The sequence below is a fragment of the Notothenia rossii genome, assembly GCF_949606895.1.
Source record: "Notothenia rossii genome assembly, chromosome: 8".
NCBI classification, from domain to species: domain Eukaryota; kingdom Metazoa; phylum Chordata; class Actinopteri; order Perciformes; family Nototheniidae; genus Notothenia; species Notothenia rossii.
In genome coordinates, this window is record NC_136906.1 from 78,236,072 (window position 1) to 78,308,160 (window position 72,089).

At 43.8% G+C, this 72,089-nt stretch overlaps 2 protein-coding genes and 1 long non-coding RNA gene across 4 annotated transcripts; all 3 read left to right on the top strand.

Moving 5' to 3' along the window:
* The first annotated feature begins 7,362 nt into the window (after positions 1 to 7,362).
* Positions 7,363 to 19,057, top strand: LOC307016747 (uncharacterized protein). Of its 2 annotated transcripts, none has more exons than XM_079646045.1 (6): positions 7,363 to 7,466; positions 7,666 to 7,685; positions 9,769 to 9,960; positions 11,843 to 12,045; positions 12,414 to 12,435; positions 18,482 to 19,057. In XM_079646045.1, the coding sequence occupies exons 1-6, from the start codon at positions 7,444 to 7,446 to the stop codon at positions 18,574 to 18,576; spliced, it is 555 nt and encodes a 184-aa protein (XP_079502171.1). In that variant the 5' UTR covers positions 7,363 to 7,443; the 3' UTR covers positions 18,577 to 19,057. The 2 variants fall into 2 exon arrangements, with proteins under 2 accessions (XP_079502171.1, XP_079502170.1); XM_079646044.1 differs by having other exon boundaries at positions 7,400 to 7,541.
* Positions 19,058 to 28,709: 9,652 nt separating this feature from the next.
* LOC307015609 (uncharacterized protein) lies at positions 28,710 to 42,123 on the top strand. Its single transcript, XM_079644326.1, has 7 exons — positions 28,710 to 28,808; positions 28,998 to 29,026; positions 31,120 to 31,311; positions 32,089 to 32,291; positions 32,660 to 32,681; positions 38,469 to 39,441; positions 41,463 to 42,123. Exons 1-6 carry the CDS (start codon positions 28,786 to 28,788, stop codon positions 38,546 to 38,548), a joined length of 549 nt encoding a protein of 182 aa, XP_079500452.1. The 5' UTR covers positions 28,710 to 28,785; the 3' UTR covers positions 38,549 to 39,441; positions 41,463 to 42,123.
* A 174-nt stretch (positions 42,124 to 42,297) lies between these two features.
* On the top strand, positions 42,298 to 46,479 carry LOC307016083. The gene is made up of 4 exons (XR_013801754.1): positions 42,298 to 42,441; positions 45,121 to 45,314; positions 45,577 to 45,779; positions 46,383 to 46,479. It is a non-coding gene; the product is annotated as an uncharacterized lncRNA (long non-coding RNA).
* Positions 46,480 to 72,089: the final 25,610 nt, after the last annotated feature.

Consider the following 72,089-nt stretch of genomic DNA (forward strand, 5'->3'; position numbering starts at 1 on the left):
GCTCTTGTCTGACGGCTTGGTTTCTTGTGCTTGAGGCACACACATCTCCTCATGACATAATCTTCGATTTCTCGTTGCATGTAGGGCCAGTAAAACCGGTCCCGTACCAAAGATGTAGTCCTGTCTGCACCTTGATGGCCCATTTCATCATGGAGCTCCTTTAATACTGTACTTTTGTGCTTTTCTGGAAGCACAAGCTGTGTTCTGTTTGAAGTTTTCCTGTACAACACTCCACTCTCATTCATCTCCAACTTGTCCCACTCTCTTAGCAGACATAAGATTTGTGAACTGAGTTGTTTGAGTTCTGAGCCTGATGGCTTCTTTTCTGCCAGCTTGTACTGAATCACTGCTCCAACATTGGGATCATTTCTTTGGTCATGTTTGATCTGTCCTATTGTCAATGGAATGATGGATGCGTCTACAGTTAATGCTGCACAACTTAATGAGACACCCATGGACCATGACACACTGGATTCATCCTGGTTCTCCACTGCTTGTGTAGCTGCTCCAATCACATCATATGACATTTCCTCTGTACACTCATCCATGAATACTTCCACGTCCAAAGGCATTCTGGACAGACTGTCAGCATCAATGTTTTCCTTACCAGGACGGTATTTAATTATGAAATGGAAGTCTGCCAGTTCTGCTACCCATCGACAACCTGTTGCATTCAGTTTGGCAGTGGACAGTACATATGTAAGTGGGTTATTGTCACTGTAGACGGTGAAGAATGGTGCATAGTATAGGTAATCACGGAATTTTTCTGTGATTGCCCATTTGAGGGCAAGAAACTCTAATTTGCCTGAGTGTAGATTGTAATTTTTCTCTGCTGTTGTTAAAGTATGTGAACCATAAGCAATCACACGAAGCTTTCCATTTTGCTTTTGGTACAATACTGCCCCCAATCCCTGGTTGGAAGCATCGGTATGGAGGACAAATGGCTGTGAAAACTCTGGGAAACCTAGAACAGGAGGCTGCGAGAGACAGTCTATCAACTGTTCCAATATTAACTGATGCATGTCAGTCCATTTGATGGGTGTGTTGGATGAAACTCCTCTACTGTTTCTTTTTGTTTTCGTTTTTTTCAGCATTTCAGTTTCTGTAGGTGCTTTAAGCAGGTCATACAAGGGACAGGCAATACGTGAAAAATCTTTGATATACTGCCTGTAATAACTTAATAGTCCCATTATTGCTCTTAACTCACCGATAGTTCCTGGGTGTTTGTTTTTCAGGGCCGTTACTGCAGCAGTATCGGCAGGGTCCACTCTATTTCCCTCAGCAGACACAATTCTTCCAAGGTAACGTACTTGTGTTTTAAACAGGTCACACTTTCTGGGCTTTAGTTTTATCCCATGCTCCCTCAGCCGTTGCAGCACCCTTCTGACAGCATTGATATGATCCTCAAATGTCCTGCTAAACACAAGAACATCATCAAGATATGGCACACATATTTCATCCCTTAAGCCCTCCAAGCACTCTTCCATGCAGCGCTGGAATGCTGCAGGGGCATTCATGAGTCCAAACGGGATTCGTACCCACTCATAAAGGCCCCAGGGGGTCACAAAGGCTGTTAGGTGTCTACTGTCTTTGGCCATGAAACCCTGGTGGTATGCCTTACCCTGGTCCAGCAGTGAAAAGAGTGTGTTTCCTCCCAGGTTATCCATAATGTCCTGTACTCTGGGGATGGGATGGCGATCTGAGTGGGTTTTCCTGTTGAGCTCCCTGTAGTCAATACATAAACGTAGAGTTCCGTCCTTTTTTCTTACGCAGACGATTGGAGAGGAGTAGGAAGACATGGACTTTTCAACCCACCCTTGTGCTATCAAGTCCAGTAAGTAATCTTTCATCTCCTTGTATAAGGGTTTTGGAACAGAGCGGTAGGCTCTTGACACTGGCTCAGCATCTTGTAGTGAAATCTTCATTTGCAAGTTTTCCACACAGCCTATGTCGTCATCAGACTTGGAAAATGAGTCTGATTCTTCTCTTAGCATCTGACTGACTATTTGTCTCTGGTGTTCATCAAGGTGAGTCAAATCCACAGGAGGATCCCACTGCTCATGCACAGGGGGGCTTTCACTGGAGATCTGGGCGTTGACATGGTGGATTGATGCAGCAGGTTTTTGGTCTGTTTTAAATATGTTTGCAGGATATACTGATCTGACTGACTGTACAGTTCCAATAATAGTTCTTGCTGCCATCGTAATGTCATGATTTGTTGTGTTTTGCACACTAACAATAATTCTTGGGACTGTATCTGCCTTCACGGACACAAGAGTATCACAAAACTCTAATCCTTCAGGCCATTGTGGGTTCTCATTTGGCTCAAAAACCAGAGTTTTATCCTCTTTGAAAAATGGAGCCTGTACTCGACACTCGAGTTGAATGGAGTTACGTTTAGGCACACTAACTCTCTCATTTGCTGTTCTTACGTTATAGTCACATGTCTGTCCTACACTCACAGCATTAATAAAGGCTTTTGCTTTGTTTTTTCGAAGATGAGGAAAGGCAATTTTTACTGCCTGTACAAGCTTCTCTTTATCCCCATGTCTTTTCTGGCCTGGCTGACTGGCTATCACAAGGTGCTCAATGACATTAAAGCCAATAATGGGACACTGCTGTTGGTTACCTTTTAGCACTAGCATGGGTATTAGCAACTCGGTATCACTTGCAGTAAGTTTAAAGGACACTTCAAGCCAACCAACATATGGCATTTCTGTACCATTGGCCGCTTCAATTTGTAAAGAGTCTATAGGGTCAATTAGCTCTGCTACATCTCTTAGCGGTACATCAGTTAGATGGCTTTCTTTCCATACCTCATCTATAGCACAAATTTGTGAGCCTGTATCCCAGAGGGCCTGAGTTTTCTGTTCGTGTAGGAAACACCTGATGAGGCACTTTTTCCCTACTAACTCTCTCACAGTAGCTGTTTTTTCTTTTGCAATATTTTGTTTGTGCTTGGATTTGTCATGTGACTGTGTCGCTTTCTTAATACCTGAACATGTGTATGTCTTACAATGCCTTTTGTGTGCAGGCCAATGGTTCTCCTGACATTCTTTAGAACAATACAGTGTAATTTTGCAAGTTGAACAGTATTGTAGTTCCCTACTCTTTTTCTCTTCATTGCAATTTGCACAAGATTGGGACTTATCTGTGTGGCCGGTTGCTGCATGTCCCATGGGAGCAACCCCTCTTAGTTTAAAGGGCTCCGCCTAGTGGGTCCCTCTACCCTCTGTGCCTTACAACCTGCTCTGAAATGTTCACTGCTTCCACACCTAAAGCAATGCTGACAGTACTCTTCGCCTGCATGAGTACAGGAAACACACCTAGGTCGGGGGCGTGGTGCTGGGTAGTATCGCTGCGGTGCATACCCTTGTTGAAACTGAGCCGTTTCTCTTACTCGTGCCGGGTGGAAGGCCGGTCGGTACTCCTGCACTGCTGCTGGTGGCTGCTGGTGGTACACGCTGTTGGCATTGAATTCAGCCCTATAGGGAGAGGGTTGTTGGGGTGAAAACACAGGATAAGGGGCGGAAATATTAGCTGGTTCTCTGCTTGGTGAGGGATGCTGTGGGGGTGCAGATGTGGCCGTTTGGATCGTTTCTCTGATTTGGGAGACCTCAGCTCTCAGGGCTTGCAACAGCACCATGTCAGAGCGCATTCCTTTGATTTCTGACAGCAGATCAGTGGGCAGAGTAACTGTGTTTTGCTGGCTGGTGCTTTTCATTTCCACCGGAACTTCAGTGGACTTGACTGTATTCACATTTGTTACTCGTGATGGGGCAGCAAGTTTCTTTTTATCCTGTCTCTCTTTTTCATTGGTGTACGCAATGTTCACTTTCTCCAGCAGCAGCTCATCCGAAGTACTTATCTGCATGAGGAGAGGCTGCAGGTCACTTTTAATATTGTCATTCTGTAGACCAGTCAGGACAGTATGCATGAAGAGACTCTGGACTAGTGCTGGGTCATATTTTAGGTTTGACTCGGCTTCTTGAGAAGCAAACAGGATTTTCTGTCTCATTTCCATAGTTCTAATCAGGAAGTTTTGAGGCGTTTCTTTACTACTCTGAACCTCAGAGGTGAGTTGTTTGTATAACTCTGTGGCACCTTTCTCCTGGTAATGAGACCTGAGAATTCGGCGAAGGGCAGGCAGTGTAAGGTTTTCCTTCCCTTCAAGGTAACTCCGTAACTGCAGGCCTGGTGTGATGGCACGGATTACAGCATCAATGATCTCTGACTCTGGGTAGCCCTTACTAAAGCCATTTTCAATTTGTCTGGCCAGACTAGAAAATGTGAGCCTATCTTTTTGTCCTGGCTCGCCTATTTGGCCTGCGATCTTAAGATCTTTGCGCCACATAGAACTACTGGGGAGTACTTGGGCCAGATTTCTTTCTGGGGGGCTGAACCCGGCAGGGTGGTTCATGCTTGTGTTCATTAGGTCATGCATTGCATTTTCTTTTTCTTGTAATGACAACCTTAGTGCCTCTACCTCCTTCTGGAGATCTTCCCTTTTGACACTGTCATGTACATTTGTTGTAATTTTGGCTTTGTCTATGATATCCTGCACATTAAGAAGTTCGGACATGCCTTCATCCTCTAGCTCGGCCATTTCTTCACGTTCATTATGCTCTGTGACATGAGAAATTAATTGACTGCGAGATTTACCAGTCACATGCACATTATCCGGTCCTGAAATCTCCAGTTCATTGCACACTTTAATCAGTTGTTCTACAGTCAGTGTATACAATGCACCTGTAATGTCCAGCTGCAGCTTCTCCAATTCAGTCTCCATTGTATCAGAGAAGTGGGCAGAAATAGCAAATGAGGGTTTATCTTACTTAATTAGGTTTTTTTGCTGCTCCCTAGTGGTGACTTTTCACACTTCAGGATGCAGGTTACCAACGTTGTCTGAAAACGACCTCGACTGCCTTTCCAAGCTCCTTTCTCCGATGACTGGGTTGTTTAAGGGGATGATTGATCAGAGGATTCCACTAACAACTCAGGGATGGTCCTCAAATCAAATCTCCCAGCAGCGCCTCCAAATGTTATGCCCCTAATATGGGGAAAATATAAGACAAAGGAAACAGAGACGATGTTAGCTTGCTTCAAGTCTTATGTATTAATCCCCCGCGGCAAGCAACACGCGCCCTCTGCTGGACAGACCCGGAAGGTCATCAACCATGACTTATATCTATTACAACAGCAGAAACAAAATGCAGCATCGGCCTTGACACTGTATTCAAGCCAATCTCGGTTTTGATACCAAGCAGAGACAAACGAACGCCTCCTGCCAGTGAGGATGCTGTAGGGGTACTGTTTTAAGAAGAGTTGTTTGGGCTGATCAGTTCCAGGATCATCTATGGGTTGTTGAATTCCAGCGCTAACGTTAGCTGCAGCAGGTGGATGGGCTTGGCTAGCAGGTTGGCTGGTCGAAGAGCACGGCTCCAGCTCTTCAGAGGTGGTGCCGCCGGCGATGCTGGAGATGGGTGCATTATTCCCTTCGTTTTCAGGAGGTGGAGGAGGTGGAGGAGTTGGAGGAGGCCGTGTAGCAGCTGCACCTTGCAGCCATTTACGTATATCCATTACTTTATCACTGTCCGACAGTCCGAGTATTAGCTTTGTCTTACTGACTTGCTAATTATGCGCGCATTTTTTTGAATTAATAACAACAAATCAAAGGCCGGGGTCATTGGTCAAGAAACACACCAATCACCAGTGAGAACACCTCAGGCTGTGTTTTTTATTTATATTCTTTATTTCTGATTTATTTCACACAAAAAAGATTTAGTGGAAACGTTTTCACTTATAATATGATAAAAAAAAAAAAAAAAAAAACGGCAAAGTGGCAGGGCTTGCCTGGCCTGGCAGGGGGGGCACAGTGACTCTTTTGGGGGGGCATGGCCCGCGAATGCCCACCCATGACGCCGACCCTGGGCCCTCTGTTTCGCGGGTGTCGACAGGGGGAGGGGGAGGAGTGCTAGTGGAGCCTCGCAGTGGCGAAACCGTGCCGCGCAACAACTAATTGCGCCAGTCTGCGTGATTGGCCTGTAGGGAGGGACGGCTCTGATCTCACCTATCTACTAAAATGCGTAGCTGATTGTGTTTTATATAAAAAAATATGAACCTGCAAGGAATTTAAAAACGAGTATTATCTGATACATGTAATTGGAGCAACAAAAGTATATGTTTGCCCCTGAGATGTAATGCACAGGAAGTAAAGGCTGATCAAATGAAAATATTTAAGTTGTAGGAGTTTACGAGCAGACCTTGAATGCAGCATTGGGGGGGCGTGTCCTCCTGACAGTAGCCTGCCTCTGAGAGCTGATAGGCTGCATCAGGGGAGTGGGAAATAAGTAGACGTTTAATACAAATAATGAAAAGTTTAAAATGAAATCAAGTTTGATGGTCAAGCTGTAAGACTGAGTAGGGTTTAAATGTAAAAGGACAAGTAATTAAAGTTGCATTTAAGATCTTCATTCCTGTACATTATACAATTTTCTCATCTTATTTTATTTGACATGTATATACAGTTTATTTCACTTTTGATTATATTGATTGATCATGAAAGTGTTCTCAAAGCTGGTAAAGGTGCAGCTAGTTGTAATGACTTTGTATACTGCAGGGTAGCTTGTGGATTTACTCCAGGTGGAACTAAAGTCTGATTTAACACTTGATATATTTCACATCATTCATCCACATCTGTAAAGTAACTAAAGGTATTAAATACATGTAGTGGAGGAAAAGTACACCATGTACCTCTGAACTGTAGTGGAGTAGAAGTACAAAGTAGCATAAAGGGAAACTTCTCAGATGTGGATGAATGATGTAAAATATAATCAAGTGTTAAATCAGACTTTAGTTCCACCTGGAGTAAACAAAGTCATTCAAACTAGCTGCACCTTTACCAGCTTTGAGAACACTTTCATGATCAATCATTATAAAACATATATTATATATTATTCTGAAATGGACCAATCTGCACAATCACTACTGAAATACCAACCAGATCAAAGTCTATAATCGCTTGATACAAATCAGGGTTTATGCAGGTTTTAGTAAAGTAAAATATAGCATTTTTTTTTAACACCACATAGAATGAAATGTGATATCATGGATACATTTTAACTTTGGTACTTTGAGAATATGATGAAGCTAATATTTCAGTATTTATTCAGATTTTGAAGGATTGTATCTATAATTAGCTCCACCTTTACCAGCTGCAAAATCAAAGTGCCGCAGCATCTACTTTAACTCAAGTACAAGATGTGAGTACTTCCCACCTCTCTCACATTGTCCACATGTTATCTGTGGTACATATCGTATCTGGATGAAGTGAACTCAGTGTCTTCTCTCCTCTTCCTGCAGAGGTCACCAGAGAGCACGTGCAGCAGAAAGTGAAAGTGAAAGAGCAGAGTCAGGCCAAAGAAGAACAAGTGTTTTTCCACCATGGTGTTCTCTAAGTCTGTTCAGTAAGTACTCTTCTTTTAAGGCTGCTGCATATCTACCATGATACGGGGTAACTCTGCAGGTTATACAACTCTAAGGTAACTTTAATATAGTCTCACGGAACGCACGCTTTTTTAAGAGACAGAGAAGAGTGTTTGTGACGCATGTTTGAGACGGATGTTTGAAGTGTGTGTACTAAAGGTTTCCATTTATCTTCCTCAGAAACATGGACCAGAAAAAGGGTAAGAATTGCTTTAGAAATAAACTGCATGTACACATTTGCAACTTTATACACATTTCAGAGGTGACCTATTTTTTTTACGATATTTGTCTGACAGCTTTAACGACTTTACGGATTACAATTCGTCCTTCCTGTCTAATGAACACCACGTGTCTCTAAACGTGATGATTTTAAATGTCAATGTATCCGTCAAATGTAAGGATTAGCAGGATATACAGCCTGTGTTATATGACAGTAACACCCTAAGGGGTCATTTTACAGCACAATGAATACTTTCACTTTTAAAATTCAAAGCTCAGTTGCTGCTAATACTCACACACAGCTTTAAATATAAGATTTAATTTAGTTTCAGGGTGTGGGCACTTTAACTTGAAGGACCTATGTGTAGGACAGGGCGGAATTATTGTCAGAAATGGAATATAATATTTACACAATCACATGATTTTGTAAAAGGTTGTGCTTCTATCTTGCTGGAATAAACTTATAACCATCATAACGTTGTGTTTGCTAAGAAGCTTCTCCCCAATATTCATAATTCCAATGGAAACCCTCAATTGGCTTTTTTTTAATGCTTTTTCCTTCTAGGTTGGCATCGAACAATGATACTAATTCTTGCAGCACTTCGTTGCAATCTGCATTTTCACCACTAGATGTCACTAAAGCTGGTCCTTTAAGTCAGTGGTTCCCAACCCTAGAGGTACTTCAGGGTATTGCAGGGGATAGAAGAAAGATTAGGGGTGCAATATACTGTATTTCCACACAAAAAAACATATTCAAATCAATGAAAGACAAGTAAGTGTCAAGTGTCTCAATAAAAACTCTTAACATAGATGTTGAAACTGCTAGAAGTGAGTCTTAATATTATTATTTTTCATTCAAAATAAGTGTAAATGTCAAGTTGAAATACATTTGTATTAAGGGTGAGGTATACAAGTGATTTTCATCTAAGGAGCAGTTGGGTTAAATATAATAACAAAAGGTTTAACATAAGAAACATAAAAAAAAACACATGTTGAATTACTGTTAATTGGTATTTCAACATGTATATATATATATTTTTAATTCTTTTTATTCCTATTTTGAGATGTTTACATTTTAGAAATTATTATTTCTACCCTTTTAATTTCTCTTATGTGCAACGCCTTGTCTTTTGTGCTGCTGCCACGCAAACATGTCCCAAATTGGGATCAAGAGAGTACATCTTATCTTATTTAATCACAGATGCTAGAGCTTTCGGCTTCCAAGCTCCGTTCCTTTGGAACCAACTTCCAGTGACGATTAGGGAGGCAGACAGTGTCCACACATTTAAGAGTAGGTTGAAGACTTTCCTCTTTGGTACAGTGTACAGTTAAGACCCCCCTCTTATACATCCTCATGGACCCTTCGTTTAATGGAATTTTAAGTATTGTACTCTAACTGTATTTCTGTCATTGGGTTACGTTCCTCTTTAAATTGGTATTTTCAAATTGATCTTTTAAGATAAGTTTGTTGTTTTTACATTGTTTTACATTGCGTTTACATTGTCAATTGTGTTTGTTGATCTGTGAAGCCCTCTGAGACAAATATGATTTGTGATATTGGGCTATATAAATAAACTTGAATTGAATTGAATAAGTGAGGGGGTTCTTATAGAATGGCGAGCAGCGCAAGGGGAACACGAGACCAACAAGTTCTAAGTTAACAAAACAAGTACTTTTCCACCATGGTGTTCTTTCAAAACTGCAATATTCCAGTATTATAGACAATACACTACATTTAGTAAATAAAATAAAGCTGCTTTACTAACATTTCTGATACATTTGTAATGGTTTAACTGATCAAATGTAGTGAGACAATCATACAACTGGATCTCTGGTTGTTAATAATGACAGAGAGGTAAAAACAGAACAAAAGCATGCATATTGGTTCGTTATATTATGGTGGTGGTTTTTGGGAAGATGTGAATACTTTACTTCTGTATTTTTACAATGGAGTCTGGTGGCTTTTGAAACTTTAAGTCACACTTTTGGACATGGTTCTTCTACATCTGGGTATGTGGTATAAATAAATAAAAAATACTTTAAACAAATCTTCTCTGTGTTTAGTGCCGGGGAGGAAATTCCATGTCTCCGTGGCAGGATGTACCAACGGTGCTCATCAGACCTATGTTAATGTCCTCAAAGGGTTGGGTCAAATCGAGGTGATCTCTCCTGAACAAAGTGACTACTTGGTGCTGTTCTGTCCCACCGTGTCTCGAGTTGGAACAGACATCGGAGAGGCAATGAACAAAATCCCAGGTAGGAAATGTCTAGGACGATGATTGGCCGATTTCCCACTGGTTATTCAAAGGTACACAGGGAAATGTTAAAAAACTTTGTGTTAACTGTTAGAAAAATCTCACTCGTCACCGGCTTGAGCTTCAATATCAGGATCCATGTATTTATTATTCTCTCAAGAAAGGAAGTAGTCAAAACAATAAAAAGGGAATTTGTTGGTATTTTTGTCAAAATGTAAAAATTCTGACTTTTTGTCAAAATTCAACAAAATTCTTACTTTTTCTAAAAATTTCAAAATTCTGACTTTTTGTTAAAATGTAACAAAATTATGACTTTTTCTCAAAAAATAAAAAAATTATGACTTTTTCTCAAAATGTTAATAATCCCTCGTCCCCGGCTTGAGCTTCAATCTCAGGATCCATGTATCTGTGATCCTCTCCAGAATGGAAGTAGTCATCACACACAGAGCATCAACTAGTTCCTGAACAGTGTCCTTCACATGCTGATATTACATCACATTACATTTAGCTGACACTTTTATCCAAAGCACTTACAATAAGTACATTCGACCAGGAAGATACAACCTTGAAGAAAACAGAATCATATAAGTACATCAGGTTTCATAGAGCCAAACATTTCAAGTGCTACTCAACTGGCTTTAGAAAAGCCAGTCCTTTATTAGTTTATAAGTGCTTTGTTAGTAATTCTATCTCTCGAAGTGGAGTCTAAAGAGATGAGTTTTCAGTCTGAAGAAGATGTGTAAGCTTTCTGCTGTCCTGATTTCAATGGGGAGCTCATTCCACCATTTTGGAGCCAGGATAGCAAACCCACGTGTTTCTGCTGACGGGAACTTGGGTCCCCCTCGCAGTGCGGGAGCAGCGAGCCGATTGGCTGATGCAGAGCGGAGTGCACGTGCTGGGGTGTACGGTTTAACCATGTCCTGGATGTAGGAAGGGCCAGATCCATTCGCAGCATGGTACACAAGTACCAGTGTCTTGAAGTGGATTCTAGCAGTTACTGGAAGCCAGTGAAGGGAGCGGAGGAGCGGCGTGGTGTGAGAGAATTTAGGAAGGTTGAAGACCAGACGAGCCGCTGCATTCTGGATGAGCTGCAGAGGTCGGATGGCACATGCAGGCAGACCAGCCAGGAGGGAGTTGCAGTAGTCTAGGCGTGAGATGACGAGAGCCTGGACCAGAACCTGCGTCGCTTTCTGGGTCAGCTGGGGACGTAACCTCCTGATGTTGTAAAGCGTGTATCTGCAGCAGCGGGTTGTAGCAGCGATGTTTGCAGTGAAGGACAGTTTGTTATCTAGGGTCTCACCCAGATTCCTTGCAGTCTGAGTCGGGGAAACAATAGAGGGGCCGATGTTGATTGTTAGGTCAAGAGTGGGACAATCTTTTCCCGGAAGGAAAAGCAGTTCAGTCTTGTCAAGGTTGAGCTTGAGGTGGTGAGCAGACATCCACCGAGAGATGTCTGCTAGGCAAGCAGAGATGCGTGCGACGACCTGGGTCTCTGAGCGGGGAAAGAACAGAATTAGTTGGGTGTCGTCAGCGTAGCAGTGGTATGAAAAACCATGCGGGCTAATGACAGATCCGAGCTCTTGATATCCAAGAGAGGGAGTTACACAGTCACAAGATGGAGGAATAGAAAGCAGTATTCAATGTTTACTTCAGATTAGCTCCACCTCAGAAATGAGCATGCTTGTCATATGTTTCTCTCCATAGAGGCTGAATCATCATGTTAATCACATAGCTATCATATGCCTCAAACAGTCCTGATGCTCTTCTAGGTAATCACACATCCTGTCATGTTCACAGCTACAGTTGATACCTTTGTTATCATGGTACTCTCATATTGGAAGAGTATATTCAGTATTTCCCCAACATTATCTCTGTGCTCACAGGTGGGAAACCAATTGTTCTGGTGGTGATGCATCACACCTACGACAAAGATCATTTTGTGCCTGACAGCAGGAGACTCGTGGAAAACCCGGATGTCATCGTCACCATAGACGTTCTGTTCTATGAGAGCAATATGCTGATCTGCAACCGCAATGACATGGCCTGGTTTCAGGTCAAGGATGTTCTTGGGGTTTCCCCTGGACCGGTAATCAATTTCACACACAATCAATGTGATGAGAACTGATCATGTGACTTTAAAGGGCTAGTTTGGATGTTTAGAAGTGGGGTTGTATGAGGTGTTTATCTATAGGCATTGTATCAGTTACAGTAGATGGCGGAGCGCACCTCAAAAAAGGGAAACCCAACGTAAATAATGAAAGATCATTCTAAGCGTACGGTATATTTGGAATATCTTCAGTGCTTAACCTTGCTATAAGCTCTAACTATACCTGATAAACCCCAACTAATAACATTCAAACTATCCCTTCAAGAGGTTAGGAAGCATTGCTGTGGTTTACCTCTGAATGGATGAATTTCTTCTGAATGACACTCGTTTTTTTTCTTTTCTTTCAGGTCTCCTGCTGCTGGGAGTATTGTAAGTATGGCTTTAATAATAACCTTCTATTTTCAGATGACAGTTTTCCAATATCTACATTAATAAGCCATTGCCATGTGAAAACCTTCCGTCTATAGTGGCTGTGAAGTGATATTTAGCTAGTACTCACGTGTAAAAAAGTTAAAACCAGTGTTTTTTAAAGTTAGAATCCATTTAGTAACATATTATATCATAATACCCAAAATATCCTAATTTGTATTTTCTTAAGAAGCTGCAAATCAATTTGTATCTTGACGCTGAACTGCAGATCAACAGTTCATAAAACTAAACTAATTAATGTTGCTCACTCTAGGATCAAATTCTAATACCATACCGTTATTTTACTATTATATGATGCTAACGATTAGCTGGTTTAAAAACCCTAACAAAAAACTATGTGGGTAGGTGTGTTGAAATGTAGTGTGGTGACTATTGACTCTCAATACCACAGAGGGAATGGCTGAACTGGGTAAACTAGTTGGACGCGTGTAATCTCCATTGCTTTCAATACCATTTATTTTCCAACAAACACGGTCAAAAAACTGTTTGCTCTTCCCCGTCCCGAATCACCCACCTATACCAGGGACATCAATTATATTCTGTGGCCCCATTACGCCATCTAGTGTTCAAAATATAACAAATAACATATGTTTATGTTTGAGGGAGGCGTATGGCGCAGTAGGTTGTGCGTTGGTGCATGTAGGGCTCGACATTAAAGGCTGCCCGATGGCCCGGGGCCATCTAGTATTTAGCTCGGGCAATGAAGCCTCACCTGCTGGTTTCCCGATCGGGCAATCTATTATGCCAGCAGCTCGTGGATCCAGTAATGAGTGACCCGACAGTAAAACTAAACATATCTATAACTAGTTTAGGTAGTTTCAGAGGTAATTAAAATAGCTACGTGTGATATTCTAACCTGAAGTGTGTGTTTTGTCCGCTCAGCGCTGCATGTGATCATGCAGTGCTGCGTGTCGACTCGTCAGCAGCAGCTGATCTCTCTCTCCCGTCAGATTAGACTTCACTCGTGTTTATGTCCATATCGATCAGATCCAGCTAGTTCTAGCTAATGATATGACTACCTGTTTATTAAAAGACACCTAAACAATAAGTGACGCTATGCAACTGGGTGAGGCCACACAGTATAGCGCAGCATCATGCATTTGTTTACATGCCCACCGGAACCCCGAGACATTACCAACAGATCAACGCACAATCAACCCAGACAGGACATCTCTTTCTCCACATTAAGTGTTAGACATTAGAATTGACTATTCTTGTCTGTCACATAAGTGGCGCAACTGAAGCGGTATTGCGCTAAAGGGAAGTTATTGTGAACGAAGAGATTTTGATTTGCCGGCCAACTCTGACGTCGCCATTTTGTATGCTTCGCGGATACGCTCGGCTCCTCTCGACTGCTGCTCGGGTCTGCTCGGTCAGCTTCCGGATGAGGAGGCATTCGTTCGACCAACTTACAGTAGATAACATTACAAACATTTTTAATAGGGGCCATAATAGTGTAAATAATGTTTGTTTTGGCAGTTATAACTGAATGTAATGTTTTCTACTTTTTTAAGTGTAGTTCTAAGTGTCTTGACCAACAACTTAAGTATTTCTTATAGCTATGCAGGGCATGCAAGCGAGCAAACACAAACAAGAGCAAACAAACAAGTGAAATGAAGAATAAAATTGAAATTGTACAATATAATATTGTGCTGGTTCATCTTATAATTCAGTCTAGAGAATGCACCAGACAGCATCTAAGACCTGCAAAAATCTAAATGTTCTAGGGGGAGGCCCCCCAAACCCTTTGTGGCATTTCGTCCGCACGCATTTTTCAGGGCAATCTCTATTGGGCTCAGGGCCATCTGTAAATTAGCTTAGATGGCCCACAGGGCCATCTCCCAAAATCCTTAATGTCATGCACTGCGTTGTGTCCCTGAGCAAGACACTGGGCAAGACCACAGTATTGAGTATTTAAGTCGCTTTGGATAAAAGTGTCTAACAAGTAACATGTAATCTATGTTTATTTAGGATCCCCATTAGATTGTGCTCTTGACGAAAGCTACTCTTCCTGGGGTCCGACACTTAAAACAATACAATAATACTCAACACTGACATCATTAACAACATCACCAACATCATGAACGATCTCATCCACTTTCAACATCAAACTCAGCCAAGGATAATAATAATAATAATAATGCATTTTATTTATATAGCGCTTTTCACGACTCAAAGACGCTTTACAATATGAGGGAGGGTAGACAAACAAGGACAGGCAAACAAGTAAGTATAGTAAAATAAATAAAAAGGCAGTCAAGAGGAAATTGATTGAGAGGAGGGGGGCTTATGGGTAGGCAGAGTTGAAAAGATGTGTTTTGAGGCGGGACTGAAAGACTGTGAGGGACTCAGAGTCACGGAGATCTTGGGGGAGGGAATTCCAGAGCCTAGGAGCTGCCACTGAGAAGGCTCTGTCCCCAAAGCTGCAGAGTGTGGATGTGGGAATGGATAGGAGTCCGGCTGCGGTGGATCTGAGGGACCGTGAGGGTTGATAAGGAGTGAGAAGGTTTGTGAGATAAGGGGGGGCCAAATGGTGGAGTGCTTTGTAGGTGAGGACCATCATTTTGTAATTGATGCGATGGGAGACAGGAAGCCAGTGGAGCTCTTTGAGGACTGGGCTGATGTGATGCCATGATTTGGTATGTGTGAGGAGACGTGCAGCTGCATTTTGAACCCGTTGGAGTCTGTTGAGGGATGTAGTGCTGATGCCGTAAAGAAGTGAGTTGCAGTAGTCAAGGCGGGAGGAAATGAAGGCATGGATTAGTCGTTCGGCTGCGGGGCGGGTGAGAGAGGGTAGGATTTTTGCAATATTGCGGAGGTGGAAAAATGAGGTTTTGACTGTTTGGCGGATGTGAGGTTCGAGGGAGAGGGTGGGGTCAAAGATTACGCCAAGGTTGCGTGCCTGATTGGAGGGGGAAACAATGGTGCCATCGATGGTGAGTGTTATGTTAGTGACCTTGCTGAGGGTGGATTTGGAGCCAATTAGGAGGAGTTCTGTTTTGTTGCTGTTCAGTTTGAGGAGGTTATGTTGCATCCAAGTTTTAATAGCTGTCAGACAGGAATCAATGTGGGTAAGGGGTGGGTTATGGAGGGATTTGGTGCTGAGGTAGATCTGAGTGTCATCAGCATAGCAGTGGAAGTCCAGGTTGAAGTGGCGGAGTATCTGACCGAGGGGCAGGATGTAAATGATGAAGAGGAGGGGTCCAAGTACTGATCCTTGAGGAACACCTTGGGTGACTGAAGCTGTGGCAGAGGAGTGGTTGGGGAGGGAGATGAAGTGGGATCGTTCAGTGAGGTAGGACTGGAGCCATCTGAGTGCAATACCTTCAATACCGATGTCCCTGAGTCGGGTGAGCAGGATGTTGTGGCTCACGGTATCGAAGGCTGCACTCAGGTCGAGGAGGATGAGAATATTGAGGGAACCAGTGTCAGCAGAGGTGAGGAGGTCATTGAGGACTTTGACGAGTGCAGTTTCTGTACTGTGGTGAGGACGAAATCCAGACTGAAGGGGTTCATAAAGCTGGTTGGTTTGGAGATGGCAGTGAATTTGATTGGCTACAATGCGTTCAAGAGTTTTTGAGAGGAATGGTAGGTTGGAGATGGGGCGGTAATTAGTGAGGGAGGAGGGATCAAGACCAGGTTTTTTGAGGATTGGAGTAACGGCAGCAGTTTTGAAGGCAGAGGGGACGGTTCCATGGGACAGCGAGGAGTTGAAAAGGTTAGCAAGATAGGGGCAGAGGAAGGGGAGGAAGGACTTCAGGAGAGGAGTGGGTAGAGGGTCAAGGGAGCAGGTTGTGGGATTTGAGGAACCGATCAGATGGAGTATTTCAAGTGGGGTAACGAGGTTGAACTGGGAAAGGCGGCGCTGGGGAGGAGGAGTCAGGAGGTCAAGGGAGATGGGGGGAGAAATGGTAGCGGTGGAGGTTGGGGGAGATGCTTGTATATCAGATGGAGCTGAGAAGGAGTGGTTAATGGCGTTAATTTTGTCTGCGAAAAACTGGAGCAATGAGCTGCAAGTAGCGGAAGTAGAAGTAGGGAGGTTATCAGCACGAGGTTTGAAGAGCTTGTTAACTGTGGAGAAGAGGGTCCTGGGGTTACGGGAGGGGTCAGGGAAGATGTTGGAGAGGTAGGCAGATTTAGCGGCAATAAGAGCATCTCTGTATGCATTGAGATGGAGTTTGTAGCTTATGTAATGGACTGTGAGGGATGATTTCTTTGAAAGACGTTCAAGTTGGCGGCCTCGCTGCTTCATTTTACGCAGTGCGGGTGTGAACCAGGGTGAGGAACACCAAACTCAGCCAAGGATGAGTGCACAAGACCCCCTGAGCATGAGATACAATTCAATTAGGGTTCACAACTCACAAGGGGTACATGCTCATTAGTAGATGGCGCTTCAATCTCTTGTTGAAAGAGGCTCTGGACTCTATGTCAGCAAGGTAGTTTGGCAATGAGTTCCATTATAGCTCTATAAGTCACAGAAGAGTTCAGAAGATGTGTCCTGGGTTTAGGTGCCCGTAGATGGCCTGATGCAGCTTGTCTAGTCTTATGGTCATGCTCGTCTCTTGTGTAAACTATTTGATCATAAAATACAGTGTTTTTTTGCCAAATTTGCCATTTCTGAGAAAAGTGATAACACGAGGTTGCAGACGTTTCTCAACCGGAAGCCATGATAGGTTTCTATGCATAACTCCAATATGAGTGTAATGGCTGCAACACGTAGTATAGATTCAAGATTCAAGGGTTTTATCATCACATGCACAGCAGCTACAGTGAAGTTATGACCATGAACAGATTAGGTTCCTCCAACAATGCAACATATTATATATACAGGACATAAGAGGTGAGGCGTTGGTGTTGGGATCGGGGGGTCACATGTTCCAACCCCACTGCATTCAGCATGTCGTTGTGTCCCTGAGACACTTCACCCCAAATTGCTCCTGTGGGGATTGTCCACAGTACTGAGCATGTAAATCGCTTTGGATAAAAGTGTCTAACAAGTAACATGTCATGTATGTTTATTTAGGATCCCCATTAGCTTTTGCTCTTGACAAAAGCTACTCTTCCTGGGGTCCGACACTTAAAACAATACAATAATACTCAACACTGACATCATTAACAACATCACCAACATCATGAACGATCTCATCCACTTTCAACATCAAACTCAGCCAAGGATGAGTGCACAAGACCCCCACCAGTACAAAGCATGAGATACAATTCAATTAGAGTTCACAGCTCACAAGGGGTACATGCTCATTAGTAGATGGCCCTTCAATCTCTTGTTGAAGAGGCTCTGGACTCTATGTCAGCAAGGTAGTTTGGCAATGAGTTCAATTATAGCTCTATAAGTCACAGAAGAGTTCAGAAGATGTGTCCTGGGTTTAGGTAACCGTAGATGGCCTGATGTAGCTTGACTAGTCTTATGGTCATACTATGAGCATGTAAATCGCTTTGGATAAAAGTGTCTAACAAGTAACATGTCATGTAATGTAATAAGACAAAAATATATAATAAAAAACTTGAAATTATGCAAATGAAACACAGTACGATCAATTTGAATAAAATAATGCAGGTGAAAGAATATAATGTAATATTAACTAACTACTAACATATAGTTAATACCTGTGGGTTTTATGAAATGACACGTTAACTTCTATCAGTTCTTGAAATGACTCATGAAGACGACATATTCTTCATTATATGATATTTTAAGATTGAGGTACTTTAGTTTTACTAACGCTGGTGGTGGCCATCATTTGTATCGGAAAAGTAGGAACATGTGATTCCTAGCAAGATGCCAACCAGGCTTTAAAATATATATATATATATATATTGAAAATAACTAAATGGACAAAGCTGTAAAAAAACAGATTGTAAAAAAGTGTATTTTATTTCCTTTGTAATAATAAGAAAAACCCATGTGATCTAAATCATGTTGTGCTTGCTGTTGATATGAGATGACTGATTGATCTTTTCTTTCTTTCAGTGTGGAGGAAACGCAACCTGATTGTTTTTGTAATTGGTGTGTCTGCAATTGCAGCAATCATTGGGTGCTTTGTAGTGTACTATACAAAGAAGTAAGAAGACCTCTGGGGTTTATTATTCCAATAAATGCATTTTGAAGGGACAACAGTTCATGTGCAATGCATTTGCAATCAACGGAACATGAAGGACGCTATTAAACTATTAACATAGATGCTTTTGAGCTGCAGCTTTGGATCACTGATGTTTTATTTAAGGTGCATTAGAGGAGAACAGATGGAAGAACAACAAACCTGAATTAAGTAAATGACACTTACAAATTAACACGAAATTCAAGTTAAACTTATAAGACAAACCTGCCACTCGTTGAAAAGTCTTTAAAGTCTACAGTATTATTAATAAAGTTCCTCCTGTCAAAATCGATATACAGATTTTGTTAACATAATGTTTAAATGTGTGCAGTAGAGAAGTGTGTGATCAAATCTTATCAAGTTTAACATATCCTACAATATCTGTAAAACCCTGATGCTGCTGCTTTGTGCTCATTATAACATCAACATAATAAATACAAATCAATCAATCAGTGTCTGTGTACATGTGTCTCATTGTGGATGAACATGTTTCCAGGGCCGTCCCTGGCCAACATGAGGCCCCACGCAAAGATATATGATGAGGCCCTCTGTTTCGCGGGTGTCAATAGGGGGAGGGGGAGGAGTGCTAGTGGAGCCTCGCAGTGGCGAAACCGTGCCGCGCAACAACTAATTGTACCAGTCTGCGTGATTGGCCTAGTGAAGGATGGCTCTGATCTCACCTATCTACTAAAATGCATAGCTGATTGTGTTTTATATAAAAAAATATGAACCTGCAAGGAATTTAAAAACTAGTATTATCTGATACATGTAATTGGAGCAACAAAAGTATATGTTTGCCCCTGAGATGTAATGCACAGGAAGTAAAGGCTGATCAAATGAAAATATTTAAGTTGTAGGAGTTTACGAGCAGACCTTGAATGCAGCATTGGGGGGGCGTGTCCTCCTGGCAGTAGCCTGCCTCTGAGAGCTGATAGGCTGCATCAGGGGAATGGGAAATAAGTAGACGTTTAATACAAATAATGAAAAGTTTAAAATGAAATCAAGTTTGAGGGTCAAGCTGTAAGACTGAGTAGGGTTTAAATGTAAAAGGACAAGTAATTAAAGTTGCATTTAAGATCTTCATTCCTGTACATTATTACATTTTCTCATCTTATTTTATTTGACATGCATATACAGTTTATTTCACTTTTGATTATAATGATTGATCATGAAAGTGTTCTCAAAGCTGGTAAAGGTGCAGCTAGTTGTAATGACTTTGTATACTGCAGGGTAGCTTCGGGATTTACTCCAGGTGGAACTAAAGTCTGATTTAACACTTGATATATTTCACATCATTCATCCAGATCTGTAAAGTAACTAAAGAAAGACACTCCTCAATGTCAGTTTCGGTAATTTATTGACAAGGATGACGACACCCTGAAACAGAGTAATGCAGCAAGATAAGCTGACAAAGTATTACATCCATGCAATTTAATCAACACAAATATATACCACGAAACAGAGTATAGTAGTATAACAGTATAATATATATAATATAATATATATAGTATAATATATAGTATAATATAATAGTGGAAACAGTCTTACATGAATGAGTGGACGAACGTCTCAACTCGAGGCGGATTGAATCAACAATGTTTGAACTAAAATGGCCGCTCGGCACTACCGGGTCAGAGCACGGCATAACCGGGCAGCGACAGCAGTGACACTGCCCTCTAGTGGCCGGCGATAAACTCTTCATCCCCCCCAGACCGGAAAGCTATGGGCCGGAATAGGTTAACGGTCTAAATCCCGTATCCAGCTGCCAGACTCGGGCTCGTAACGTGCAGGCGGCCTCCTCACGCGGCCTGGCCGAGTCGGCTGGGGCAGCGTCGGCGGCGACTGCGGCACCGGGAGCGGTGCACCCAGGAAGGCACCCGTAGGAACAGTGAGATCAGAGGACGCCTCATCAGCAGGCGTCGGTGGGGAAGCGCCAATAGCCGAGTCGCGGGGCCCGACAGCCGGTCGCTGAGCAATCCCCTGGGGCGTCGCCCAGCCCGGGTGGATAGGTGGGGGCTGATGACCCAGGGCAGCGGGCGGCGGCGACGGTGCAGCCGACTGCTCACGGGCGCAGGGTGTGGCCGGCGTGTAGGCACGGAGGAACCGCCGATTGCGCAGTGTCAGACGTCCCGAACCGTCAACCCTGACCCGATACTGGTCATGGCCCGGCAACTCCACCACGATCCCTGACCTGTCCCATTTGTGGGGGCTCGGGCCTTGCTGGTTCTGGAGGAATACCCTTTCGCCGAGTGCCAATGGGCGGAGCGGTCTCGAGTGAGTCCCCAGAGACTCGGTGGTACGGGACATACGGGTCCGAAGGGCGTCCTCCTTCGCAACTGCAGCATAGCGCGCAGGAAGCGGTCCTGATCAAGGCTGCCCGACGGGCCGGTGTTGGACATCAAGAGGCGCTTAGCAGTCTTAACCGCAACCTCCGCCCTCCCATTCGACTGCGGAAAGCTAACGGAAGACACACGGTGTTTGACGTGCCATAAGCGGAGGAAGTCCTCCGTGTGGCTCGCCTTGAATTCCGGACCACCATCGCTCGAGAGCTCCTCCGGTACGCCGAAGGTGGCGAAGAACAACCGGAGGTGTTGGACCAGGCTAGCTGAGCCCGCCAGGGCAGTACCCGCCGTAGAGCTCAGGACCTCTACCCAGCCCGAGAGCCGATCCCCGACAACTAGGTAGTGACGGCCCCCATAGTCGAAGAAGTCAGCAAACACCGCCTCGAATGGCGTGGACGGGGGTGAGGACGGCCGGGGGGGTGTAGCCGCCTGTGACGGAGCATTGCGGTTGCAGTCTGCACACCCGTCCCTGGTGGCCTGAATGTCCCCGGACATCCCGGGCCAGTAAACTATGGCTCGGGCATGCTGCCCCATAGCTGAGGTCCCCTGGTGAGCGGCATGGAGATGCCGAAGGACCCTCCCACGGAGGGACGGGGGAACCACGACACGGTCCCGATAGAGCAGGACGCCGTCCTGGGCGTAGACGGACTCACAGACTGATGACAGACTCGCCAGGGCAGGGTCGTTAACGTCAATCCCACCCATGAGGAGGTGGCCGAGGCATCCATCAGCCGCTGTTTCCCGTGCGAGGAGGGGCCAAGAGACGGCTCCGAGTTCCCGTGCGTCGTCGCGGATGGAGGCCATGAGTGCTGACTCCACGGCGTCAGGCCCGCTCGGCAGCCCCAATGAGAGGCCGTTCGCTGAACCCGAGGGGGAAGGATGCCTCGACGTGGCATCAGCGGCATAGTTGCTCTTGCCAGGCAGATGCACAATGTCTAAGCGCCATGGGAGGGTGCGCTGCTTGAGTCTAAACAGACGCGAGTTTGTGATCTCATCCAGCGTACGGTCGCCAAAGATTTTCACCAACGGCTTATGGTCGGTGACCACGACGAGGTTGTCGGACCCCTGCGTGAAGTACCGCGTCTGTTCCAGGCCCCAGGCCACAGCTAGGGCTTCTCCCTCGACGGCCGCATAGCGCTGCTCCGCAGGGGACAGGAAACCCGAACCCGCGAGGGTGATCCTCCACCCTCCTGGACAGCAGTCCGGTATGCCCGAGGCACAGTGACAATGTTGCTGGAGCAGGAAGTAGCCAATACCACGCATGGACCAGTCAGGGCGGAGGCAGGTACGCTTCTGCATGTCGTAGATCTCCACGCCCTCGCGGATGGCCTCCATTATGGCTTGCTTGGACGTCTGGAAGGCCTCCTCCAGAACGGGGGACCATAGGAACACACAGCGTGGGCTGAGGAACGGCTTAAATGGAGCCATCGTGTCACGCAACTGGGCGTGGTTAGCCACCTGGTTGACAAAGCCGAACCAACTCCTGATGTCCGTCGTGGAGCCTGGGGTGGGGAAGTCCCGGATGGCGTCCAAGTATTTTGGGAGCGGTTCGATGGTAGATTCCGACACCCTGAAGCCAGCGAAGTCGACGCACCTCTCCGCGAACTGAAGCTTGTCCGGATTCAACACGATGCCCGACCAGCCAACACGCGTCAGGAATCCGATGGTCCTCCACCAGTGTTGCTCCAGGTCGGTGTCATAGTGGATGGTATCATCCACACAACGTTCCTTGCGTTCATAGTCCGAGAGGACGGCGTCAAACCGACGGTTGTAGCCATCCCTTGACGACAGGAAACCCTGTGGTGCCCTGGTGTAGCGCCAACGGCCGAAGGGCGTGATGAAGGTAGTGAGGTGGCGATCCGACTCACGTAGGGGAACACTGTGGTAGCCGTTCCAGGCGTCCGTGACGGTCTTCCAGGTGCCCTTCGGGACGCGGCGTGCGAGGTGGAACGGGGACTCAGTGGCGAAGGTCTCACGTTGGCAGAACTTCTGCGGGGGGAACCGTCGTGCTTCCGAGTGACTACCATACGATGGCACCACGCCACCGGCTCGCCGTATGGCACGCGTTCAATGACCCCAAGGGCTTCGTCCCGCAGGAGGTCATCGTGAACCCTCCGCTGCCAGTGTAGAGGCACCGTAGCCGAGGTGTGGCATGCCTTAGGCGTAGCTGCGGGGTCCACGTGCATCTTGATAGGTGGCCCCTCCATGCATGGTAGTGCCCGATGGGGGCAAGTATTGAATGTCGACGAGGCATATCTCCCGAGTAGCCAACCTTTCATCCGGTTATTGTTCACTGCGTACAAGGGAACGGCAGTGCTGCGGGGCGCGCCGGGGGGACCGTGCGCTGAGGACATGAGCACTGGGCGTCCCGGGGGTCACTTGGCCCCACGCAGCCGCCGTTGGTTGACCTCGTTGCATTGATGGACAGGGGCTGGACTGGCGTGTCAGCCGTGTCAGGTCTACGCCTGTCCTTGGGCCCCCCTGCAACGTCGTCCGACGGGAAGTTAACGGGCAAGAGGCCGAGGTTGAGCAACGACTCGTAGGAGAGGTACATGGCCCGGACTGAGCTGCTCACGTATACCATGGAACGGCAGGATGTAGTACGCCCCCCGCTGCAGGTCGTCGAGAGCCTAGCGAAGAACGCTCCCTCGATGGCTATAGGGGAGCGGTTGGCGGCCTACAGGCTGAGGCTGACGGGTCGCAGGTCGTCCCGCGCGAAACCACAGGCCAGGAACTCCTCCAGAGACCAAAGGTCCGACTGCACGCCAGTGTCCGCGACGGCGGATATTCGAGCTCTGTCGGCCGAGCCCCGGTTGCTGGTGCCATCCCTCAGCCCGACTGGCATGTCCATCGAGATGGTGATTAATGCCCGGGGGTGGTCTCTCAGCCTGGCTCGCCTCCATTCGCTCTTGGAGAAGATGTGGTGCTCGAGTCTGATAGGTGCAGGCCTGTCGACACAGCCGTGCGACGTAGGGGCGCGGCGTCGGTGAAGGCTCCCGCGACGTCGGCCAGGGCGGGCTCCAGCTTGCACCGACGAGACCTGGGATACCAGCTCCGACCCCATGGCGGCCTGTTGACTGTCGGATGACAGCTGTTGACGCCTCTGTCGTCGGCGGGCCCTGTAGCAGCCGATGCACACCTGGTGAGGCTTAGGATTCCACCCGCGAGGCCCCTCCGTGAAGACGTTAAAGACGCTTTTACATTCTGGGCACGAGGCACGTTTAGCCCCGTCCGCAGGGCTCGGGGCGGGGCTCGCCTGTGAAGTCGTCTTCAGGCGCCGGAATGACGACATGGCTGATAGGGAGGACGACGGGAGAGCGTTACGGGCCATCTCTTTGTTCTCGACGAGTGCAATCACGTCGTTAACTGGCTTGACCAGGACGTCAGTTGTCCCCAGCGTCTCGCGGCGTATGTCCGAGTCATAGATGCCATTGAGCAGCACATCGCGGATAATGTGGTCGGTGTGGTCGGTCCACGTCCTTACCACACTCGCATACCGCATTATATGCGCATGTCTCTGCTTTACCCCGCACTCTGGCAGCGAATGCGCGGAATGTCTCGTCGCGTTCCTGGCGTAACTGAAGTAGTTCGTGCGCAGGACGCATGTAGCAACTGGGATGACAGCTAGGGAACGCATGACGGTGATCAGGTCTGGCAAGGGTCCGGAAGGGGCGTCGGGGACGGCTTTCAACAGGCTGTCCCCAAGTACAGGCCCAGCGCACTGAAACAGCTGGAAGGGGGCCTGTGCGTCCCCTATGCCTGAGCTGGCGTGGAATACGTTCCAACGGCGGATGAACACATTCCATTCCTCTATTGACACGCCCACATCAACTTTGGGCCGATCGAGTCTCGGGCCGTGAGGGGCTGGGGCCTGGGCTGGCGCAGCCATGACAGGCGCTGCGTGCTGGTGGCTACATCCATGAATCGTCAATATAGCAATGACGAGTGCTTCAGACAAGTCATCGGATTTGAACTCGCAGCCGGGGACAGGGCATCCAACAACGACCATGGTGTCGTCATGAAGAAATAAACTCCTCAATGTCAGTTTCGGTAATTTATTGACGAGGATGACGACACCCTGAAACAGAGTAATGCAGCAAGATAAGCTGACAAAGTATTACATCCATGCAATTTAATCAACACAAATATATACCACGAAACAGAGTATAGTAGTATAACAGTATAATATATATATAGTATAATATAATAGTGGAAACAGTCTTACATGAATGAGTGGACGAACGTCTCAACTCGAGGCGGAGTGAATCAACAATGTTTGAACTAAAATGGCCGCTCGGCACTACCGGGTCAGAGCACGGCATAACCTGGCAGCGACAGCAGTGACACTGCCCTCTAGTGGCCGGCGATAAACTCTTCAGTAACTAAAGGTATTAAATACATGTAGTGGAGGAAAAGTACACCATGTACCTCTGAACTGTAGTGTAGTAGAAGTACAAAGTAGCATTAAAGAGCAACTTCCAGGTTAAAGACACCTGTGAATAAATGTGTAGGAAAATTATGAATACACTAGATTTTCAAAAAAATATACAGAAATATACACTACAGTGACATCTGGCGTCATTTTTGTAAGAAATGTTCACTTCCGCCTAAAAAAGCCTCGGCACGTGACCTCCCGCGTGTGACGTAACGTCGGACACAAGGGGGAGAGCGGCCGGTGTAACGTATTAATAAACATGGATCCCAATGCTAGTTTCGACACAGAAGAAGTTGAACATGAATATTCGAATGCATATGACGGACCACAACCTTATAATTATGAGCCTGCTAGGCGTCCAAGAGACCAGGAGCAGCCAAGGATTAGAAGAAATAATGGCCATCGCAGAGAAATTGAGCTGTGGTGTGAGGAGAACCAGTGGAGAACTGGGCAGCTATCTTGGTGAGTGACCGGCGTTAGCTACACAATGTTAGCTAACGTCACATCACAACATTGTAAAGTTAGCTATCATATATCAGACTATAACTAAAGTAGCATTGATAATATAGTAACGTTACTGGCAGTAGTGATGGCAGTTTGACACTAAAGCTTCGAACGGATCTTCAACCCTGGACTTCCTATTCCATAGAAGCAGTGCTTCGAAGCTTGCTTCAAATCACGGGACATGTGACGTCCGAAGCAGCAACTGCTTCAAATCACCTGACATGTGACGTCCGAACCAGCAACTGCTTCATTTCCTGAATGAATCAACTCACTGGTTCGCCGTCCAATCAGGTGATTCAATGCACTGCCTCGTCTCGATTCTGACAGGTGACAGGTTGAAACAGTTTCAAATTTGAGCGCTTCAACACTTTATAACCGCTCTAAACAATGCGCAATGTGTGGGTTGTTGTCGTAGTTTGCATTGTTGCTGTTGAGTTGTTGTTGGCATTGCATTTGAATTGGATCATTATAGAGCAAGCCAGGAAGAAAAATAGGTCGTTCTGGCTCGTGAAACACTTCGAAATGTGGAGAAGTTGTGAACAAATAGACAATGAGTAATATAAAAACACTTCGATGGTCTAAGGAATTGATAGTCCAGTGCATAGAGCCGGCAGCCAGGATGCGGCGATATCCTCCGCGCAGCTGGTTCAAAGCACGGAATAGTTAAACTTTTAATCATTGCTTTTCAACTTTAATACTTTAATAACTGATAAAAGGCCCTCTCCGCCCAAAAAAATGTCAAGCACTCTCTAGTCTCTTCTCAATAACCCAATACACACTATTATCAATCTTTAATTGCAAATAGAACATGATATTCAGTCCAAGTGTGTGTGTGTGTGTGTGTGTGTGTGTGTGTGTGTGTGTGTGTGTGTGTGTGTGTGTGTGTGTGTGTGTGTGTGTCGAATATTTTTCAAGGCAAAGATACGTTAAACCCACTGCAGCCTTGCACTTCGCCAGGAGAGGTCGCTGTAACTGAAGCTTCGAGAAATGAACCTATTTCCGACACAATTGTCCAAGTGGTTTGACACTTCATTCAAAGCTTCATTTTGCCATCACTAACTGGCAGGACTGTTGATACTGATCCATAACAGAAACTCATGCGCAAGTATCAGCCGTATCTCGCGTTACCTAATGCAACTCCACACTACGGTGCTGTGTACCGGAGGAGAGACGCGAGATACGGCTGATACTTGACGATCTGGCGGAGAAAGGTTGTGGAGCCTCCGTTGATATGTCGTTGTAAATGGCTTGATGGAAAGCAGGTGTGTAGTCGGGGAGGGTGCACAGCTGATTGCAGCAGGTGAGTGGAGGTTGAGCCGGGAGCCAGGAGTGACAGCCACCATGCACACACAAACAACACAGACAGGGGGAAACAAACAAACACAAACGAGACGGCTGGAGCAGTACAACCACCACAGCGTTACCTGATGCAATGTCTTACGGTGCCGTGTACCAGAGGGGAGAGAGAGAGAGAGAGAGAGAGAGCAGCGAAGGGGGGGGGGGAGGGAGAGAGAAGTAATACGGTTTCCTGATAAAGCTGTGGAGAGTATGTGCTGCAGGGAGGTGGATGCACAACGCACCCAGGAACGAACGCTAGCTCCGGTCCTTTTTACTTTGGACTCGATGTCCTGACAGGCTGGTATTTGTGCAACCTGCACAAACACAATACTGCACCATGATTACAAATGGTGAAATACAATGTAAAACTACCGAAAATGACCAGCTCCTTAAAACACAACCGCTCTACTCAACGCAACTCTACTATACCCGCGATCAGAGAGCGGAGATGTGTCCCCTGCGTGATGTAATATGACGCGTTTGACGTATGACCTTAAAAAAAAGCAGTTTTTCGAGATGAGCTCAAAATTGCTCCTTTGGGGGAGCATCCCCCCGGACCCCCCTAGAGGTGAGGTCCGCTCCCCACTCGTAAAAAAAAAAGCACTTTACCCCTGCCTATATGCCGTGAGCTGATTATCGAGCCTTCATTGTAACAGTCGCGGGTTTAATGTGTGTTTGCGTGTGGGGAGTTTTTTGTGCGTGCTCTATAGTGCCCGTAATAGTGTTCACTGGAGTCCAGCACCTCAGCACCCCCACTCAAAATACCTTCCCGCGCCTCTGCTCCTTTCCCTCTGAATTCCTGCCCTTATGTATCGTAAAACATATCAAATCCTGCATTCACTTTTTTTAATTGTAATTTTCAAGCAAGTTTAAGCATAAATGTAGAATAAATAAAAACCTGCAAGATGCTCTTTAAGGGAAACTTCTCAGATGTGGATGAATGATATGAAATAATCAAGTGTTAAATCAGACTTTAGTTCCACCTGGAGTAAATTCACAAGTTACCCTGCAGTATACAAAGTCATTCAAAGCTGCACCTTTACCAGCTTTGAGAACACTTTCATGATCAATCATTATAAAACATATATATATTATTCTGAAATGGACCAATCTGCACAATGACTACTGAAATACCAACCAGATCAAAGTCTATAATCGCTTGATACAAATCAGGGTTTATGCAGGTTTTAGTAAAGTAAAATATTGCATTTTTTTTTAACACCACATAGAATGAAATGTGATATCATGGATACATTTTAACTTTGGTACTTTGAGAATATGATGAAGCTAATATTTCAGTATTTATTCAGATTTTGAAGTATTGTATCTATAATTAGCTCCACCTTTACCAGCTGCAAAATAACTCAAGTACAAGATGTGAGTACTTCCCACCTCTCTCACATTGTCCACATGTTATCTGTGGTACATATCGTATCTGGACGAAGTGAACTCAGTGTCTTCTCTCCTCTTCCTGCAGAGGTCACCAGAGAGCACGTGCAGCAGAAAGTGAAAGTGAAAGAGCAGAGTCACGCCAAAGAAGAACAAGTGTTTTTCCACCATGGTGTTCTCTCAGTCTGTTCAGTAAGTACTCTTCTTTTAAGGCTTCTGCATATCTACCATGAAACGGGGTAACTCAGTAGGTTATACAACTCCAAAGTAATTTTAATAAAGTCTCAAGGACTAACGCACGCTTTTTTAAGAGACAGAGAAGAGTGTTTGTGAGGCATGTTTGAAGTGTGTGTACTAAAGGTTTCCATTTATCTTCCTCAGAAACATGTTCAACCAGGGACAGAAACAGGGTAAGAACTTCTGAAGTGTCTTTAGAAATGAACTGCATGTACACATTTGCAACTTTATACACATTTCAGAGGTGACCTATTTTTTTACGACATTTGTCTGACAACTTTAACGACTTTACAGATTACAATTCGTCCTTCCTGTCTAAAGAAAAGCATGTGTCTCTAAACGTGATGATTTTAAATGTCAATGTATCCGTCAAATGTAAGGATTAGCAGGAAACACAGCCTGTGTTATATGACAGCAACACCCTAAGGGGCCATTTTACAGCACAATGAATACTTTCACTTTCAAAATTCAAAGCTCAGTATCTGCTAATACTCACACACAGATTTAAATATAAGATTTAATTTAGTTTCAGGGTGTGGGCACTTTAACTTGAAGGACCTATGTGTAGGACAGGGCGGAATTATTGTCAGAAATGGAATATAATATTTACACAATCACATGATTTTGTAAAAGGTTGTGCTTTTAACTTGCTGGAATAAACTTATAACCATCATAACGTTGTGTTTGCTAAGAAGCTTCTCCCCAATATTCATAATTCCAATGGAAACCCTCAATTGGCTTTTTTTTAATGCTTTTTCCTTCTAGGTTGGCATCGAACAATGATACTAATTCTTGCAGCACTTCGTTGCAATCTGCATTTTCACCACTAGATGTCACTAAAGCTGGTCCTTTAAGTCAGTGGTTCCCAACCCTATAGGTACTTGAGGGTATTGCAGGGGATAGAAGAAAGATTAGGGGTGCAATATACTGTATTTCCACAGAAAAAAACATATTCAAATCAATGAAAGACAAGTAAGTGTCAAGTGTCTCAATAAAAACTCTTAACATAGATGTTGAAACTGCTAGAAGTGAGTCTTAATATTATTATTTTTCATTCAAAATAAGTGTAAATGTCAAGTTGAAATACATTTGTATTAAGGGTGAGGTATACAAGTGATTTTCATCTAAGGAGCAGTTGGGTTAAATATAATAACAAAAGGTTTAACATAAGAAACATAAAAAAAAACACATGTTGAATTACTGTAAATTGGTATTTCAACATGTATATATATATAATTTTTTAATTCTTTTTATTCCTATTTTGAGATGTTTACATTTTAGAAATTATTATTTCTACCCTTTTAATTTCTCTTATGTGCAACGCCTTGTCTTTTATGCTGCTGCCACGCAAACATGTCCCAAATTGGGATCAAGAGAGTACATCTTATCTTATTTAATCACAGATGCTAGAGCTTTCGGCTTCCAAGCTCCGTTCCTTTGGAACCAACTTCCAGTGACGATTAGGGAGGCAGACAGTGTCCACACATTTAAGAGTAGGTTGAAGACTTTCCTCTTTGGTACAGTGTACAGTTAAGACCCCCCTCTTATACATCCTCATGGACCCTTCGTTTAATGGAATTTTAAGTATTGTACTCTAACTGTATTTCTGTCATTGGGTTACGTTCCTCTTTAAATTGGTATTTTCAAATTGATCTTTTAAGATAAGTTTGTTGTTTTTACATTGTTTTACATTGCGTTTACATTGTCAATTGTGTTTGTTGATCTGTGAAGCCCTCTGAGACAAATATGATTTGTGATATTGGGCTATATAAATAAACTTGAATTGAATTGAATAAGTGAGGGGGTTCTTATAGAATGGCGAGCAGCGCAAGGGGAACACGAGACCAACAAGTTCTAAGTTAACAAAACAAGTACTTTTCCACCATGGTGTTCTTTCAAAACTGCAATATTCCAGTATTATAGACAATAAACTACATTTAGTAAATAAAATAAAGCTGCTTTACTAATATTTCTGATACATTTGTAATGGTTTAACTGATCAAATGTAGTGAGACAATCATACAATTGGATCTCTGGTTGTTAATAATGACAGAGAGGTAAAAACAGAACAAAAGCATGCATATTGGTTCGTTATATTATGGTGGTGGTTTTTGGGAAGATGTGAATACTTTACTTCTGTATTTTTACAATGGAGTCTGGTGGCTTTTGAGACTTTAAGTCACACTTTTGGACATGGTTCTTCTACATCTGGGTATGTGGTATAAATAAATAAAAAATACTTTAAACAAATCTTCTCTGTGTTTAGTGCCGGGGAGGAAATTCCATGTCTCCGTGGCAGGATGTACCAACGGTGCTCATCAGACCTATGTTAATGTCCTCAAAGGGTTGGGTCAAATCGAGGTGATCTCTCCTGAACAAAGTGACTACTTGGTGCTTTTCTGTCCCATCGCGTCTCGAGTTGGAACAGACATCGGAGAGGCAATGAACAAAATCCCAGGTAGGAAATGTCTAGGACGATGATTGGCCGATTTCCCACTGGTTATTCAAAGGTACACAGGGAAATGTTAAAAGACGTTGTGTTATCTGTTAGAAAAATCTCACTCGTCACCGGCTTGAGCTTCAATATCAGGATCCATGTATTTATTATTCTCTCAAGAATGGAAGTAGTCAAAACAAAAAAGGGAATTTGTTGGTGTTTTTGTCAAAATGTCAAAATTCTGACTTTTTGTTAAAATGTAACAATTTTGACTTTTTGTCAAAATGTAAAAATTCAGATTTTTTCTCAAAATTCAACAAAATTATTACTTTTTCTCAAAAATAAAAAAAATATGACTTTCGCAAAATGTTAATAATCACTCGTCACCGGCTTGAGCTTCAATCTCAGGATCCATGTATCTGATCCTCTCCAGAATGGAAGTAGTCATCACATACAGAGCATCAACTAGTTCCTGAACAGTGTCCTTCACATGCTGATATCCAAGAGAGGGAGTTACACAGTCACAAGATGGAGGAATAGAAAGCAGTATTCAATGTTTACTTCAGATTAGCTCCACGTCAGAAATGATCATGCTTGTCACATGTCTCTCTCCATAGAGGCTGAATCATCATGTTAATCACATAGCTATCATATGCCTCAAACAGTCCTGATGCTCTTCTAGGTAATCACACATCCTGTCATGTTCACAGCTACAGTTGGGATACCTTTGATATCATATTACTCTGATATTGGAAGAGTTCATTCAGTATTTCCCCAACATTATCTCTGTGCTCACAGGTGGGAAACCAATCGTTCTGGTGGTGATGCATCACACCTACGACAAAGATCATTTTGTGCCTGAAAGCAGGACACTCGTGGAAAACCCGGATGTCATCGTCACCGTAGACGTTCTGTTCCATGAGAGCAAAATGCTGATCTGCAACCGCAATGACATGGCCCGGTGTCAGGTCAAGGATGTTCTTGTGGTTTCCTCTGGACCGGTAATCCATTTCACACACAATCAACGCGATGAGAACTGATCATGTGACTTTAAAGGGCTAGTTTGGATGTTTAGAAGTGGGGTTGTATGAGGTGTTTATCTATAGGCATTGTATCAGTTACAGTAGATGGCGGAGCGCACCTCAAAAAAGGGAAACCCAACGTAAATAATGAAAGATAATTCTAAGCGTACGGTATATTTGGAATATCTTCAGTGCTTAACCTTGCTATAAGCTCTAACTATACCTGATAAACCCCAACTAATAACATTCAAACCATCCCTTCAAGAGGTTAGGAAGCATTGCTGTGGTTTACCTCTGAATGGATGAATTTCTTCTGAATGACACTCGTTTTTTTTCTTCTCTTTCAGGTCTCCAGCTGCTGGGAGTATTGTAAGTACGGCTTTAATAATAACCTTCTATTTTCAGATGACAGTTTTCCAATATCTACATTAATAAGCCATTGCCATGTGAAAACCTTCCGTCTATAGTGGCTGTGAAGTGATATTTACCTAGTAGTACTGACTTGTAAAAAAGTTAAAACCAGTGTTTTTTAAAGTTAGAATCCATTTAGTAACATATTATATCATAATACCCCAAATATCCTAATTTGTATTTTCTTAAGAAGCTGCAAATAAATTTGTATCTTGACGCTGAACTGCAGATCAACAGTTCATAAAACTAAACTAATTAATGTTGCTCACTCTAGGATCAAATTCTAATACCATACCGTTATTTTACTATTATATGATGCTAACGATTAGCTGGTTTAAAAACCCCAACAAAAAACTATGTGGGTAGGTGTGTTGAAATGTAGTGTGGTGACTATTGACACTCAATATCACAGAGGGAATGGCTGAACTGGGTAAACTAGTTGGACGCGTGTAATCTCCATTGCTTTCAATACCATTTATTTTCCAACAAACACGGTCAAAAAACAGTTTGCTCTTCCCCGTCCCAAATCACACACCTGAACCAGAGACATCAATTATGCTGTTGCCCTATTCCGCCATCTAGTGTTCAACATATAACAAATGACATATGTTTATGTTTGTGTTTAAGGAAGGCGTGTGGTGCGTAGGTGAATGTCGGTGTGTCCCTGGGCAAGACACTTCACCCCAGATTGCTTCTGTGGGGATTGGCCAACGAAGCAATTTATTTTTAATGCAGTATTGAGAATGTAAATCGCTTTGGATAAACGCGTCTAACAAGTAACATGTAATTTATGTTTATTTAGGATCCCCATTAGCTTTGCTCTTGACAAAAGCTACTCTTCCTGGGGCCCGACACTTAAAACAATACAACAATACTCAACACACAACATTCAAGACACAAGTCCTGATATCATTAACAACATCACACACATCAACATCAACATGTCCGGCAGTGGCTCAGTCAGTAGGGGCTTGGACTGTGAGCCGTAGGGTCACTGGTTCAAGCCCCCGACCAGATCCAAATATGGAGTGTGGACTGCTACTTGGAGAGGTCCCAGTTCACCTCCTGCCCTGCCGTGGTGCCCTTGAGCAAGGCACCGGACATCCCCCTTCCCCTCTCACTCCCATTGTTCCCCGGGCGCTGTGCAATAGCTGGCCACTGCTCCTAGTACTAGACTCCTGGTACTAGGATGGGTTAAAAGCAGAGAACACATTTCACTCTGTGTGCTGTGTGCTCTGCATGTGTGACCCTTAAAGAGGGTTTCATCCCTCCATATTCTATAGTCAACAATCTCATCCATTTTCAACATCAAACTCAGCCAAGGATGAGTGCACAAGACACCCACCAGTACAAAGTATGAGATAAAATAAAATTAGAGTTCACAGCTCACAAGGAGTACATGCTAGGGATCTGCATCTCCATCACTGAGGCCGATGCGATGCGCTTCTCGATACGTTGCCACGATACGATACATTAACGATACCTTTGAAACACCAGTCGATGCGATACGATACGATTCACCCCTGTTGCGATACAGTTCGATACTATTTGATTCAACATGATGCGATTCGGGGCGATACGATGCGATTCAACACGATGCAAAAATAATGATACTTCAAAATGGTACGACAGAGGATTTTTGTTTTATTCCTTATATGCAGCAAATCATACATTAACAAAAAAGTGCTTTACATATTTGGTACTGCACATCCCATCATGCCGTTTATTTTTTTACCTTTAAAAGCTTTCCAGAGTACAATTGTATAACACCTCACAGTTAAACAATGTAAGGATGCATTGCTCATGATTAACAATGTGCAAATAACAGCTACCATAGAGCAATGCCCATACAGCTGCCAGCCTGATGTGCTTAACACTCAGAGGCTAACTCACCAGTGAGCAGAAAGCATTGGTTTCTATCTGAACAATAAAGAAAACAAATAACCTTTCACAAACAGGTATTTCATAACTGCTTACAGTAAGGAAGACATTTAAATTATTATTGGCCGTCACAGGCTGCTGTAAGCTAAACACCTCTCTCTGACAGAACACCTCACTGAGTGATTTAACTCATATGTCTCACTTTCAGGTTTCTCTTTTCAGCCGCAGACCCCACGTCGCCTCTTTATGTGCGTCGCTAAGTTCCTCGTACTACTTGTGTACTTTAAAGCGGCTCGGCATCGTTAACAATTTGCGAGCGATTTTTCAAGTTGACCGTCTGTAGTATATAGTGCCGCGCACATATACCATCAGGACGTTACTGATGGGGTGCGGCTGCGGAGTGATACTGTGTGTATGCAAGTCCGCATCTAGGACGGATCTATGTATCATGGCTGTAGACCTGTTCAGTAATAAAGATACCTCATACAAAGGTCTACGGATACCTTATTACTCTCCATGACCTGCGGTCAACTATATAGCATAAATGACTATTACACCGTCTTTCTTGAACAATCCAAAGTGTTGCCAAACGTTTGATTTGTAGGTATTTTTCGGTGCGCTGTGTTTCTCTTTCTCCTCGACTTCCGTGTGTGTTGATAACTGAGACTCTCGGCCTCCGTAGTGGCGAAGCAAATATCAAAGATCGTCTCTGCTGAGCATTAACAAGATGAGGGGATTTTATATGAATGAATCGGTTTTTTACCGATGCAAAGACGCTACGCAATCGATGCATCGCGAGTTCAACCCGGTTCAACCCAAACTGTAGCCGATGTGCACTCTTTCAACCGGTGCACTCGCATCTTGAACGTTTATGCCGGTACATGCTCATTAGTAGATGGCTCTTCAATCTCTTCTTGAAGAGGCTCTGGACTCTATGTCAGCAAGGTAGTTTGGCAATGAGTTCCATTCCTTTATAGCTCTATAAGTCACAGAAGAGTTCAGAAGATGTGTCCTGGGTTTAGGTGCCAGTAGATGGCCTGATGCAGCTTGACTAGTCTTATGGTCATGCTCGTCTCTTGTGTAAACTACAGGGTTCGTACGGGTGCTTGAAATCCTTGAAAATGCTTGAAATTTGACGTGGTCTTTTCAAGGTTGGGAAAGTGCTTGAATTTTGGGAATGGTGCTTGAAATTTAAATAAAGTGCTTGAAAATGTAAATGCTTTACTTTTACAATAAATTGCTGTCTGACTGAATAGTTCGCTTTTTAGATTAAAAGAAAAGAATTGCTTCGCTTCTACATAAAACAGCTCCGCTCCGGCCTTCCCGCGCTATGCGCGCGACCTGCAAGTGTTTGTGTTACGTGTGACCTGGCCATTCTGATGAGAGTGATAGATGACAGTGTGCCAGGAGGTTGCAGTTTCATTTTCGTTTGTATTACTGGTCTGGGGGAAGCTCGCGAGTGTGTTTGTGTATTTTTGCGTTTGTGTACCGGGGAAACACTTACAAGAAACACCGGCTGTTGTTATGCTTGCTGTGATGTTACATTAGTCCGTTCTCTGCTTGTAATTATGCCGTCACAAGCTTCAACGTGGTATTTATCATCTGAATTTGCCGAAACAAGTTTAATATTCTGAAAGCCAATACTTTGTTTATTTGAAAACAGATGAAAACAAACTGTCTTTTATATAAAATTGAAGTATTATACAAGTAAAACTACATTTTGCTTTAATCCCATGTGATTGTAGAATGAACACAGTCTTCATTTGAAGATGTATAAGTCAGGTGTCTTGAGAAGTCAAAATTACCTACAAATCATTGTACACATTTGTAAATATTATTTTCCACTTGTTACCATTGTGAGTCTATTTTTATGCAGCTCTGCGTGATTTTGTGGCTACAATTCAGGCTAATATGCTACCAGAGGTGGAATAAGTACTCAGATATTGTACTTGAGTAAAAGTACAAGTACTCAGATCTTGTAGTGAAATTATAAGTACTCAGATCTTGTACTTAGTAAAAGTAGAATTACTCAAATCTTCTACTTAGTAAAAGTAGAAGTACCAGAGTGTAGGAATAATCTGTCACAGTAAAAGTCCTGCATTCAAAATGTTACTCAAGTAAAAGTAGAAAAGTATTATCATCAAAATATAGTGAAAGTAGCGACAGTAAAAGTAGTCGTTGTGCAGATTGGTCCATTTCAGAATAATAGATATGATATGTTTTATAATGATTGATCATGAAAGTGTTCTCAAAGCTGGTAAAGGTGCAGCTAGTTTGAATGACTTTGTATACTGCAGGGTAGCTTGTGAATTTACTCCAGGTGGAACTAAAGTCTGATTTAACACCTGATTAGATTTCACATCATTCATCCACATCTGTGAAGTAACTAAAGGGATTACATACATGTAGTGGAGTAAAAGTACACCATTTACCTCTGACTTGTGTTCACTGCCAACCTAAAAGTACCTCAACAATAGTAATCAATAATGTATTGAAAAGTTATTTGGCTGATTGTTTTATATTGGCTCAGACAGGTTATATGGGAGGCCCAGTCTACGTACAGATCACTCATTTTGAAATATTAAACTTAGTTTTCTTTTCTTTAATTTTTCATCCTCGTTTAGAATACTATCACGAAACACACATTTGGTTGTTTATAGCATAAAGAACATCTGATTTAATGTAAGGTAGGGAAATAATGATTTGAGTATGTGTATATAAATATGTAATTTACAACAGCTGTGAGATGCTTGAAAATGCTTGAAAAGTGCTTGAATTTGACTTTGGAAAAGGTGTAAGAACCCTGAAACTATTTGATCATAAAATACAGGGTTTTGTTGCCAAATTGGACTTTTCTGAGAAAGGTGATAACACCAGGTTGCAGACGTTTCTCAACCGGAAGCCATGATAGGTTTCTATGCATAACTCCAATATGAGTGTAATGGCTGCAACACGTAGTATAGATTCAAGATTCAAGGGTTTTATCATCACATGCACAGCAGCTACAGTGAAGTTATGACCATGAACAGATTAGGTTCCTCCAACAATGCAACATATTATATATACAGGACATAAGAGGTGAGGCGTTGGTGTTGGGATCGGGGGGTCACATGTTCCAACCCCACTGCATTCAGCATGTCGTTGTGTCCCTTCACCCCTAATTGCTCCTGTGGGGATTGTCCACAGTACTGAGAATGTAAATCGCTTTGGATAAAAGTGTCTAACAAGTAACATGTCATGTATGTTTATTTAGGATCCCCATTAGCTTTTGCTAACAAAAGCTACTCTTCCTGGGGTCCGACACTTAAAACAATACAACAATACTCATATTATATATACAGGACATAAGACAACAACAATATATATAATAAAAAAACTTGAAATAGTGCAAATGAAACACAGTACGATCAATTTGAATAAAGTCATGCAGGTGAAATAAAAGATTGTAAGGTTAAATAGTGTACAGGGAAATGCAATTAACTATAACTACTAACATATAGTTAATACCTGTGGGTTTTATGAACTGACACGTTAACTTCTATCAGTTCTTGAAATGACTCATGAAGACGACATATTCTTCATTATATGATATTTTAAGATTGAGGTACTTTAGTTTTACTAACGCTGGTGGTGGCCATCATTTGTATCGGAAAAGTAGGAACATGTGATTCCTAGCAAGACGCGAACCAGGCTTTAAAAAAAATGTATGTATATTGAAAATGACTGAATGGACAAAGCTGTAAAAAAACAGATTGTAAAAAAGAGTATTTTATTTCCTTTGTAATAAGAAAAACCCATGTGATCTAAATCATGTTGTGCTTGCTGTTGATATGAGATGACTGATTGATCTTTTCTTTCTTTCAGTGCGGAGGAAACTCAACCTGATTGTTGTTGTGGCTGTGTGTGTGTGTGTGTGGAAGTGGTGGTGGTGGTGGTTTCCATAATTGTGACCTTTTTAGTGCTCTAAACAGAGAAGTAAGAAGACCTCGAGGGTTTATTATTCCGATAAATGCATTTTGAAGGGACAACATTTCATGTGCAATGCATTTGCAATCAACAGGAAATTAAGGATGCTATTAAACTATTAACATAGATGCTTTTGAGCTGAACCTTTGGATCACTGATGTTTGATCTAAGGTGCATTAGAGGAGAATAGATGGAAGAACAACAAACCTGCTTTAAGTAAATGACACTTACAAATTCACACGAAATTCAAGTTAAACTTATAAGACAAACCTGCCACTCGTTGAAAAGTCTTTAAAGTCTACAGTATTATTGATAAAGTTCCTCCTGTCCAAATTGATATACAGATTTAGTTAACATAATGTTTAAATGTGTGCAGTAGAGAAGTGTGTGATCAAATCTTATCAAGTTTAACATATCCTACAATATCTGTAAAACCCTGATGCTGCTGCTTCGTGCTCATTATAACATCAACATAATAAATACAAATCAATCAATCAGTGTCTGTGTACATGTGTCTCATTGTGGATGAACATGTTTCCAGGGCCGTCCCTGGCCAACATGAGGCCCCACGCAAAGATATATGATGAGGCCCTTCGTGCCGCGCCACAACTAATTGCGCCAGTCTGCGTGATTGGCCTAGGGAAGGACGGCTCTGATCTCACCTATCTACTAAAATGCATAACTGATTGTGTTTTATATAAAAAAATATGAATCTGCAAATTTAAGATCTTCATTCCTGTACATTATTTAATTTTCTCCTCTTATTTCATTTGACATGTATATACAGTTTATTTCACTTTTGATTATAATGATTGATCATTCACAGTTAACAAGTGGAGGACAACGGAGGCTCTTAAAGAAGAAGTTACAGGTCTGTGAGAGCCAGAAATCTTGTTTGTTTGTTATTGACCAAATACTTATTTTCCACCATAATTTGCAAATAAATTCTTTAAAAATCAGGCAATGTGATTTCCTGGATTCTTTTTTCTCATTTTGTCTCTCATAGTTGAGGTATACCTAGGATGAAAATTCCAGGCCTCTTTCATCTTTTTAAGTGGGAGAACTTGCACAATTTGTGGCTGACTAAATACTTTTTGGCCCCACTGTAAGTCCTGACATCATTAACAACATCACCAACACTGAGTTCCCGTTAGAATATTTTTTCGCCCGTCAACATGTCCGTTAAAGTTTAAATCTTCCGGACACAATTTTGAGAAGTCCCAGTCAAAGGTCTTCTTTGTTATTTATTGAGCTTTAAAACAAATTGATATGATTCGATATTAAACAAACTAATAATAGTAGATTAACTACATTATTCAAAAGTGTTCAGTAACTTAAAATAACACGGAATAATAAACGGAGCGCACTCTCCCAAAAACAATAATAACAATAAGTGTCGCTATGCAACCCAGTGAGGCCGCAAAGTATAGCGCAGCATTATGCATTTGTTTACATGCCCACCGGAACCCCGAGGCATTACCAACAGATCAACGCACAATCAACCCACACAGAACATCTCTTTCTCCACATTAAGTGTTAGACATTAGAATTGACTATTCTTGTCTGTCACATAAGTGGCGCAGCTGATGTGGTATTGCGCGAAGGGGAAATATATTTTGACTGAACGCTTTGACCGGAGAGATTTAAATTTGCCGGTCTTCAGCATATTTTACCGGTCGTAGTCCGGCTAACGGGAACTCTGCACCAACATCATCAACAATCTCATCCACTTTCAACATAAAACTCAGCCAAGGATGAGTGCACAAGACACCCACCAGTACAAAGCATGAGATAAAAATAAAATTAGGGTTCACAGTTCACAAGGGGTACATGCTCATTAGTAGATGGCCCTTCAATCTCTTCTTGAAAGAGGCTCTGGACTCTATGTCAGCAAGGTACACTGAACAAAAATATAAATGCAACACTTTTGTTTTTGCTCCCATTTTTCATGAGATGAACTCAAAGATCTAAAACATTTAAAGCATTTTCTATTTACACAAAATAACCATTTCTCTCAAATATTGTTCACAAATCTGAAAAAATCTGTGATAGTGAGCACTTCTCCTTTGTCGCGATAATCCATCCCACCTCACAGGTGTGGCATATCAAGATGCTGATTAGACAGCATGATTATTGCACAGGTGTGCCTTAGGCTGGCCACTATAAAAGGCCACTCTGAAACGTACAGTTTTGCTTTATTGGGGGGGTCTGGGGGGGTCCGAAAACCAGTCAGTATCTGGTGTGATGGTTAGGGTTAGGGTTAGGGTAATGTTGTGAATCGAGTGGCCTGTGTTCGTTGTCCATAACATACGCCTGCCCATACCATAACCCCACCACCACCATGGGCCACTCGATTCACAACATTACACTAACCCTAACCCTAACCCTCACACCAGATACTGACTGGTTTTCGGACCCCCCCCAGACCCCCCCAATAAAGCAAAACTGCACGTTTCAGAGTAGCCTTTTATTGTGGCCAGCCTAAGGCACACCTGTGCAATAATCATGCTGTCTAATCAGCATCTTGATATGCCACACCTGTGAGGTGGGATGGATTATCTCGGCAAAGGAGAAGTGCTCACTATCACAGATTTTTTCAGATTTGTGAACAATATTTGAGACAAATGGTTATTTTGTGTAAATAGAAAATGTTTTAGATCTTTGAGTTCATCTCATGAAAAATGGGAGCAAAAACAAAAGTGTTGCATTTATATTTTTGTTCAGTGTATATATATATTGAAAATGACTGAATGGACAAAGCTGTAAAAAAAACTGATTGTAAAAAAAGTGTATTTTATTTCCTTTGTAATAATAAGAAAAACCCATGTGATCTAAATCATGTTGTGCTTGCTGTTGATATGAGATGACTGATTGATCTTTTCTTTCTTTCAGTGTGGAGGAAACACTCAAAGACAATTATTACAGGATTTGGTGTGTCTGATAGTAAAGTAATCATTCTGTGCTTGGTAGTGCATAGAGTAAGAAGACCTCTGGGCTTTATTATTCCAATAAATGCATTTTGAAGGGACAACAGTTCATGTGCAATGCATTTGCAATCAACGGGAAATGAAGGATGCTATTAAACTATTAACATAGATGCTTTTGAGCTGCAGCTTTGGATCACTGATGTTTGATCTAAGGTGCATTAGAGGAGAACAGATGGAAGAACAACAAACCTGCTTTAAGTAAATGACACTTACAAATTAACACGAAATTCAAGTTAAACTTATAAGACAAACCTGCCACTCGGTGAAAAGTCTTTAAAGTCTACAGTATTATTGATAAAGTTCTTCCTGTCCAAATTGGCACCGAAGACATTTTTTAAACAGAGATTTGAACGTAGGTGAATGGGTACAAACGTGTTAAATGAGAATGTTGATTCAGTGTGCTTTTGAGATATACATGTTTGTTAACATAATGTTTAAATGTGTGCAGTAGAGAAGTGTGTGATCAAATCTTATCAAGTTTAACATATCCTAAAATATCTGTAAAACCTTGATGCTGCTGCTTTGTGCTCATTAAAACATCAACATAGTAAATACAAATCAATCAATCAGTCTGTGTACACATGTGTCTCATTGTGGATGAACATGTTTCATTGAAGCAGTGTTTGTGTGGCGAGGCTCTGGTGGGTCTAACTGGTTAAAGTAAAACCAGTTCTTCCACCGTGTGATGACTCACTTCCTGTTAAAGTGAAAGTGCTCCACAGACGGGAAGATTTGAGCAAAGAGAGGAGCTACCAGAGAGATGAGCTAACAATTATCAGTCTGTTTCACAAGAAAGCATCTGAGAAAGGTTTTCAATATTCAGTGTGAGGCTGTAAACTGTTAAATCTCCTTCATTCATCGGAGCTACATCCCAGCTCTCTGAGGTAACTTTCACTTTCTGTCTTCTTGGCATAGAACAATTATTTGAGAGCATTTACTCTCTTCATTTATCTCAAAAAGATTACAAATATAATTAATCAAAATAAACTACTTCTACTAATAATAATAATAATGATCATAATCAATTCATTATTTTATTATAATATAGTTGTAATATAGTCAAGACTAAACATGCTTATGACATGCTCAAAAACTGATATTTCTTAAATCTGTATTCAAATGTAGTTCCCTCTGTCAGCAATGTATCAACAACTACACACACATTTCTATGGGTAAGCCGAGGCCCCCTGAATGAATGAATGAATGGTAAATAAAGAATGCGTAGAACTGCGCTGAGAGCTGCGCACAAGCCAAGCTCATAAGCCGAGGCCCCCTGCGCAAGGCCCCCTGCGCAATGTGAGGCCCCATGCAGCCTGCATGATCGGCCTGTAGGGAGGGACGGCCCTGCTTACGTTTAAATGTATGTATGATTGAACAGTAAGACGGGGTGTGCATCCAAATACAGTATTTTAGTTTGTATGTGCATGCACAATTTATCCACTCACAATATGATATTTCTTAGTACAAATGTATTGGCGTCCAAATATACTTAAAGTACCAAAAGTAAAAGTAGTCATTGTGCAGATTGGTCCATTTCAGAATAATATATATGATATGTTTTATAATGACTGATCATGAAAGTGTTCTCAAAGCTAGTTTGAATGACTTTGTATACTGCAGGGTAGCTTGTGGATTTACTCCAGGTGGAACTAAAGTCTGATTCAACACTTGGTTATATTTCACATCATTCATCCACATCTGTAAAGTAACTAAAGGTATTAAATGCATGCAGTGGAGTAAAAGTACACCATTTACCTCTGGACTGTAGTGGAGTAGAAGTACAAAGTATGTAAACATTGAAATACTCAAGTAAAGTACCTCCAAATTGAGTAAATGTACTTAGTTACTTTACATCACTGCTCACATCACAGTTTTTCTTGTTTTCAGTGTCGGAGAACAACTTCTATGTCTACGTTGTAAGAGTTGGTGAGGTCCTGATCATTTATTCCGGGAAATTACTCAGACCTACTAATTGACCTAACAGAAGTTATTGAGTCGATGTAAGTTTACTGCTTGGCTCAGATCCACCAACGTCAGCAAGATCTCACCTCTATTAACTCCCCGAAGAACCAGGTTCAATGAACTGCTGTTTCAATTCAGACAACTCTCTTAAATCTGTGTAAGCGATCCCGAAGGATTTTGATATCAGTAATGAGGTGTGGCCCTACCTAAGTGTGAGTGTGGCAGGGTGCAATATTACCTTTGAAGCAGGAGAGGAGAGCGCAGGTGTCTTTTAAGTTGTCCCAGTCCAAAAGGTGGGATCAGTTTATTTGAAGAAAAATAGGTCCAAACTAATACAGGGTTTTTACCTTCTCTCTTTACAACATTATAATCATACTAAACCTATCCTGCTGTGATCATGTTCTAATATGAAACTTGAATTCACAGTTTTACATTTATTACCATCATTTTTAACTTCAACTGCCCAATTCAGTTGTGACATTTAAAATCTCCCGATAGAATTTAGAGGTCTTACCTCATAAAGGCCGGTGTTAATAAAAAGCACATTCAACTTTTCATTCACCAAATCAATTCACATCAATTCCATACCTTTTTTCCGACACAGATGGCGGGTACTAACATCCACAAACACATACCTATCTCCCGCAGGTAATCGGAGGAAGACCCTCACAGGTGGCGGTTACTAATACTCACAAACACACTCCTATCCGACACAGATGGCGGGTACTAACATCCACAAACACATATCTATCTCTCGCAGGTAATCGGAGGAAGACCCTCACAGGTGGTGGTTACTAATACTCACAAACACACTCCTATCCGACACAGATGGCGGGTACTAACATCCACAAACACATACCTATCTCCCGCAGGTAATCGGAGGAAGACCCTCACAGGTGGCGGTTACTAATACTCACAAACACACTCCTATCCGACACAGATGGCGGGTACTAACATCCACAAACACATACCTATCTCTCGCAGGTAATCGGAGGAAGACCCTCACAGGTGGTGGTTACTAATACTCACAAACACACTTCAATTCATTCCACTCATTCAACAAAGTAATTCACTCAGCATTCAACCAAGAAATTTGAGATATTTACCAAGTCTGAGAGAACCTTACCGAGAGCTATTAACCCAGCTCTGAGGAACAGAGCTTTTACCGGGAGAGAGTATACCAGGGGAACCCCCATCTCTCTCGTTCTCTCCCAAAAAGCCAGTCTCTTTATGCTCAAAAAAGCAGATAGAAAAAAAAACCCAAAACACCTCCTCCATACCCAACCAATGAAAAAAACTGGGCATGGCCACTGATGTACAGGACTGGACATATTCTATTGGCTATGACATAACCACCTTTTTGAGGCCTCAACGTATTTCTCCTTAAGTCCGGAGCCCCCCTCCCTGTGTACTGCTGTGAGAGGAGAGGGAAGAAACTGCCTACTCTCTTATCAGAGATTAAGGCATAAATCATTATAGGGCTTACACTCAATTTAACAAACCACTTGTGTTTTGTTTATACTGTAAATATAGCATTTTCATTGTGGGTTATACAAGAATATAATTGATTATATTTGATCATAACTAACTTTTGTTTTAAGTATTCAACATACTATGAAGATCTCAACAACGTGGCGGGAAAAACAACGGTGCTCATCAAGCCTTTGTGGAAAAGCCAAAAGATGTGGGTCATACGGAGGTGACGAGGCCTGAATAAGGGACTACCTTCTGGTTTTCTGTCCCATCGCTTCACGAATTAAAACAGACATCGATGCGGCACTGAACAACATCGCAGGTAGGAAATGTCTCGGTCAATGATTAGCTAACTTCATGATGTGAAAAACGACCTGTTTGTTTTTGTACATGTTCTTATTGGACGGTTTGGACCCCTTTTTTGTATCTTGGACTCCCAAGGCCTAATATGTTCCTTATCTCAAGGCATACAAATTGGGGTTTTCATCGTGTTTTAGATCGTTATGGTCACTGATTAGCTTTGGAGCCTCACAATCAGAATCAGGTTTATTGCCATGTTTTGGGGTTTTCTTTCTGCTGTACAGGAAGTAAACCAACTATTCTGGTGGTGATGCATCACACCTTCAATCCCCACCAAGTTGTGATCAGCAGCAGAAGAGCGGTGAACAATGCAAAGGTTTTCCTCACCGTGGACTGTCTGTTCTACGAGGGAAACCTCCTGAACTGTGATTGCAACTATATCACATGGGATGAAATCAAGAATGCTCTCGGAGTTTCCCGTCTCCAGGTAATCAGATAATGTGATATTAAACAGTAGTTTGGATGCTCTGAACTGAAGTCAGGTTGTATTGTTGAGATACTTTATTAACAAATGCACGTCACAAAATGAGATGCATTGTGGGACATGTAGTTTAAGGACAACGTGCTTCTGTAAAGCGACATTCAACCGTATAATAAACATATTATATTCTTTACAAGCTCTTGCGGGGACACATCAAATATAGTCGCGGGCCGGATTTGGCCCCCGGGCCTTTAGTTTGACACCGCTGCTCGAGGGTGACAAGTGCATGCTGTATTTTTCAATAAGATAAACCGATTCAGCAAAGATGGAAACAGTGGCAAATCGTTTCCACATACTGCACTTGGTGTTGAGCCACACAGGGCCTGGGAATGCAGTCATCTTAATATAAACATCCAGATTGTGTCTCAATGTAACTTTGGCTCGGTCCTCCACAGTGACTGGATGTCAGCTCAAACTGATCCGTCTCATATCGGCCTGAATTATTCCTCTGTTGCTCAGCTGAACACGTGCCTGTGTTTTTCTATATGGTGTCATGCCTTTAGAGCTGCTGGTGTTAACCTCATTCTCATCGAAACACTTCTCCTTCAGACTCAGAAGAAAAACACTGGAGGTGAAATGAGGAACCAGAAAGCATCTTCCCACGTTCAACTTCCCCTCTTCTGTCGCTTATCTGCTGTTACCATCGGTACTGAGTTCTTGTTAAAGAAGCAGCCGGGGAGAGACTCTGACAGTCGAGAGCCAGAGACCGAGAGAGAAGCACGATGTCTGAATTCAGAAGGATCATGATGTCTTCATTCCTGATGCTGCTGCTCCACTTTCCAGGTGAGGATGCAGAGAACACACACTGTTTACGACTGTTAATGAAAGCTAGTGAGGGCGTCTCTCAATTGAAATCGATGTATCCTTGGGCAAGATGCTGAACCCCAAGTCTCTCCCAATGGGGAACGGTGTGTGAATGATACCTTCTGTCGTGGAGTTTGAATCCGTTTCTACATTTAATATCCACTTTCCTCTATCGGGGTGTGGGTTATGACGCGCCTCTCTTTGCTTCATAACTAACTTTGCAGAGATCGTTGTAGCGTTGAATCACATCAGGTTTATTCTTTGATCCAGGCTGCATACAAACATGAAGACAAACTTCCTCGCTTCAAAGTAACTAAAAGTCCTCCGTATCAAAAAAGAATCAAAAGAACACGGTCAAAATACTCTACCGCTTCCTGTCTAATCACACCCTCAGCTGTGAACCAACGCCATGACATATATACAGACATGCACGTCTGTCCCTCTCTGTCTCTCTCTGTCCCTCTCTGTCCCTCTTTGTCTCTCTCTCTGTCCCTCTCTGTCTCTCTCTGTCCCTCTCTGTCCCTCTCTGTCTCTCTCTGTCCCTCTCTGTCCCTCTCTGTCTCTCTCTGTCTCTCTCTGTCTCTTTATGTCTCTCTTTGTCTCTCTCTGTCCCTCTCTGTCCCTCTATGTCTCTCTCTGTCTACTGTCTGTCCCTCTCTGTCCCTCTCTGTCTCTCTCTGTCTCCTCTCTGTCCCTCTCTGTCTCTCTCTCTGTCCCTCCCTCTCTGTCTCTCTCTGTCCCTCTCTGTCCCTCTATGTCTCTCTCTGTCTACTGTCTGTCCCTCTCTGTCCCTCTCTGTCTCTCTCTGTCTCCTCTCTGTCCCTCTCTGTCTCTCTCTCTTTGTCTCCTCTCTGTCCCTCCCTCTCTTTCTCTCTCTGTTCCTCTCTGTCTCTCTCTGTCCCTCTCTGTCCCTCTCTGTCTCTCTCTGTCTCTCTCTGTCCCTCTCTGTCCCTCTCTGTCTCTCTCTGTCTACTGTCTGTCCGTCTCTGTCCCTCTCTGTCTCTCTCTGTCTCCTCTATGTCCTCTCTCTGTCTCCTCTATGTCCCTCTCTGTCTCTCTGTCTCTCTCTGTCTCTCTCTGTCTCCCTCTGTCTCTCTGTCTCCTCTCTGTCCCTCTCTGTCCCTCTCTGTCTCCTCTCTGTCCCTCTCTGTCTCTCTATGTCCCTCTCTGTTTCTCTCTATATCTCTCTGTCTCCTCTCTGTCCCTATCTGTATCTCTCTGTCCCTCTATGTCTCCTCTCTATCCCTCTCTGTCTCTCTATGTCTCCTCTCTGTTCCTCTCTGTCTCTCTCTGTCTCCTATATGTCCCTCTCTGTCTCTCTCTTTCCCTCTCTGTCCCTCTCTGTCTTTCTCTGTCTCTCTCTCTCAGTCCCTCTCTGTCTCTTTCTGTCTCTTTCTGTCTCTCTCTGTCTCTCTCTGTCTCCTCTCTGTCCCTCTCTGTCTCCTCTATGTCCCTCTCTGTCTCTCTCTGTCTCCTCTCTGTCCCTCTCTGTCTCTCTCTGTCTCTCTCTGTCTCATCTATGTCCCTCTCTGTCTCTCTCAGTCCCTCTCTGTCTCTTTCTGTCTCTTTCTGTCTCTCTCTGTCTCTCTCTGTCTCCTCTCTGTCCCTCTCTGTCTCCTCTATGTCCCTCTCTGTCTCTCTCTGTCTCCTCTATGTCCCTCTCTGTCTCTCTCTGTCTCTCTCTGTCTCATCTATGTCCCTCTCTGTCCCTCTCTGTCCCTCTCTGTCTGTCTCTCTCTCTCTGTCTCTCTCTGTCTCTCTCTGTCTCTCTCTCTCTGTCCCTCTATGTCCTTTTCTGTCTCTCTCTGTCTCTCTCTGTCTCCTCTCTGTCCCTCTCTGTCTCTCTCTGTCCCTCTCTGTCTCTCTTTGTCTCCTCTCTGTCCGTCCCTCTCTGTCCCTCTCTGTCTGTCTCTCTCTCTCTGTCTCTCTCTGTCTCTCTCTGTCTCTCTCTCTCTGTCCCTCTATGTCCTTTTCTGTCTCTCTCTGTCTCTCTCTGTCTCCTCTCTGTCCTTCTCTGTCTCTTTCTGTCCCTCTCTGTCTCTCTTTGTCTCCTCTCTGTCTCTCTCAGTCCCTCTCTGTCTCTCTCTGTCCCTCTCTGTCTCTCTCTGTCCCTCTCTGTCTCTCTCAGTCCCTCTCTGTCTCTCTCTGTCCCTCTCTGTCTCTCTCTGTCCCTCTCTGTCCCTCTCTGTCCCTCTCTGTTCCTCTCTGTCTCTCTCTGTCTCTCTCTGTCCCTCTCTGTCTCTCTCTGTCTCTCTCTGTCTCTCTCTGTCCCTCTCTGTTCCTCTCTGTCTCTCTCTCAGTCCCTCTCTGTCTCTCTCTGTCTCTCTCTGTCTCCTCTCTGTCTCTCTCTGTCCCTCTCTGTTTCTCTCTCTCTGTCCATCTCTCTGTCCCTCTCTGTCTCTCTCTGTTCCTATCTGTCCCTCTCTGTCCCTCTATGTCTCTCTCTGTCTCTCTTAGTCCCTCTCTGTCTCTCTCTGTCTCTCTCTGTCTGTTTCTCTCAGTCCCTCTCTGTCTCTCTCTGTCCCTCTCTATCTCTCTCTGTTCCTATCTGTCCCTCTCTGTCTCTCTCTGTCTCCTCTCTGTCTCTCTCTGTCTCTCTGTCTCCTCTATGTCTCTCTCTGTCTCCCTCTGTCTCTCTGTCTCCTCCCTGTCTCCTCTCTGTCCCTCTCTGTCTCTCTCTGTCCCTCTCTGTCCCTCTCTGTCTCTCTCTGTCTCTAATGTATGTAAAGCTCTTTGAGGGGGTGAGAGACTGGATGAAGAGCTTTATAAATACAGTCCATTCACCATTTACCAATTACATGAAATAAAACAGCTTTAATATCACTAACGGTACTTTACTACGTACTGTTCCTTTAACTGAGAATGATGAGTTGTGTTTGTAACGTGGTGACTTTAGTGAACTCTTGCTCACTAAAACCCACATAGCAATATTCTTTAAAGTGATCGTCACACTCACTATGAACACTTCAGTTAGTGATGTGGATCTGTAATTAACTCTGGTTTGAATGTGTCGTTAAAAGATTCATTAAACAGATCAACCAGAACTCTAACTCTTTACCTTTTTATATAATACATCATTATTCTGTCAGCATTTATGACGTCTATATTTATTTCTGCTTTTTCCCCCAACAGCTGCAGATGGGAAAGATTACTCCCGTATTGTCAGAGCTGGAGATGAAGTCACTTTGCCTTTTGACAATGTGATACATGATCAGGATGAGTGTGAGAGAACTACCTGGCTCTTCAGGGATTCAAGAAGCTTAGTGATGCTGTTGGAAGGCGGACAGATTCATAAAGATGCAAAAGCTAAATCAGACAGACTGAGAGTTACAGAGAAATGTTCTCTGGTTATAAAGAAGGTCACAGAGGAGGATGTTGGTCGTTACACCTGCAGACAGTTCAGATCAGGAGAACAACAAAGTCCAGACTCTGTTGTTCATCTGTCTGTTGTTACCAGTGAGTATTTACATCATCATGTTTTCAAACTGTCTTGCAATATGTTAAAACATTAAAATAATAACGATTACAGTGATGAAGTTAATGTTACTCTTGTTGTCTTTTCTCTCACAATATCTCCATCTTCAGTGACTGAACATCAGGACAATGATGAGGTGACGTTAAACTGCTCTGTGGTGTCATATGGAGCCTGTAGACTCTCAGTGCAGTGGCTGCTTCAGGGTCAAGATGTGGATAAAGATCACAGAGAGATAAAGACATCACAGTCTTCCTGCTCTGCCTCTGTGACATTTCAGACTTCTCTTTTTAGTTACACAACAAGGTCTGAGTTGTTTAAATGTGAAGTAAGACATGGTGCCAACGTGCAGACCTTCAGCCCTCAGTCCTCAGGTGAGAACATGATGATCTGTTTAAAGTCACTTTTTACTGTTGATGAAAATGACTTACAGTTTTGTTATTTTATTGAAGTATCAGAATAAATAGTTTGTTCAATTGTGTTCATCTGCTCAGGTATGAAAACAAAACCAGCAACGAACAAACCAACAACAACAACAACAACAACAACAACAACACCAACAACAACACCAGTTAAAAACAACATAAAACCAGGTAAGGTGAACTTTATTTACGTGTGAAGTGTTTGATGGTAACAGAAGGGAACAGCTGTTTCTCTTCTGTCCTCAGGGGATAACATGATGAGCTGTTTAAAATCATTCATCCTGATGTGAATAATTACAATGTGTTTCTCTGAGGTCTTAACATCCCATCATTCTGTTATGATGATCGTTATGTTTTGTTATTAAAACTGTACACTATATGGTTTTTCAAACAGGACAAGACAACAAACCAGTAAATCCAGGTAGAGACTGAACAGAACAGAGAAAGTTAGAAAAGACATGTTGTTGATTCAGAGTTTAAAGACAAAGAGATAAAAACCTCTGAGTATATGGAACTCTTCTAACTTCTCTCTTCCAGGTCTTTTGAGGCTCATCTTGGTGTCTGTGGGTTTAGCAGCTCTCATCATCACCGTGGTTACAGTCAACATGTGGACAAGAGCTAAAGGTGAGGACAATTACACATGAAGAAAAAGTGAATAAATAAAAGTTACCTGGATTTGAAACGGGTCGAAGTCTACATGTTTGTCTCTTTGATTTCTTTTCAGAGAACAAAACACAGTTGGAGGACAACATTGTGAGTATAAACATTGGATGAGATGATGTAAATATATATTTTCCTATTAGCAGTGGACATATGACAGGCAGAAGACGATGCAAGATAAGAATCATTTTCAGGTTTGAGTTGAGTCAACAGGTGAATGAGAAGTGTGTTTTTGGATTTCATCATGATGATCACTGTGAGCCTCTCCGCTCACACAGGGTTCAAAGAGGGACGGAAAGAGCAGGGTTTGGGTTGAACACAGGCGTTTATTAGCACCAAGACCAAGTACACAACACGGCTCTCAAAACGTTGCCCGTGTGGGAACCTTCACAGGTCCTTTGGCGACCTTCCAGGATCCCGCCTACTGCAAGACAGGCCAGAACCAGGGCCCTTTCTCATTTCTCTAACTCGCCTCCTCTACTCCTATCCTCGACTCCTATCCTCAAGACTTAGTCCCGCCCACAGGAGATGCGAGCGGAGGAGCCGAGGAGGGGAGCCGAGGAGAGAGGAGGGGAAGCAGCAGGCGGTTAGAGAAATGAGAACTCCTCTCCTCTGAGCGGTCATTCTAAAGAGACGTCCATTAATGATGACAGGAGGCACAGCAGCCCTCTGTCTGATGGACAGATGTGTTCATGACCACTTATATATTTACTTTGAATTCATTGACAGTGCGGTATAATGAGACAATAACAGGCTACAGATCCGGACACACACACACACACAAACACACACACACACACACACACACACACACACACACACACACACACACACACACACACACACACACACACACACACACACACACACACACACACACACACACACACACACACACACACACACACACACACACACACACACACACACACACACACACACACACACACACACACACATATATATATTTATATAAATATATACAATTTCAGAATCAAACAGAGCACTCTCATAATAACGTAAGACTATCAGAGACTGGATATATCCCCCCCCCCCCCCCCCCCCCCTCTCTCTGGTCGCTACAATGGGGAATTGAAATTACGGGCCAACAGTTTTATTTACAAGTATTAAAAGTAAGCATAGGACACCAAACCAACTGAGGCCCGTCTGTCCGCCGCATCTATCCACTGTACAACACACACACCTACACTGTACCACACACACCTACACACTGTACCACACACACCTACACACTGTACCACACGCACCTACAGCTCCTAAAGCATATACTCAGGCTACAGCCGTTGTGTATTTTATTATGTGAAGCACTAAATGGTTTTAGAAAAATATCGACTCTTTGTTTGTAGATATCTACTAAACTACAGTAGTCATCAGGCCCGTGGGAAGTAGGGGTGCTGAGGGTGCTGCAGCACCCCCTGGTGGAGGACAGGGGATCTGCACTTCCACAATACAAAAAAAACGAATTTTCAGCCTTGATGTAACAACATTCATAATTAAGTAAAGATAACACCCTTTTCACCCCGGTTACATTTTCCATTTGCCCTGTATGATGGGCGCTGTAAGTGATGAAAGTGGAGGATGCAGGCGCCCGCAGCCAAAGTGAGAGAGATAGAGAGAGGGGATACCACGGTACAGGCGGGGATTGTTGTTAGCTTCTGCTGCGCTAACGGATATAAGAAGCTGTTTCTACAATAATGTGGAGGGAGAGTCCTCTCCTGTCAGACTGAGAGGCTCAGTGAGGTAAAGGACTCTGAGGGTTTAGATAGTTCACTTTAGTCTAAGTTATCTCAGTGAGTCTCAAACGTTTTGATCACAGTTTATGTAAATAAATATTTCCAAGGCACACCTTTATAATTATTAGGATAAATAAAATTTAATGGAAATCATTCCAATGTATACTATAGGACAGTAAACCAAAAATATCGTTTAAAACTGGAGAGATTTAAAAATATACATAAATAAATAAATGTTAACTGGTAAAATAAGATATGAGTGAACAAAACAAATAAAACAAGTTACATGTATTTGTTATTGGCTATGGTAGATTATTGGAAATGTTCACATACCTACTTATTTGATTAATAAAATGCAAACCGATCTTTTTCATATGGGTGTTTAGAGTTGTACCCCCTAGATCAGTCTCTAATTGGGCGCTCAAAGTGCACCAAATTGAAGCATTTTACTTTAAAATGCTAAAAAAATCTTCCTGGGGGGATACCCCCGGACCCCCTGGATGTGAAGTCCACCCCCCCAATTAAAACATGTTATAATACTAAATAAATGGGAAGCCTTGTTATATAAGCTGTCCACCTTGTCAATATGTTTCTCTTTTTGTAGTGTATTGGTCTTTTGTAGAGGTTTTTCATTACCAGCTAATATATTGCCTAAAGGGCAGCACATTGGTCAGAACCAGCCCTGGTGTCATCCCCACAGCACCCCCCATTTGAAACATGTTCCCACGGCTATGGTAGTCATTCTCTACTGTAGAATATAAAATATATATCACTCAGTATAACAGGCCCACTCTCTTTATTTATAAAAGTAAATAATGATAGTATTACCGTATATAAAATGAAATACTTTACTTTGAATTATTAGTGTTTGGTATGTTTTCCATCTACATTCACAAATCCGAAATCAAATCAAAAAATCAAAAATTCTATTAATATGTAACAAATATATTCAATTTCAGAGCAGAAGAAACAGCCTTCTAGGGTTGTTTGAACAAGCAATACTTTGAAATGCAAAAGTCTGTGCGTGTGTGTGTGTGTGTGTGTGTGTGTGTGTGTGTGTGTGTGTGTGTGTGTGTGTGTGTGTGTGTGTGTGCACACTTGTCAAAGCATTAAAGCATGGTTTTTACTAACCGTCATTAGTTACTTCGGCATCATTTTGAAACATGTATTACAATTAAATCACATGGATATAAGCCCCGCCCACGGTGAAACTCCAGCCGTTAGAGCAGGGGTCACCAACCTTTTTTAGGATGAGGGCTACTTTCAAAAAATAAAGCAAGTCGGGGGCTACTTTTACTCCTCTTTTTTTTTGTTTTTTGCAGTGTATATATTTTATATTTATATATTATATGCTAACCTTTAACCTTTGTGTGCTGTTTGGGTCTGTGGGACCCGTTTTCAGTGTTTACTAAAAGAAAATGTATGCAATTTAATCATTTTAACCTGCTTTATTTGGGGGTGGACCTCACATCCTCTAGGGGGGGCCTCACATCCTCCAGGGGGGATCTCATATCTTCTAGGGAGGTCCTCACCTCCTCTAAAATATATTTTTTTAAATGTTGAAGTGAAATGCACCAATCTGCTGCACTTTGAGTGCAAAGTGAATTTATGGATACAGCTCTCAACACTCATATGAAAGGGAGCTGTATACTTTTCAATACTCCAATCATCTTTAGAATATTATCACAACCAATAACAAATCATTTAAACTGGTTTATTCTTATCTTATGTTACCTAATTAGCATTCTTTCTTTTTATTTATGCATATTTTACTAATCACTCCCCTTTTAAACTGTTTTTTTGTACTGTCCTATAGTACACACTGGAATGACTTCTTACTTTATCTATATTAAATAGATAAAAGTGTGCTCTCCCTAGCTCTCTCTCTCGCTCTCTCTCTCTAGCTCTCTCGCTCGCTCACAGAGGCTGTCTGCTCCTCCTTGGCGATGACGGGTTGCGTTAAAAAATAAGAATAAACATATTTGTAAAGTGGGAGGACACAAACGGGAAAAGTGCGGGACATGTCTCCCCTGTCCCCAGTGGAGATTACGCCATGCGTGTGTGTGCGTCAAGTGGAATAAATATATGCAAGTTACAACACACAGAGTAAAACTCTGCTCCTCATGTGTTGTATAGGCTGGCATGATAGGCTGTTCAATGGGGCTGATGTGTTGTGTAGATTGATTCTGCCAGAAGGAAAATCAGCGGGGAGGTGCCATATTGCTTTTCTTCCCGACTGCAACGCTGGTCCCGCAAATCAAGCAAGAACGTGATTGGTCGATATTCATTGTGGGGGTGGGGGAGGAGGGGTGTTAGATAGATATTGAGTTGTAGTAAGTAGATAGAGTTCGCTATGATTTAGGTTTCGTTTATGCATAGAGTAGATTATTTTAATTACATTTCCTTTTTTGTTTTGGATTTGCTTGGCGAGCTATTTTTAGAACATGCCCGGCGGGCGACTCACGTTGCCCCTGCGGGCGACTGAGTGCCCGCGGGCACCGTGTTGGCTACCCCTGCGTTAGAGCAATGCAAATATTCGCATCGCGTCCGTTGTGAATGCAGCATAATGCAGTTCAGAAACCACTGTTCTGAGGGGCTACGACGGCCATGGCCATCAAAACCGCCGTGAAAATCTCACCCTGGTGATGCGTAGCCAGAATACCCAAAACAGGAAGCTGTCATACACTCAGCTATCATAGCAGCTAATATGAAAACTCAGTTTTTGCCATAAAAATTGAATGATGGATTATCAGAAATCATTTCAAAGTGACACAGACACATTGGATTAACCTATGGATTAACCTTCAACCGCGTTTTTCTCGTTGTAATGCCATTGAACACAGCTTTTGATCAGAAACAGCAATAGGTCAGACATTTCTCCCGTTTTTGCTCCATAAAGCTACGTGTTGTGATGTCTGTGTTTGCTTCCCATGCTGCAAGTTCTGATCGCTCAGTGATGATACTAATACCTCTAGAATCTGTGGAATCTCAGCTTGCTAGCTAATATCTTGTTTGTGCAGATCCGTAGTAAGTAAATATTTATACCTAGAGTTCTGTGCTAAGTGCGGAAGCATTTTCTCAGGGCTAATTTAGACGCTTCCTGTGAGACTTGTGCTTTGTTTCGGTAAATGGTTCATATCGTCAGTTAGCTGAGTTTCTTCCCTTTAAGTGAGTATGACACATTCATAATATATTAAATGTAGTTAAATCAACACCTCTTTATAATGCTTATAATTAAATGAAATGCAACCAGTAGTAGCCTGTAGATGTTAAAGAGAAGAGGCCCGAAGACAGAGCCCTGAGGAACCCCACATGTCATATTTGTCCACTGAGATGTGTAGTTACCTGTCCTTTAAGTAGGATTCAAACCAATTTAGAACTGTTGCCGAAAGCCCCACCCAGTTTTCCAGCCGTTCTAGAAATATATTGTGGAAAATAAACATAAAGCAGGAAAACAGAGACCGATTGTGAAAACATAGTGAAAATACTCAAGTAACGTCCTTAAAATATAAGTAAATGTATTTAGCTACAGTCCATCTCTGCTCTGTGTTTTTACATAAAGCAGGAGAAAAACTGACAGATCGTGACGAGTGGAAATACTCAAGTAAAGTCCTTCAAAAATATATACTTCATTGCAGAACCTGAGTAAATGTACTTACTTTCCAGCTCTGATCTGTGTTTTCACCATGTCTTTTTTCCATGTTGACAGGAGCAGAATGATGAAGATGAAGATGAAGATGAGGTGGACTATGAAAACGATGGAGAGCCTTCTGCCTCTGTGTGACTGATCAACAACATCAACTCCCCTCAGAGTCCATGCTGTCAAACATCACCTCCTCATAGTTACAGCCATTATGATGATGATGAAGATGATGCAGTGACCTACAGCACTGTGAGAGCTCCCTCGTCTTCCTCTGCTGCCTCCACTGATCCCAGCCTCCTCTACGCCACCGTCAACAAACAGAGAAAGAAACCGATGTAATGTTTAAATCAATAGCATGATCGCTTGGATCAAAGATGTAGAGTTTAAGGGCACAGCTAGCAGAGTTTAATCAGATTTATATTAACCTCGTTTTTGCTTTCTTTGGCTTAAATGCAGCAAAGTGAGAGTACAGCAGCAGCTTTATGAAAACATGTGAGTCCCTCTAGAGGTGGGTTGTGAAAAAGGTTCAGACATGTTGGAGATTTACTGTGTTCTTAATAATTAGAGCATGGGCAAAATGTTTTTTAAAAATAAATTCTTGCTTGGTTTAATTAACCGTTATTTAGTTATATCATTTAATGGAATATTGCATTTTCTTTAGTATATTTGATTGTGTTGTATTTTACCAAAGGAAGTTACCTAACAGCCTTACCAGACTGCAGATGTATTTCCATGTAACACCTTTTCAGTGAAATATGTTTAGCTGTGTTTGGAGTTTTGTGTTGGAAATAAAAAACGTTCTCAGGTGAAAATAAACTCTTTTAAAGGAGTTCTTGTTCAGCTGTCTTTAGTTTCAAACACTTTTATTTCTCACCAGTAGGAGGCAGCAGAGATCCTCCCAACATGTGGAGGTCTCTACTGTCCTCTCACACTGAGAAGCAGATCTCTGCAGACACAAACACAAACACTCACACATGTGTGAATGCAACACAGTCTCACTCCCTGAACGTCCAGGAGTGACGTTTGGTCAGGGTCCTTTAGCGTGCAGTTGTGACGCGCCGAGTCTCCTTCAGCTTCATAAACGGACGCAAAGAGCTTTCAACTGATTGCAATGTATTCCCATCGGCGGCGGTATTTGACGCTCAGGGAAGCACCACATCGGTCCATGTCGGCTGCAGTTAAAGGCAATGTGAACGTCCATTCCCATTGGATAACGGAGGATTTTACACCCGGAAGTAAGTATTCTCCTTACTGTAGATTGATTTGACAGTGATATCTGCACTACTCATCAACTCAAAAACACCAGATTATCTTTGTTAATTAAACAACATTGAATGGTTTAAATTGTGTACAATGCTTTTGTATTTTCTCCCTTCGATTCGGAGAAACAAATATTTTTTCAGAGTTTAGGATGGCCGAAGACACTACACTACCCAGAATCCTCAGCTATCGTTCCGCTTTGCTCGGCAAACCCCGTGATTAGTGCTCAAGCTCTGTGATTGGTTGACCTCCAACTGCATTCCATTATGAAAAAAAACGTTTCGGGGGTCTCCAATCGGAAATGTATACAGGGATATAGGGTGAGGGAATGCTCCGGTTTTGGGACAAAATTAACATGGGATCACTCCGATCATTGTACGTACTTTGTCTCACTGGAATATTAACGGTCAGATTTAATACAACATCGACCCAATTTCTCCGGTCAATGGCGGGAGAGTTATGAAAGTGACAAAACACTGTTCCACAGATTTTAAAAACACTTAAACAATGAAACAATGTTTACCCAGGATTCAGGCACCTTCCCTGGCTTGTAAAATGTGGTGATGCACCCTGGAGGTATCAGACTATTTAAAACATGTATACCCAGGATTCAATCACTTTTGAAGCGCCGGCTGTTGAATTGAAACAGTTTAATGCACTTTTAACACTCATGTACCCAGGATTCGAGCTCCTTTCCTGGGTAATAAAGTGAGATGAAGCAGCCTGTCCTCTGGGTGCGCTCTCTGTGGGTCTCGCAGCCCACTCCTTTCTGGCTGCGCTCTGCCTCTATTCACACCACTTTTCCCCAGGTTTCAGAGACTTGTTGCTGGGTAGAAAAGCCATGTGCATCACCCTGGATCTCTGCATGTGTGCCTGTGAGTCTGAGACCCTAACAGCAGGGACTCTGCTGTTTTTACCTTCTTGTACATTTCGTGAGTCAAATGTGGACGAAATGGATTTCTGTCCATTTTGTGAGTCAAATGTGGACGAAATGGACAGATTTCTGTCCATATCAGCGGGTGTTGAATTATAACAGTTTAATACACTTTTAACACTCATGTACCCATGATTCAAGCTCCTTTCCTGGGTAATAAAGTGAGATGAAGCAGCCTGTACTCTGGGTGCGCTCTGTGGGTCTCGCAGCCTGCTTCTCCGGTGTGCTGGAGAGTCATTTTCAGGCTCCTCTCCACAGTTCTCAGCCTAAAAATGATTTTTAATCATTATTTTTTCATTTAAATGATTCATTTTATCATTAATATGGTTCCCCAACACAATGCACATAGTCTGGAGATCAAAATGAAAATGATTTGTATTCACCATCATGGGGCTATATAAATCAAATTCCGGGTAATTCGGAGCACAATTGTACCTTTTACTATTTAAATGTATTTGTATTATATATGTTTTGGCTATAAAAGTGACATTTCTGGGTGACTTTGTCAGTTTATGGAGCTTATCCCACAAATCCTGGAGGTTCCAGGCCGAATTTGGGAGCTCATAGGCGGCCTGCCATGCCCCCACACGTGGAAAGAAGAAAAAATTAAAGAAAACGGTCAATTATATCTTAAAATAATAAAAAATGAAGTTTTAAAAACATTCTCAAAAAAACGACTAAGTGCCAACGGAGAAGGGGCTCAACAAAGCTCAACCCTTCGGCGCTTCGGGCCTAAGCCCCGGAAACTTTTCCACTCCCCCGTTGCAACTTACAACGGAGAGGGCAAGCCAAGCCTCCCCTACTCCGTCAAAAAAATGCATTCATCAATTTCAGACTACTGTCTGCACGAAATCGGAAACCCGGTTTTTGAGAGGACTCAGAAAAAAAACGGGTGTCTGATTTCATGGAGGAATGTATCCACTCCATGTGCACTCTGGCTCTGATACATTTGTTGCCCGGAGACCCCCCAGCATGGTTCTTACCAAACTTTAAGTTTTTTAACTGGTCTCTGGAGGAATGTAAGGGGAGTTGGCCGGGGACTCTACCCGCACTATGGGCCCCTATTTTCGGATACATTTTTTCATTTTCACCCCTTTTCTATGGATGAATTGAAATACATTGCCTGGAGGATAGGACCGAGAGATGACAAACTCTCTGGCCGCCTCACAAGTCACTATTTGTCGGACACTTTCTTTGCTTTACCCCGGTTCTATCACTCTTTCCTCCTTTGACCATAAAACGTGTTTCCTGCTGGGGTACTGCCTGGTTCCCGGGCACCCCAAACCCTCTCATGGTCGGGTCACCATGAATTGATGCATCGGCCCCAATGTTGCCATCACCAGCCCCACGTTGGTGCGGGGGTGGGACCATTTAACCCGGTGGTAACCCAAGTCCTCCCTTGGTCCGTGTACCATGCATTGAAGCATCGGACCCATGGTTGCAATCACCGATTACGCTAACGCATATAAACGGAGAAATAGAAAACAATTTAAATACAATTCATTGTGTCTGTTTTAGTAAGGATGTTGTCCGAATGCCCGGTGTGCAGACTCTGCTATCTGGCTTTGAACAAGCACCTTAAGCACAAACATGCAGTGCGGAACCTGGAGGAAAGAGGCATCTTTCTTAAAATGGCCAGTGGCAGAATAAATGTTCGGACCAAACCCTGCCCCATCACAGGGTGCTTGTATGCTGGGAAGAGACTAGACCATCACTTAACTCATGACCACCCTGAGTTCTCCCGAGATGAGGCACATCAGGTCATGGCAAGGCTGAAGCATAGTGTGGCCCTGCAGTTGCTCCATGACCTGGATTTTGACACCACAAAATCCACCACCTTTAAGTGTTACCAGGGGCATGAGAACATCCTCCACAGGAAGGGGGTGGTGGTGCCGTGAAGAAGGCAGAATATGGATGCCGATGGGCGGACGGTAAAGCACCGCAAAATCCATCCCCCTTTTAGGGTTACCAAGGGCATGAGGTTCTGGAGGGTGTGATCATCTGGGTTTAGTCCGTGGGGGAGTGCTTGAGTCCGGGGTGCCCGGGGACTGGTGTGCCGATGTGAGGGAGACATGCTGAAGGTGTTTAGTCCGTCCTTTGGGGGTCTGTGAGCCGCCAAAGAGAAGGGCTTTTCCCGTTCTCTCTCCTGGAGGTGTGAAATGAGTGCCCATGTTAGGGACACATGCTGGAGGTGTTAGTCTGTCTTTTGGGGATCTTGGAGCAGCCAAATTGGCCAATTGGCCATCATAAGATGCATCAACACATGTGGTGACAGAATCACCACATGTGGTGATTGGCCAGAGTCAACCTCATAAGCCTCACTCACTCTGCAACATCTAGGATGCACTATTTTCGGATACTTTTTGTTCATTTTCACACCTTTCTCCTGGTTCTCACTCCAAATGTGACTCTGGAGGAATGCAAGGGGAGTTGACAGGGGACTCTACCCGCGTTGTGAGGCACTATTTTGGGATACATTTTCTAATTTTCACCCCTTTTCACTGGTTCTCAAAAAAATTACTCTGACACATTTTGACTCTGGAGGAATGCAAGGGGAATTAGGTCTGTCACTTTGGGTAACCGCACCACTGTCGGACGTCTCCCGAGAGTGGACGTCCATCGCCTCTAAGTAGGGCTAGGAAATGCTCCGGTTTTTGGACAAAATTAACATGGGATCACTCCGGTCAATGTACGTACTTCGTCTCACTGGAATATTAATGGCCAGATTGAATACAACATCGACCCAATTTCTCCGGTCAATGACAGGAGAGTTTTGAAATTGACAAACCACTGTTCCACACATTTAAAAACACTTAATCAATGTTTACCCAGGATCCATGCACCTTCCCTGGCTTGTAAAATGTGGTGATGCGCCTTGGAGGTATCCTACTATTTAAAACATGTATACACTCATGTACACCATTCATAGGGTTCCTTAACACAATGCACACAGTCTGGAGCTCACTGGGGTCCTGCATTATGCTTTAATCAGGCTTGTCCATGAGTTTGTTAACGAAACGGACGGACCCACCGTTTTCCCCCTAAAAATGATTTTTAATCGTGGCCTTTGCATTCAAATGACCGGTTCTACGCGAATACGCCTGGAATAAAGGAGGGATTGAAGATCCGCTCCATGTTCAGGGCGGCAGCAGCTGCAGCAGCATCATCAGAAGGAGGTCTACCATCGTCAGCTACCTCCGAAGAGGGCTCAGGGTGGAGAGCAGCGATACCTCTTCTTCAGGGCCGGTTGATACTCCTGATGAGGGGACAGGGGCAGTGGACTCAACCTTTTTTCCCCGGTGCACCATACAAGTTAGACGGCTAATATGGCTCCCAGGCCCCCGCTAATCATGTTTTTATTATGTTTATTATGTTTATTATGTATATTTTGTATACTGTTTTTGTAAAAATCGTGTGATAATTAAACAAATAATAAAACATTAGTATAACCTTGAAGGTTCCCAGGGGCAAATACAGTGCCAGGTATCAGACTATTTAAACAATGTTTACCCATGATTCAGACACCTTCCCTGGCTTGTAAAATGCGGTGATGCGCCCTGGAGGTATCAGACTATTTTAAACAACTTTTCTCCGCCTTTCAAACACTTATTCCTGGGTTATAGCCTGCACGATATAATTTAACATGTAACCTCTCCTGCAATTTATTTCCAGGAGAGGTTACATGTTAAATCATATCGTGCAAAATGACAGGCTACAACTCTCTTCCAGACGTTTAAAAACACTTTCCCCGACCGTTTAAACATTACTTCTGGCTTGTAAAGTGCGGTGATGAGCCCTTGAGGTATCAGACTATTTAAAGGAAAGGGTTACCAGGAGCATGAGAATATCCTCCACAGGGGAGGGGGGGGGGGTGGTGCCGTGAATATGGCAGAATATGGGATGCCGCTGTGCGTACGGTAAAGCACCGCAAAATCCACCCCCTTTAGGGTTACCAGGGGCATGAGGTTCTGTAGGGTGTGATCATCTGGGTTTAGTCCGTGGGGGAGTGCTTAAGTCCGGGGGCCCGGGGACTCACGGTGCACAATGTTATGGAAGTGCCACTGTTGCCAGAGGTCCTTAGTCCGTCCTTTGGGGCTCTGTGAGGGGCTACAGAGAGGTGGTTTTCCCGGTCCCTCTCCTGGAGGTATGAAATAACCTGAGCTCCATGTGAGGGAGAGAGGCTGGAGGTCATTAGGCCGTCCTTTGGGGCTCTGTGAGGTGCCCAAGAGAGGTGCTTTTCCCGGTCCCTCTCCTGGAGGTGTGAAAAAACCTGTTTGCCCCTATTAGGAAGCCAAGCTGGAGCTACTTCGGGGGTCTGTGAGCAGCCACAGAGAGGTGCTTTTCCCGGTCTATTTCATGGAAGTCTGACATGAGCAGAGTGTGCATGCTTTGAAACTAATACACCCACGCTTAGCATGCTATTTTAGGGTATACATCTTATCTTATCACCATGGATGTACCTGTATTTAAATAAAGCTTACAGCACCGGGTATTCCCAGGCGGTCTCCCATCCAAGTACTGACCCGGCCCGACCCTGCATTATGGGTCTCTGAAACAATCAGACTTTTACCACACTGTTAGCAGGCTTTAATCAGATTTTTAGCACTCTTTTCCCCGCAGAAACTAGTTTAAATCACCGTGGTCACCATGGTGGGGATTTAGGAATGTACCTGTGTGTGGTGCGGAGCTTCCCTGCACTTTAAATCCATTGATTTGCCCTGTTTTTGTTGTATTTTTTACTGTTAATGCACTGTGCTCCCTGGGATGATGCGCCCTCCTGTGGGGAAACATGAGAACTGCACTCAAATCACTTTGTGCTTTTTAAACAGTTTAAAATAGTTTTTTCCACATTTAAAAACCGCTTTCTGCCCTGGAAATCATTTCTAATCATTATTACCGTTATGGAGGGGCTGCAGGAACACTTTCCCCGCCTTGCAAACATTTATTCCTGGGTAAAATAATCAATTTGTTCCGCCTGCTTTCCGTCAGCACCTGCGGCTGTCGGATTAAAACAGTTTAATGCACTTTTAACACTCACGTACCCAGGATTCCTGCTCCTGGACCTCTGCATGTGTGTGTGCCTGTGAGCCTGGGGCCCTGAGAGCAGCGACTCTGCCGTTTTTACCTGCTTGTCCATTTGGCTATTCAAATGTTAACGAAACGGACGGATTTCCGTCCATTTGGCTATCAGATTGTTAACGAAATGGACAGATCCACCGTTTTCCCCCTAAAAATGATTTGTAATCGTTATTTTTGCATTTAAATGATTGATGCTATCATTAATATGGTTCCTTAACACAATGCACATAGTCTGGAGCTCACTGGGGTCCTGCATATGCTTTAATCAGGCTTGTCCATTTGGCTATCCGAATGTTGACGAAACGGACCGACTTCCGTGCGCATCAGCGGCTGTCGCATTAAAACAGGTTAATGCGCTTTTACCACTCACGCAGCCAGGATTCCTGCTCTTTTCCTGGGTTACAAAGTGAGGTGACGCAGCCTGTCCTCTGAGTCTCCCCGCCTCTCAGAGACTTATTTCTGGGTAAAAAAAGCCATGTGCTCCGCCCCCTGGATCTCTGCATGTTTGTGTGCCTGTGAGTCTCTGGCTACTGTCCACATGCCCGCATTATGAGGCACTATTTTTGGATACATTTTCTCATTTTCACCACTTTTCCCTGGGTAAAATTAGGTCTGTCACTTTGGCTAACCGCACCACTGTCGGTCGTCTCCCGAGAGTGGACGACCATTGCCTGTAAATAGGGTGAGGGTTAGGAAGAGATGTAGGAAGACGGATAAAGAGATAATGAGGGTTAAAGGGATGTAAGTAGGTCGTGGTGAAGGGATTTAGGGATGTGGGTAAGGATGAGGTAGGAAGGGGAATGGACGAATGGAAGGAAAAGGGAGGTGGGTCATGAAAAAAGAGATGAATGAGTGAATGAGGCTGCATGTGTTGACCGGATAACAGTAGCTCAGCAGTTAATCAGAGGTGTGGTTGAGTTGTCGCTCTGCTTCATAAGAAATATTCATGTTGGATGCACATGAGCTCTTTTTGTACATCTTAATGGGACCAAATATTCATAAGTTTAGTGTGCAGAGCATGACAATAACTCTTTTTTGCAGAACAACATGCGGGTAAATGTGTTAAAAAGTTATTAATTATACTTCATTAGAGTTCATTTAGACAATAGTTACTGTTTCCATTACTCATGTCTCTGTTTTGTATCTGGTCAACATCAGTGGTTTAGACCTGCAGAGCTCTGCTGCTGCTGCTGCTACCACAACCACAACAACACCTCTTGGTTCTCAGAGGTACAATTCATAGAAAAACCACCAGGCCTCAGACCACTGTGTGTGCATTCAAACACCATTAGCAAGTCTGTTTTCTGATAAAAATGATATTAAAAAAACATACTGAAAGTATTTATGGAAACGAATAATTCATAATAGTAATAATACAGAAACAACTACATAATATATAATGCTATATGTACATTCTCTGCACGGTATTGCTTTAAGCACCTACCTGCATCAGAGGGTAACACCTCCAGAGCTCTGCTGCTGTTATTAACCACATTCTCACGGAAACACTTCTCGTCCGGTTCTCAGAAGAGAAATAAAGAAGCAGCCGGGGAGAGACTCTGACAGTCGAGAGCCAGAGACCGAGAGAGAAGCACGATGTCTGAATTCAGAAGGATCATGATGTCTTCATTCCTGATGCTGCTGCTCCACTTTCCAGGTGAGGATGCAGAGAACACACACTGTTTACGACTGTTAGTGAAAGCTAGTGAGGGCGTCTCTCAATTGAAATCGATGTATCCTTGGGCAAGATGCTGAACCCCAAGTCTCTCCCAATGGGGAACGGTGTGTGAATGATACCTTCTGTCGTGGAGTTTGAATCCGTTTCTACATTTAATATCCACTTTCCTCTATCGGGGTGTGGGTTATGACGCGCCTCTCTTTGCTTCATAACTAACTTTGCAGAGATCGTTGTAGCGTTGAATCACATCAGGTTTATTCTTTGATCAAGGCGACATACAAACATGAAGACAAACTTCCTCGCTTCAAAGTAACTAAAAGTTCTCCGTATCAAAAAAGAACAAAAAGAACACGGTCAAAAGACTCTACCGCTTCCTGTCTAATCACATCCTCAGCTGTGAACCAACGCCATGATATATATAGGCATACAGACATAAAGACATGCACGTCATATCTGACAGCAAATCAGTGAGACTTAAACTAACATCTTTTAAAGCGTAGTGTGACTCACACAAATAAATAGTTAAGAGTTTCCTCTAAAGCCTTTTAGTAATAAGATAAACATTCAAACCATAATGATGAAAGGGAAATGTCTCTAAGCCCTTCAGTGAGCAAGGGGCACATTGCTCTGTATGAACTGGGTGTGAATAGGTGACTTGTTGTATGTAAAGCTCTTTGAGGGGGTGAGAGACTGGATAAAGAGCTTTATAAATACAGTCCATTCACCATTTACCAATTACATGAAATAAAACAGCTTTAATATCACTAACGGTACTTTACTACGTACTGTTCCTTTAACTGAGAATGATGACTTGTGTTTGTAACGTGGTGACTTTAGTGAACTCTTGCTCACTAAAACCCACATAGCAATATTCTTTAAAGTGATCGTCACACTCACTATGAACACTTCAGTTAGTGATGTGGATCTGTAATTAACTCTGGTTTGAATGTGTTGTTAAAAGATTCATTAAACAGATCAACCAGAACTCTAACTCTTTACCTTTTTATATAATACATCAGTATTCTGTCAGCATTCATGACGTCTATGTTTATTTCTGCTTTTTACCCCAACAGCTGCAGATGGGAAAGAATACCACTTCACCGTCAGAGCTGGAGATGAAGTCACTTTGCCTTTTGACAATGTGATACATGATCAGGATAAGTGTGAGAGAACTACCTGGTACTTCAGTGATTCAAGAAGCTTTGTGAGGCTGTTTGAAGGCGGACAGATTCATAAAGAAGCCAAAGCTAAATCAGACAGACTGAGAGTTACAGAGAAATGTTCTCTGGTTATAAAGAAGGTCACAGAGGAGGATGTTGGAGGTTACCTCTGCAGACAGTTCAGATCAGGAGAACAACAAAGTCCACACTCTCTTGTTTATCTGTCTGTTGTTACCAGTGAGTATTTACATCATCATGTTTTCAAACTGTCTTGTTAAAACAATATGCTAAAACATTAAAATAATAACGATTACAGTGATGAAGTTAATGTTACTCTTGTTGTCTTTTCTCTCACAATATCTCCATCTTCAGTGACTGAACATCAGAGCAATGATGAGGTGACGTTAAGCTGCTCTGTGAGGACATATGGAGACTGTAGACTCTCAGTGAAGTGGCTGTATCAGGGTCAAGATGTGGATAAAGATCACAGAGAGATAAAGACATCACAGTCTTCCTGCTCTGCCTCTGTGACATTTCAGACTTCTCTTTTTAGTTACACAACATGGTCTAAGTTGTTTAAATGTGCAGTAAGAGATGGTGCCAACGTGCAGACCTTCAGCCCTCAGTCCTCAGGTGAGAACATGTTGATCTGTTTAAAGTCACTTTTTACTGTTGATGAAAATGACTTACAGTTTTGTTATTTGATGGAAGTTTCAGAATAAATAGTTTGTTCAATTGTGTTCATCTGCTCAGGTATGAAAACAAAACCAGCAACGACCAAACCAGCAACAAAAACAACAACAACAACAACAACAACAACAACAACAACAACAACAACAACAACAACAACAGCTAAAAACAACATAAATTCAGGTAAGGTGAACTGTATTTACTTGTAAAATGTTTGATGGTAACAGGACAGAACTGGGCTTATGTAGTGTAACCCAGCTTCTATGAGTATAGGCGCAGCCCTCTAAGGCTATCGCTATTGGGTAATCCCCAATGCACGTATGCAGCACTGACAGATTTAATCCACGCCCACCTATGACGTGGGCCCCACCTCCGGGCTCACTTCCGTATAAATAGGAAGTAGTCCCTACAATCTACTCCCACACAAACAGCTTTTCTTCAGCTATTCGCGGAGCCAGTGGGGCCCGAACCTTAGAGGGCTGCGCCTATACTCATAGAAGCTGGGTTACAGTACCTAACCCCAGTTCTTTTTCGTATAAGGCTTCGCTCTATAAGGCTATCGCTATTGGGTTAAGGGCGAAGCAGGATGTAGTCTACGCCCCACTGGTTCCGTCCGTTACCAGAAGCACAAAACACACCGACTCAATTAATAACCCATGTCCATTTCGCCATGCGTAATGGAGCATCACATTCCCAGGGAATATAGCATTAAAAAAAAAAAAATTCTCCATCAGGGAACGAAGGTAGGCTAAATAGACTACCTGTCATTTATAAAAGATAGAGACCGAGTCTCCTTAAATAAAACGATCAAGAGAGGGGAAAAAGGGCAGCCCTCTAAGTGCCTACAACCCCGACATTACTCATTCTGACAGGCTATTCAGTCCTGAATGTGTCAGAGAGGAATGGGAGACATCCCTCAAATAAAAACGAATAAAAGAACAGGGTGAAGACCAAGATGCAGCAGTGCAAATGTCTTCCACTGTCATTCCTCCGTGCAACGCCGAAGAGGTTGAAACTCCCCTGGTGCTGTGCGCTTTTGGGATCCAACCCAGCGGAGACATACGCCTCTGACACCGCCTCACATAGCCAGTGTGACAGGCGCTGTGTAGACAGAGGCTGCCCTATAGAGCGCTCTCTATAATGTACAAACAGACGCTGGGATTTGCGTAAAGCAGCCATGCTATAGGCCAAATTCCTGTCCAGCAACAGCTGGAGGAATGACAGCACGTGAGGAAGGGGGCCCCTAACGGGGTCCAGGCTTTTCCCTACACACCAACGCTGGAACGCTTTCCATTTGGCTGTGTAAGACGCCCTGGTGGACGCGGCCCTAGATCCCTGAATAGTACTCACAACATCTTTAGAGAGGCCAAGCCTCTCTAAGTGTTCCCGCTCAGGGGCCATGCCCACAAACGTTGGCCTAACACTGGGTGACCGCTGATCGCTCCCTCCACCTGGGAGAGAGCATCCCCCCGCCACGGAATTTCCCACGGTCTCCCTGACAGCATCCGCTGTATGCATGGAAACCAGGAAGCAACCGTGCGCTCCGGGGCTATTAAGACCGCTATCAGCCGCTCCTCCTGCACTCGGTCCAGGAACCGAGGGATCAGAGGGACTGGTGGGAAAGCGTACAGTAACACCCTGGGCCAAGGTCTGTGTGCGAACGCGTCCACCCCCAGGGGGGGGTGATCCTGCCTTCTCAGGGAGAACCAGAGAGCACATTGCGCGTTCCCGCGTGCAGCGAACAGATCCACCTCCGCTCTTCCGAACCTGCTCAATACCTGGGAGACCAGCTCGGGGTGGAGGCTCCAGTCCCCTTGTCGAGGACCTCCTCTGGACATGAGGTCTGCCCCTCTGTTCAGCTCGCCGGGAATATATACTGCTCTGACAGAGAGTACGTGTGTGCGCGCCCAGCACAACAGCCTCCTGGCTGTGTCCAGCAGCTGCGCTGATCGTACACCTCCCTGCCGCTGCCTTGTTGTCTGTTCGAATCAACACATGATGATTCCACAGCAACGGGGCGAAGTTTATATGAAGAGACATGTGAGGCGGCCACTGTCCCCCCACTGCCTGTGACATGCACGTTCCTCCCCACCCTGAGAGCGATGCTTCTGTAAACACCGAGGTGTGTGACGTCACTCTGCTCAGGGGAACCCCCACTGACAGGACGTGGGGATTTTTCCAGTAGGTCAGATCTAAACCTACGGACAGAGGAATGTACACCATGCGTCTCTTCTGACGCACGGGGTCGATGCGCAGGCGAATAAACCACCTCTGAAGTCTCCTCGTGTGAAGGAGACCCAGGGGAATCACCACGTGACCAGCTGATATCATGCCCAACAGCTGCATCACGGAGAGGGCTGTCACCACCCTGCCGGGTGTGACGCGCCCGAGGAGAGCTGTCAGATCCTCCACTCTCCGCTGTGAGAGTCGTGCTCTCATGCGGGCTGAGTTGAATTCCACCCCCAGATATATGATAATCTGGGAGGGAAGAGGACAGCTCTTCTTCCAATTGATTATGAAACCCAGGCTTGACAGGTGAGATACAAGTTGTACCGTCTGTAAAGTAGCTTCCTCTCTGGAGCGGGCCAGCAATAGCAGGTCGTCCAGATAAAATAACACTCTCATCCCTCCTCTGCGTAGCGGCTCCAGCGCCGTCTCCACACACTTTGAAAAAGTGCGTGGAGCCAGAGAATATCCAAACGGCAGTCGGTTGAACTGGTACGCTATTCCCTGGAATGAAAAACGCAGGAATTACCTCTGTTTTGGGATGATGGTTATGTGGAAGTAAGCATCCTTCAGGTCTATGGAGGTGCAGACCAGGAGCGGGGGTTCTTTGTTCCTCTCAGACTCGACGCCTGCAGATCCTGTCTCTGTGGCGGAGGAGCGGAGACCTGGGACAGAGCCCCTACAGCTGCCGTTGATACTGACGCCGTTGCTGTTCTCGCCGTTGCCCGCGCTGAGACTGTTGCGGGGGCTGCGGGTGCTGTCGTTGCTGTCGCTGCTGTTGCTGAGGACGTTTGTCCTGAAGCCAGCTAGCGTGACACCTTATGTCGTCTGCCTGCTCCGCGGCAGACTTCATAGACTCCACCATGGTGTTGAACTGCGGCCCAAACAGTCCGTCCGGACTGACTGGAGCCTCCAGCAGCTCCTTTCCTGCACCCTCCGGTATATTCCCCTGCTGTAGCCAGAGGCACCGTTGAACCTGTGTCGCCCATGTCGCAATCCGCGCCTGCGAGACTGCAACTGCTGCGCACAGGGTAAGTGCAGTACTAGCCGCCTTACCTATCTCCTCAGCCTCCACTGAGGACATAGTTTTAGACTGCTCGGATATTTCCACCATGGAGTTTGACAGCAACGCTATATTGTTTGCCGCCGCCGACGCCTGGAACGCACACTGTTGTATGCGGTCGGTCTGTCGGGCGACAAACCGATCTTTGGCGGCAGCCAACATGGGTTGCCGTCCGGAAACCGTGCTGGCCTGCCTAGCCCCAAAGAATGCCGTGAGGTTCGGCTCTAGAGGAGGCACGGTCGGGAATTTCACGTCCGTGAATCCCTCCACTCTCGTGAGGGGCACGTATGTCCCTATCGGAGCTTTCGTTGCTCCAGGGTCCCTCGCTGCCCCCTCCTGGTACTTCCTTATGGCCGGGAAGCGTGGCCAGATCGGGTCACTCCTAACCCTGTGCACCCGGGAGAACACCCCGGACATATCATCCGGCGATGAGCTCTCCTGAGCTAGGGGAACGGGGAGATTTCTCCAGGCGGCCGCCTTAGATATAATCTCCGGAAGTTCTAGGAGGATCCCGCCAATCAATGGCAACGCCGTGGCGTTGGAGATAGGGATCACTGGATCGTACACCGGCCCTGCACCGGGCCCCATACCTGTCTCCTCCGTCCGGAGGGGAGAGATGATGGGGGAATCACCCGGTGATCCCTGAATGGAGGGGACGTAGTCGTCCGACTCGTGCCCTCCACTCGGATCCAGGAAGAATCAAGGACTTTGTCCCAGGAGTACTCCTCCTGGACGGGCCAATCGTCCTCGGCGGCCGCAGCAGCGAGAGCGTCCGCTCTCTGCTGTCTGAGGGCCAGCGGGAGACGGGCACAATGCGAGCAAGACACCCCGGGATTGAGAGCAGTGTTCGCATGCTCTAATCCCAGGCAGGACTCACACTGTGAGTGCCTGTCAAAACTCATAATGTAGCCCGTTCCGCATACCAGGCAATCCCTGACACAGCCTTGACTTTCCTGTCCAGTCTCCATTTTACCCGAAAACAGAAGCTTTTTAGGAGGAATGCTTGCTTTTCGGTAAGTAGCTCTTAACAGAACTGTTTTTACCTGACAATGCTTCTGCAACGGAGTGCTGAAGAAAAGTGTGAGTAGATTGTAGAGCCTACTTCCTATTTATACGGAAGTGAGCCCGGAGGTGGGGCCCACGTCATAGGTGGGCGTGGATTAAATCTGTCAGTGCTGCACATGTACAGGAAGGATTACCCAATAGCGATAGCCTTAGAGGGCGAAGCCTTATACGAAATAGAAGGGAACAGCTGTTTCTCTTCTGTCCTCAGGGGATAACATGATTAGCTGTTTAAAATCATTCATCCTGATGTGAATAATTACAATGTGTTTCTCTGAGGTCTTAACATCCCATCATTCTGTTATGATGACCATTATGTTTTGTTATTAAAACTGTACACTATATGGTT

Coding starts and splice junctions, on each gene's coding strand:
- LOC307016747 (XM_079646044.1), top strand. CDS start 7,504: ATGATACGGGGTAACTCTGCAGGTTATACAACTCTAAG. Junction 9,961..11,842: donor GGCAATGAACAAAATCCCAG/GTAGGAAATGTC, acceptor CTGTGCTCACAG/GTGGGAAACCAATTGTTCTG. Junction 12,046..12,413: donor TTGGGGTTTCCCCTGGACCG/GTAATCAATTTC, acceptor CTTTTCTTTCAG/GTCTCCTGCTGCTGGGAGTA.
- LOC307015609 (XM_079644326.1), top strand. CDS start 28,786: ATGGTGTTCTCTCAGTCTGTTCA. Junction 31,312..32,088: donor GGCAATGAACAAAATCCCAG/GTAGGAAATGTC, acceptor CTGTGCTCACAG/GTGGGAAACCAATCGTTCTG. Junction 32,682..38,468: donor CTCCAGCTGCTGGGAGTATT/GTAAGTACGGCT, acceptor TCTTTCTTTCAG/TGCGGAGGAAACTCAACCTG.